Source organism: Artemia sp. Qi Xiang Cuo, chromosome 20 (genome assembly GCF_049724085.1).
Source record: "Artemia sp. Qi Xiang Cuo chromosome 20, ASM4972408v1, whole genome shotgun sequence".
In the NCBI taxonomy this organism is placed as follows: domain Eukaryota; kingdom Metazoa; phylum Arthropoda; class Branchiopoda; order Anostraca; family Artemiidae; genus Artemia; species Artemia sp. Qi Xiang Cuo.
Window position 1 is genome coordinate 21320500 of NC_142813.1, and position 72089 is coordinate 21392588.

General features: G+C 33.4%; 2 pseudogenes; both read left to right on the forward strand.

Moving 5' to 3' along the window:
* Positions 1–23503: 23503 nt before the first annotated feature.
* LOC148939997 (purine nucleoside phosphorylase pseudogene) lies at positions 23504–48953 on the forward strand (annotated as a pseudogene).
* A 4955-nt stretch (positions 48954–53908) lies between these two features.
* Positions 53909–54910, forward strand: LOC148939998 (purine nucleoside phosphorylase pseudogene; annotated as a pseudogene).
* The last annotated feature ends 17179 nt before the right edge of the window (positions 54911–72089 follow it).

Sequence of the window (72089 nt, forward strand, 5' to 3'; positions counted from 1 at the left end):
ATTTTAAGCAGATGAAAGATCTTGGTACTGACCAATTTCAAATCAAGAAACTAAAAGGTGAGAGCGAAGACTTATTTCAGGAAGAACTTGATCTAAAAGTGTTTCCAAATCTTTTCCCGAAAGACAAATATGGCTTGCGTGACAAGGCAAGACCATTTCGGATTAGGAATGCAGAATATTTTAAATCAAGGCTTCTTAGCAGACATACTAAGTTTCGTCTTGACAAACAGTTTCTTTTTCACAGCTTCCAATTGCAAGAATTCTCTTACATGTGTAATAGAGTCGGTTATATTTTGCGGACTGTTAAACCAAATCAAAATTCTAGTAAATTTATATAAAGGCTTCATTCCCGTGATGGAGAGATGGAAGCGACTTTGTTTTCTGTTCAATCAAAAATCAGAGGATCTCAGCAGTATTTTCAATCTCTTTCCTATAAAGTAAAGTCAATGATTGAGCAATTGGGTCCACCGACTTTGTTTCTGACAGTTTCATGTGCTGAGTGGTACTCTCCTGAATTTATTGACTGTCCATAAGAACTTACCTGGTGTAGCAAAAATGACCCCAGTAGAGTTGACGTGTCTAGATCCAGTTGCAGTTTCCATGCACTTTGACAAAAAATAGACACCTATATTTAATGAGCTAATTTGTTCAAAGACAAATCCTTTGTTTGGTAAAATTAAGGATCATTTCTGGCTTATCGAGTATCAGAAACGAGGTGCGCCTCATGTACATTGTGTATTGTGGATTGAAGATGCTCCTATTATTGGGAAATTAACAGCGTCTGAAGTGATTCAGTATTTATAATAAAGAACGAACTCTTGCCTATACTAATACATAAAGGATCGAAATAGCTCATTATAAATGGGAAGTATGTAAGTTTCATCGGAGCCGGGCTGCAGTGGTAGGTAGCAACCTATTAAGAGACGATCACGTCCAATGTTAAGAAATATAAAAACCCATAGTTCCTAAAAAAAGGAGTCAGATCAAAACAAAAAGTACACCATTAGAACCGCCTTGTCCAAAACCCCTGCATAAGAAATCCGGTTTGCAGCGGTAGCTAGCAATCCGGGTTGCAGCGGTAGCTAGCAACCTAGTAAGAGACGATCACGTCCAATGTTAAGAAATTTTTAAAACCCATAGTTCCTAACAGAGGAGTCAGATCAAAACAAAAAGTATACCATTAGAACCGCCTTGTCCGAAACCCCTTTATAATAAACTTTCTGTACCTTGGCTTGAACATCAAGGGAAATATATTGGCTTGAAAATCAAGAAAAGTGGCAGCTACTACAACATTCTGACTAAACGGGATATTTTTTTTTTCTTTTTTTCTTTTTTTATTTTCCACAGATAGCTTGGCACTGGAACATCGTAGAGGGTTGTTCAATAGCTCATTTTAAAGGAAATTAATTGGGTTAAAAATCTATAGTAATTAAAATAAATTATTTCTAAAAGAAAAAAAATTTTTCCACCAAAAACTGCATTTTTGATGTCTTTTCACACTGCAGTCTTTCAAACATAATCGTATACCAGCGGTAAGATTTGAACCCACGCCTCCAAAGAGACTGGTGGCTAACACCAGTGTCTTGGACCACTCGGCCAGGCTGCCTCTTATAATTTGGGTTGCAGCAGTAGCTAGCAACCTAGTAAGAGACGATCAGTCCCATGCTAAGAAATATAAAAACCCAAAACTCCTAAAAATAGAGTAAGATCAAAACAAAAGAATATCTATATTTTGTAGTCATTGTCAATGGTCAGCCTACTTACAATAAGAATGTTTGGATTGCACTAATAGATCTGAGAAAAGTCCTTGAAGCACTGTTGTGGTTAAGAGAGAACAACAGTCTCTATAAAACAATACATGCATACACCCTAGAAGATTTAAATAAAATACTTGAAGCACGTCTTGCTGAAAAAGCGGTTGGTGTTGATAATTTACCTGAAATACCGGAAGCTGCAATCCTTCAGAAACTGACAGAAAGCGCAAAATCTACATTGGTTGAACATTTTTCTGTCCAGCCTCTCAATTCAGCGGTTCCAAAAGACTTCATTGAAGATCCGGGTTGCAGCGGTAGCTAGCAACCTAGTAAGAGACGATCACGTCCAATGTTAAGAAATATAAAAACCCATAACTCCTAAAAAAAGAGTCAGATCAAAACAAAAAGTACACCATTAGAATCGCCTTGTCTGAAATTCCTATAAGGGAAACTTACCGTCCTTTGGCTTGAATAACAAAGAAAATATATTGGCTTGAAAATCAAGAAAATTGACTTTTACCACGTTATTCTCCACAAAGGGGATATTTATTTTTTTTTTCTTTTTTTCTTTCTTTTCCACAGATAGCTTGGCACTGGAACACCGTAGAGAGTTGTTCAATGGCTCATTTTAAAGCAAATTAATGGCGTTAAAAACTTTTTGTACTTAAAACAATGTATTTTTAAAATTGAATCAGTTTTTTACGAAAAATTACATATTTCATATTAAAGATTGATCAATGACGTCATAATCGTATACCAGTGGTAGGATTTGAACCCACACCTCTGAAGAGACTGGTGACTAACACCAGCGCCTTGGACCACTCGGCCAACAAAAATATCCCACAAACAGGATATTTTTTCTTTCTTCTTCTTCTTCTTCTTCTTTTCCACAGATAGCTTGGCACTGGGACATTGTAGAGAGTTGTTCAATGGCTCATTTTAAAGGAAATCTCTAGATCTAGTGCCATTTATACTTATTTTTTTTTAATTAATTATTTTTTACGGAAAACTTAATTTCTTATCCAGGTTGCAGCGGTAGCTAGCAACCTAGTAAGAGACGATCATGTCCAATGTTAAGAAATATAAAAAACCATAGTTTCTAACAAAGGAGTCAGATCAAAACAAAAAGTACACTATTAGAACCGCCTTGTCCGAAACCCCTGTATGGGAAACTTTCAGTCCCTTGGCTTGAACAACAAGGGAAATATATTGGATTGAAAATCAAGTAAAGTGGCAGCTACTACAATATTCTGCCTAAACGGAATATTTTTTTACATTAAAGACCGATATCTCGCCCATATTACCTGAGATATGGTGGTTCCAGGGGTAGCTGCAATTTTACAGTAAATTTATAATATAGAACGACCTCTTGCCTATATTAAACTTTATAGGCCACTTAACTGTAGTATAGGTTAGTAAAGTCCAGGTTGCAGCGGTAGCTAGCACCATCATCTGGGTTGCAGCGGTAGCTAGTATAATATAGAACGACCTCTTGCCTATATTAAACTTTAGAGGCCACTTAACTGTAGTATAGGTTAGTAAAATTTACATTAAAGAACGAACTTTAGTCCATAGTCTGGGTTGCAGCGGTAGCTAGCAACCTAGTAAGAGACGATCACGTCCAATGTTAAGAAATATAAAAACCCATAGTTCCTAAAAAAGGAGTCAGATCAAAACAAATAGTACACCATTAGAACCGCCTTGTCCGAAACCCCTTTATAGGAAACTTTCTGTCCCTTGGCTTGAACAGCAAGGGAAATATACTGGGTTGAAAATCAAGAAAATTGACTTTAACCACGTTATTCTCCCCAAACGGGATATTTTTTTCTTTTTTTCTTTGTATCCAGAGATAGCTTGGCTTTGGAACATCGTAGAGGGTTGTTCAATAGCTCATTTTAAAGGAAATTAATTGGGTTAAAAACCTTTTGTAACTAAAATAATTTACAGTAAAGAATGATCGCTCATGCATAGTAACTGATATATGGTGGTTCCAGGGGTAGTTACTTGCGGTTCGTCTCTTACTATTTCAAAGAAGAAAAAGCCGTAGGCTTTTTCCTGTTTGTAATGATATAGCATAAAACGAATTCCAAGTTGTAACTGACGTCATCCTGGTTGTTATAGTAATTACATTAAAAGACGATCACTGAAATAACAAACCATTCCATACATTGGACTTAGTTAGCTACTTGATTGTTTGAGTTTCGTCTCTTACTATTTTTACAATAAAGAACGACCTCTTACCTATACTAAATTTTATACGCAACTTAATTATAGTATAGGTTAGTAATTCAACAGATAGCATGGCACTGCAACATTGTAGAAAGTTGTTCAATGACTCATTTTAAAGGAAATTTATGGGGTTAATCTGGGTTACAGCGGTAGCTAGCAACCTAGTAAGAGACGATCACCTCCAATGTAAAGAAATATAAAACCCCTCAACTCCTAAAAAAAGAGTCAGATCAAAAATATACCATTAGAACCACCTTGTCCGAAAACCCTATTAAGGAAACTTACCGCCCTTTGGCTTGAATAATAAAGAAAATATATTGGCTTGAAAATCAAGAAAATTGACTTTTACCACGTTATTCTCCACAAACGGGATATTTTTTCTTTCCGCTTGATTTTTCTTCTCAGCTAGCTGGGCACTGGAAAATCATAGAGAGCTGTATAATAGCTCATTTTAAAGGAAATTGCAACATCTAGTCACTTTTGTAATTAAAAATAAAATACTTTTTAAAGTAGAATCAATTTTTGTCAAAAAAATTGCATTTTTGATGTATTTTCATGCTGCAGTCTTTTCAAAGATATTTCAATTTTGAAGGAATCAAACAGTTCATGGTAATGAACTCTATAGTAATAATAGCTTCTTGTCTCAATATTAACCGAAACTCCTGGAACCAAAATTTTCTTTTTTGGCTTAATCGCTAAAATTATTATGAAACTGCAAAAATATCTATGATGCCTAATCAGTAATAGTAATTTCTTAATTTAAACAACAAAAATACATGAAAATTTTATAATTAGTTTTACTTTTTGTCTCCTGGAAGAAAATTTTTTTTCATCTCAGTTTAAAGTTATTATTGTATCCTGGAACCAAACATTTTTTGGTTTGTAACCCTTAAAGTACGTATCTCCATATTATTGTATTATAATTGCAATTATTTTAGTTTTCAGTCCAGAGTCGCTAAACTTATTATGTAAACTTCAAAAATATTTATGGTGTCTAACCAATAATACTAATTTTGTAATTCAAACAAGATAAATACCAGAAAATTTAAAAATTAGTTTTTTTTTATGCTAGGTTTTAGATACTCGACACGGGGTATTGTGTACTTAATAATTTTAAACCTTGAAAAAATATGGTATCACGCGAGTGGAAAAAAAGAAAAAATAACCAAAAAAACTATCAAAGTAGAGCAATCCAAATTTCTACTAATAGAAAACTTTACTACACAAAAAATAAAGCTAACATCCTGAAATATAGGAAAAGTTTATTTAAAAGAGATAAAAATGCCACCGAACGCAATAAAGCTCGAGAAAGCGTAAGGATTGCTACTAAGATGTCCTGTGATCCAGAATTTAAGAAAATGAAATAAGACAGAGCAAAACAGAGGTATGTTACGGATCAGGGGTATCGAGAAGGGAAAATTGTGACAGCCAAACAAAAGAGCAAGGAGCGGTATGATAACGATATAGATTACCGAAACAAACATAAGAAAAAAGTTGCTACCAGAATAATGGGTAGATACTGGGGTGACAAAAGCTATAATGAAAAAATTAAATTCTCTGCAAGGTTGTACCGAAGAACGCATAAGGACAAAGGGAAAAATTACATTCAGAAATACAAGAAGATGGCAAAAATGCAGGTTGATCTTTGTAAATTGTTTACATTAAAAGACGATCACTGAAATAACAAACCATTCCATATATTGGACTTAGTTAAAAAGTGAACTCAAGTTTTCCGGGTTGCAGCGGTAGCTAGCAACCTAGTAAGAGACGATCACGTCCAATGTTAAGAAATATAAAAATCCCTAACTCCTGAGAAAAGAGTCAGATCAAAACAAAAATTAAACCATTACAACCACCTTGTCCAAAACCCCTATTAAGGAAACTTATCACTCTTTGGCTTGAATAACAAAGAAAATATATTGGCTTGAAAATCAAGAAAATTGACTTTAACCTAGTTATTCTCCACAAACGGGATATTTTTTTCTTTCCGCTTGATTTTCCTCCTCAACTAGCTGGGCACTGGAATACCATAGAGAGCTGTATAATAGCTCATTTTAAAGAAAATTGCAACATCTAGTCACTTTTGTAATTAAAAATAAAACACTTTTTAAAGTAGAATCAATTTTGTCAAAAAAATTGTATTTCTGATGTATTTTCATGCTGCAGTCTTTTCAAAGATATTTGAATTTTATAATAAAGATTGAACTCTTCCCTATACTAACTTGCATACGCAACTTCACTATAGTTAAGATTAGAGTATTTATATTTTTACATTAAAAGACGATCACTGAAATAACAAACCATTCCATACATTGGACTTAGTTAGCTACTTGATTGTTTGAGTTTCGTCTCTTACTATTTAAAAGAAGAAAAAGCCGTAGGCTTTTTCCTGTTTGTATTTATAGTTAAAAAAGAACTCAATTCCAAAGAAACTGAACACTGTGGTTCATTCATATTATCTTCATTATTTTAGGTATATACATACAGGATCGATGTCAGTCAAGAGGATCTAATGCAGTACTAAATAATAGAAGGTTTATTTAGACTTTAAATAGATAAATGTGTAAAAATTGCCTCTGGCAGGATTTGAACCTGCAGCCTTCGGAGTAGTAAGGCGGGCTATCCAATGCGCCAGGCAGGCTTTCAAGGACCCAATTTTTGAATTAACTATATTTTACTTAATTTTATGTTAAAGATTAATCAATGACGTCATAATCGTAGGTTGTAGCCAGGTCGTCTCTTACTATTCCAACTAAGAAAAAACCAAAGGTGTTTTCCTGTTTGTAATTTCAAAGTATCCAGGTTACAGCGCTAGCTAGTTATGAACAGTAGCCTATATCAGATATCAAACAGTTTGTGGTAACAAACTGTATAGTTAGAGCGACTCTTCTCAATAGTAACCGAAAATCTAAAAAACGGATTTTTAATTATCCGGGTTGCAGCAGTTTATAGTAAAGAACGACCTCTACCCCATTATAACTGAAAAAATCTATTCACAAGATATTTCCGGGTTGCAGCGGTAGCTAGTAACCTAGTAAGAGACGATCACGTCCAATGTTAAGATATATAAAAACCCATAACTCCTAAAAGAAGTCAGATCAAAACAAAAAGTACACCATTCGAACCACCATGCCTGAAACCCCTGTAGAGGAAACTTTCTGTCATTTGGCCTGATCCGGGTTGCAGCGGTAGCTAGCAACCTAGTAAGAGACGATCAAGTCCAATGTTAAGAAATATAAAAACCCCTAACTCCTAGAAAAATAGTCAGATCAAAACAAAAAGTACACCATTAGAACCGCCTTGTCCGAAACCCCTATAAAGGAAACTTGCCGCCCTTTGGCTTGAATAACAAAGAAAATATATTGGGTTGAAAATCAAGAAAATTGACTTTAACCACGTTATTCTCCACAGACGGGATATTTTTTTCTTTCTTTCTTCTCTTCCACAGATAGCTTGACACTGGAACATCGTAGAGTTGTTCAATGGCTCATTTTAAAGGAAATCTCTAGATCTAGCGCCTTTTGCACTTAATTTTTTTTAACTTATTTTTTTTTTACGAAAAACTTAATTTTTTAAATACATGATCAATGACGTCATAGTCGTTGGATGTAGTACATAAAGGCTCGATCATCGAATTTAAGCTGAAACTAAGTAAAGGACAATTATGCCTCCATATATTCACAGTGATGTATAAGATTTCCCATTGCATCTGTAAACTGTTCCACAGTTGCCGGTCCATACCTTGGAAGCTTTTCACTAAACATGCAACATTTCTTTTGGATATTACTATGAAGTTTTGCGAAAGCATCTCTAGCTGACTTTTCAACAAAATCTATTCTTTCAGAGATAATTTTAATCTTTTATTTTGAATATTTTTTGTAATCCCGGTAAAATTATAATAAAGAACGACTTTTTGCCTATACTAAATTTTATACGCCACTTAATTATAGTATAGGTTAGTAATTCCACATATAGCTTGGCACTGGAACATCATAGAGAGTTGTTTAATTGCTCATTTTAAAGAAAATTAATGGGGTTAAAAACTTTTTGTAATTTTATAATAAGGAACGAACTCTTGCCTACACTATCTTGTGTAGGCATCCGGGTTGCAGCGGTAGCTAGCAACCTAGTAAGAGACGATCGCGTCCAATGTTAAGAAATATAAAAACCCATAGTTCCTAACAGAGGAGTCAAACAAAAAGTACACCATTAGAATTATATAAAAGAGCGAACTACATCCCATAGTGTGTGATTATATGAAGTATCGGTATTGTTAATCCTAATCCGGGTTGCAGTGGTAGCTAGAAACCTAGTAAGAGACAATCACGTCCAGTGTTAAGAAATATAATAACCCATAACTCCTAAAAATACAATCAGATCAATCATAAACTACACCATTAGAACCGCCTTGTCCAAGACCCTTATATAGGAAACTTTCTGTCCCTTGACTTGAACAGCAAGTGAAATATATTGGCTTGAAAATCAAGAAAAGAGAAAGCTACTACAGCATTCTGCCTAAACGTCATCTCTTTTTTCTTTTCCACAGATAGCTTGGCACTGGAACATCGTTGAGAATTGCTCAATGGCTCATTTTAAAGGAAATTGCTAGATCTACTGCCATTTGTAATTTTAAAAAAAAACATTTTAAAAATAGAATCAATTTTTTACGAAAAACATAATTTTTCATACACAATAGTGATCAATGACGACATAATCGTAGGTTATAGTACATAAATGCTCAATCATCGGATAAAGCTGAAACCTTTTAAAGGACAATTATGCAGTGGTGCCATTGCATATTTTGGACTGAGTTAGCTGCCTGATAAACGGCATCTTTATTTGACGATATTTTGCATAAACGGCATCTTTTCCTTTTTTTCTTTTTTCTTTTCCACAGATAGCTTGGCACTGGAACATCGTAGAGAATTGCTCAATGGCTCATTTTAAAGTAAATTGCTAGATCTAGTGCCATTTGTAATTAAAAAAAAAACATTTTAAAAATAGAATCAATTTTTTACGAAAAACTTAATTTTTCATACACAATAGTGATCAATGAGACATAATCGTAGGTTATAGTACATAAATGCTCAATCATCGGATAAAGCTGAAACCTTTTAAAGGACAATTATGCAGTGGTGCCATTGCATATTTTGGACTGAGTTAGCTGCCTGATAAACGGCATCTTCATTTGACGATATTTTGCATAAACGGCATCTTTTCCTTTTTTTTCTTTTTTCTTTTCCACAGATAGCTTGGTACTGGAACATCGTAGAGAATTGCTCAATGGCTCATTTTAAAGGAAATTGCTAGATCTAGTGCTATTTGTAATTTAAAAAAAAACATTTTAAAAAATAGAATCTATTTTTTACGAAAAACTTCATTTTTCATACACAGTAGTGATCAATGACGACATAATCGTAGGTTATAGTACATAAATGCTCAATCATCGGATAAAGCTGAAACCTAGTAAAGGACAATTATGCAGTGGTACCATTGCATATATTGGACTGAGTTAGCTCCCTGATAAACGGCATCTTTATTTGACGATATTTTGCATAAACGGCATCTTTTCCTTTTTTTTCTTTTTTCTTTTCCACAGATAGCTTGGCACGGGAACATCGTAGAGAATTGCTCAATGACTCATTTTAAAGGAAATTGCTAGATCTATTGCCATTTGTAATTTAAAAAAAAACCTTTTAAAAATAGAATCAATTTTTTACGAAAAACTTCAAATTTCATACACAATAGTGATCAATGACGACATAATCGTAGGTTATAGTACATAAATGCTCAATCATCGGATAAAGCTGAAACCTAGTAAAGGACAATTATGCAGTGGTGCCATTGCATATATTGGACTGAGTTAGCTCCCTGATAAACGGCATCTTCATTTGACGATATTTTGCATAAACGGCATCTTTTCCTTTTTTTCTTTTTTCTTTTACACAGATAGCTTGGCACTGGAACATTGTAGAGAATTGCTCAATGGCTCATTTTAAAGGAAATTGCTAGATCTACTGCCATTTGTAATTTAAAAAAATAATATTTTAAAAATAGAATCAATTTTTTACGAAAAACTTCATTTTTCATACACAATAGTGATCAATGACGACATAATCGTAGGTTATAGTACATAAATGCTCAATCAACGGATAAAGCTGAAACCTTTTAAAGGAAAATTATGCAGTGGTGCCATTGCATATATTGGACTGAGTTAGCTGCCTGATAGACGGCATCTTCATTTGACGATATTTTGCATAAACGGCATCTTTTCCTTTTTTTTTCTTTTTATCTTTTCCACAGATAGCTTGGCACTGAAACATCTTAGAGAATTGCTCAATGGCTCATTTTAAAGTAAACTGCTAGATCTAGTGCCATTTGTAATTAAAAAAAACATTTTAAAAATAGAATCAATTTTTTACGAAAAACTTAATTTTTCATACACAATAGTGATCAATGACGACATAATCGTAGGTTATAGTACATAAATGCTCAATCATCGGATAAAGCTGAAACCTAGTAAAGGACAATTATGCAGTGGTGCCATTACATATATTGGACTGAGTTAGCTGCCTGATAGACGGCATCTTCATTTGACGATATTTTGCATAAACGGCATCTTTTCCTTTTTTTTTCTTTTTTCTTTTCCACAGATAGCTTGGCACTGGAGCATCGTAGAGAATTGCTCAATAGCTCATTTTAAAGGAAATTGCTAGATCTATTGCCATTTGTAATTAAAAAAAAACATTTTAAAAATAGAATCAATTTTTTACGAAAAACTTCATTTTTCATACACAATAGTGATCAATGACGACATAATCGTAGGTTATAGTACATAAATGCTCAATCATCGGATAAAGCTGAAACCTAGTAAAGGACAATTATGCAGTGGTGCCATTGCATATTTTGGACTGAGTTAGCCACCTGATAAACAGCATCTTCTTTTGACGATATTTTGCATAAACGGCATCTTTTCCTTTTTTTTCTTTTTCTTTTCCACAGATAGCTTGGCACTGGAACATTGTAGAGAATTGCTCAATGGCTCATTTTAAAGGAAATTGCTAGATCTAGTGAGTGCCATTTGTAATTAAAAAAAAACATTTAAAAAATAGAATCAATTTTTTACGAAAAACTTCATTTTTCATAAACAATAGTGATCAATGACGACATAATCGTAGGTTATAGTACATAAATGCTCAATCATCGGATAAATCTGAAACCTAGTAGAGGACAATTATGCAGTGGTGCCATTGCATATATTGGACTGAGTTAGCTGCCTGATAAACGGCATCTTCATTTGACGATATTTTGCATAAACGGCATCTTTTCCTTTTTTTTTTCTTTTTTCTTTTCCACAGATAGCTTGGCACTGGAACATCTTAGAGAATTGCTCAATGGCTCATTTTAAAGTAAACTGCTAAGTGCCATTTGTAATTAAAAAAAAACATTTTAAAAATAGAATCAATTTTTTACGAAAAACTTCATTTTTCATACACAATAGTGATGAATGACGACATAATCGTAGGTTGTAGTACATAAATGCTCAATCATCGGATAAAGCTGAAACCTAGTAAAGGACAATTATGAAGTGGTACCGTTGCATATATTGGACTGAGTTAGCTGCCTGATAAACGGCATCTTTATTTGACGACATTTTGCATAAACGGCATCTTTTCCTTTTTTTTCTTTTTTCTTTTCCACGGATATCTTTGCACTGGAACATAGTAGAGAATTACTCAATGACTCATTTTAAAGGAAATTGCTAGATCTAGTACCATTTGTAATTTTAAAAAAAAACATTTTAAAAATAGAATAAATTTTTTGCAAAAAACTTCCTTTTTTATACACAATAGTGATCAATGACGACATAATCGTAGGTTGTACATAAATTCTCAATCATCGGATAAAGCTGAAACCTTTTAAAGGACAATTATGCAGTGGTACCATTGCATATATTGGACTGAGTTAGCGCCCTGATAAACGGCATCTTCATTTGACGATATTTTGCATAAACGGCATCTTTTCCTTTTTTTTCTTTTTTCTTTTCCCCGGATAGCTTGGCACTGGAACATAGTAGAGAATTGCTCAATGGCTCATTTTAAAGGAAATTGCTAGATCTAGTGCCATTTGTAATTAAAAAAAAACATTTTAAAAATAGAATCAATTTTTTGTGAAAAACTTCATTTTTCATACACAATAGTGATCAATGACGACATAAGGGTAGGTTATAGTACATAAATGCTCAATCATCAGATAAAGCTGAAACCTAGTAAAGGACAATTATGCAGTGGTGCCATTGCATATTTTGGACTGAGTTAGCCGCCTGATAAACGGCATCTTCTTTTGACGATATTTTGCATAAACGGCATCTTTTCCTTTTTTTTCTTTTTTCTTTTCCACAGATAGCTTGGCACTGGAACATTTTAGAGAATTGCTCAATGGCTCATTTTAAAGGAAATTGCTAGATCTAGTGAGTGCCATTTGTAATTTAAAAAAAAAAATTTAAAAATAGAATCATTTTTGTACGAAAAACTTCATTTTTCATACACAATATTGATCAGTGACGTCATAATCGTAGGTTGTAGTACATAAAGGCTCGATCATCGGATAAAGCTGAAACCTAGTAAAGGAAAATTAAGCAGCGGTACCATTGCATATATTGGACTGAGTTAGCTGCCTGATAAACGCCATCTTTATTTGATGATTTTTTGCATAAACGGCATCTTTTCCTTTTTTTCTTTTTTCTTTTACACAGATAGCTTGGTACTGGAACATCGTAGAGAATTGCTCAATGGCTCATTTTAAAGAAATCGCTAGATCTACTGCCATTTGTAATTCAAAAAAATAACATTTTAAAAATAGAATCAATTTTTTACGAAAAACTTCATTTTTCATACACAATAGTGATCAATGACGACATAATCGTAGGTTATAGTACATAAATGCTCAATCATCGGATAAAGCTGAAACCTTTTAAAGGACAATTATGCAGTGGTGCCATTGCATATTTTGGACTGAGTTAGCTGCCTGATAAAAGGCATCTTCATTTGACGATATTTTGCATAAACGGCATCTTTTCTTTTTTTTCTTTTTTTTTCTTTTCCACAGATAGCTTGGCACTGGAACATCTTAGAGAATTGATCAATGGCTCATTTTAAAGTAAACTGCTAGATCTAGTGCCATTTGTAATTAAAAAAAACATTTTAAAAATAGAATCAACTTTTTACGAAAAACTTAATTTTTCATACACAATAGTGATCAATGACGACATAATCGTAGGTTATAGTACATAAATGCTCAATCATCGGATAAAGCTGAAACCTAGTACAGGACAATTATGCAGTGGTGCCATTACATATATTGTGGACTGAGTTAGCTGCCTGATAAACGGCATCTTCATTTGACGATATTTTGCATAAACGGCATCTTTTCTTTTTTTTTTCTTTTTTCTTTTCCACAGATAGCTTGGCACTGGAACCTCGTAGAGAATTGCTCAATGGCTCATTTTAAAGGAAATTGCTAGATCTAGTGCCATTTGTAATTAAAAAAAAAACATTTTAAAAATAGAATCAATTTTTTGCGAAAAACTTCCTTTTTCATACACAATAGTGATCAATGAAGACATAATCGTAGGTTGTACATAAATGCTCAATCATCGGATAAAGCTGAAACCTTTTAAAGGATAATTATGCAGTGATGCCATTGCATATTTTGGACTGAGTTAGCCGCCTGATAAACGGCATCTTCTTTTGACGATATTTTGCATAAACGGCATCTTTTCCTTTTTTTTCTTTTTTCTTTTCCACAGATAGCTTGGCACTGGAACATTGTAGAGAATTGCTCAATGGCTCATTTTAAAGGAAATTGCTAGATCTAGTGCCATTAGTAATTAAAAAAAACATTTTAAAAATAGAATCAATTTTTTACGAAAAACTTAATTTTTCATACACAATAGTGATCAATGACGACATAATCGTAGGTTATAGTACATAAATGCTCAATCATCGGATAAAGCTGAAACCTAGTAGAGGACAATTAGGCAGTGGTGCCATTATATATATTGGACTGAGTTAGCTGCCTGATAAACGGCATCTTCATTTGACGATATTTTGCATAAACGGCATCTTTTCTTTTTTTTTCTTTTTTCTTTTCCACAGATAGCTTGGCTCTGGAACAACGTAGAGAATTGCTCAATGACTGATTTTAAAGGAAATTGCTAGATCTAGTGCCATTTGTAATTAAAAAAAAAACATTTTAAAAATAGAATCAATTTTTTGCGAAAAACTTCCTTTTTCATACACAATAGTGATCAATGACGACATAATCGTAGGTTGTACATAAATGCTCAATCATCGGATAAAGCTGAAACCTTTTAAAGGACAATTATGCAGTGGTGCCATTGCATATATTGGACTGAGTTAGCTGCCTGATAAACGGCATCTTCATTTGACGATATTTTGCATAAACGGCATCTTTTCCTTTTTTTTTCTTTTTTCTTTTCCACGGATAGCTTGGCACTGGAACATCGTAGAGAATTGCTCAATGGCTCATTTTAAAGAAAATTGCTAGATCTAGTGCCATTTGTAATTAAAAAAAAACATTTTAAAAATAGAATCAATTTTTTGATACACAATATACACAATAGTGATCAATGACGACATAATCGTAGGTTATAGTACATAAATGCTCAATCATCGGATAAAGCTGAAACCTAGTAAAGGACAATTATGCAGTGGTGCCATTGCATATTTTGGACTGAGTTAGCCACCTGATAAACAGCATCTTCTTTTGACGATATTTTACATAAACGGCATCTTTTCCTTTTTTTTTCTTTTTTCTTTTCCACAGATAGCTTGGCACTGGAACATTTTAGAGAATTGCTCAATGGCTCATTTTAAAGGAAATTGCTAGATCTAGTGAGTGCCATTTGTAATTAAAAAAAACATTTAAAAAATAGAATCAATTTCTTACGAAAAACTTCATTTTTCATACACAATAGTGATCAATGACGACATAATCGTAGGTTATAGTACATAAATGCTCAATCATCGGATAAAGCTGAAACCTAGGTGAGGACAATTATGCAGTGGTGCCATTGCATATTTTGGACTGAGTTAGCTGCCTGATAAACGGCATTTTCATTTGACGATATTTAGCATAAACGGCATCTTTTCCTTTTTTTTTCTTTTTTCTTTTCCACAGATAGCTTGGCACTGGAACATCTTAGAGAATTGCTCAATGGCTCATTTTAAAGTAAACTGCTAGATCTAGTGCCATTTGTAATTAAAAAAAAACATTTTAAAAATAGAATCAATTTTTTACGAAAAACTTCATTTTTCATACACAATAGTGATCAATGACGACATAATCATAGGTTATAGTACATAAATGCTCAATCATCGGATAAAGCTGAAACCTAGTACAGGACAATTATGCAGTGGTGCCATTGCATATATTGGACTGAGTTAGCTGCCTGATAGACGGCATCTTCATTTGACGATATTTTGCATAAACGGCATCTTTTCCTTTTTTTCTTTTTTCTTTTCCACAGATAGCTTGGCACTGGAACATCGTAGAGAATTGCTCAATGGCTCATTTTAAAGGAAATTGCTAGATCTAGTGCCATTTGTAATTAAAAAAAAAACATTTTAAAAATAGAATAAATTTTTTGCGAAAAACTTCATTTTTCATACACAATAGTGATCAATGACGACATAATCGTAGGTTGTACATAAATGCTCAATCATCGGATAAAGTTGAAACCTTTTAAAGGACAATTATGCAGTGGTGCCATTGCAAATATTGGACTGAGTTAGCTGCCTGATAAACGGCATCTTCATTTGACGATATTTTGCATAAACGGCATCTTTTCCTTTTTTTCTTTTTTCTTTTCCACAGATAGCTTGGCACTGGAACATCGTAGAGAATTGCTCAATGGCTCATTTTAAAGGAAATTGCTAGATCTATTGCCATTTGTAATTTAAAAAAAACATTTTAAAAATAGAATCAATTTTTTATGAAAAACTTCATTTTTCATACACAATAGTGATCAATGACGACATAAGGGTAGGTTATAGTACATAAATGCTCAATCATCAGATAAAGCTGAAACCTAGTAAAGGACAATTATGCAGTGGTGCCATTGCATATTTTGGACTGAGTTAGCCGCCTGATAAACGGCATCTTCTTTTGACGATATTTTGCATAAACGGCATCTTTTCCTTTTTTCTCTTTTTTCTTTTCCGCAGATAGCTTGGCACTGGAACATTGTAGAGAATTGCTCAATGGCTCATTTTAAAGGAAATTGCTAGATCTAGTGAGTGCCATTTGTAATTTAAAAAAAAAAATTTAAAAATAGAATCAATTTTCTACGAAAAACTTAATTTTTCATACACAATAGTGATCAATGACGACATAATCGTAGGTTGTAGTACATAAATGCTCAATCATCGGATAAAGCTGAAACCTAGTAAAGGACAATTATGCAGTGGTGCCATTACATATATTGGACTGAGTTAGCTGCCTGATAAACGGCATCTTCATTTGACGATATTTTGCATAAACGGCATCTTTTCCTTTTTTTCTTTTTTCTTTTACACAGATAGCTTGGTACTGGAACATCGTAGAGAATTGCTCAATGGCTCATTTTAAAGAAATCGCTAGATCTACTGCCATTTGTAATTCAAAAAAATAACATTTTAAAAATAGAATCAATTTTTTACGAAAAACTTCATTTTTCATACACAATAGTGATCAATGACGACATAATCGTAGGTTATAGTACATAAATGCTCAATCATCGGATAAAGCTGAAACCTTTTAAAGGACAATTATGCAGTGGTGTCATTGCATATATTGGTCTGAGTTAGCTGCCTGATAAACGGCATCTTTATTTGACGATATTTTGCATAAACGGCATCTTTTCCTTTTTTTTCTTTTTTCTTTTCCACAGATAGCTTGGCACTGGAACATCTTAGAGAATTGCTCAATGGCTCATTTTAAAGTAAACTGCTAGATCTAGTGCCATTTGTAATTAAAAAAAACATTTTAAAAATAGAATCAACTTTTTACGAAAAACTTAATTTTTCATACACAATAGTGATCAATGACGACATAATCGTAGGTTATAGTACATAAATGCTCAATCATCGGATAAAGCTGAAACCTAGTACAGGACAATTATGCAGTGGTGCCATTACATATATTGTGGACTGAGTTAGCTGCCTGATAAACGGCATCTTCATTTGACGATATTTTGCATAAACGGCATGTTTTCTTTTTTTTTCTTTTTTCTTTTCCACAGATAGCTTGGCACTGGAACATCGTAGAGAATTGTTCAATGCCTGATTTTAAAGGAAATTGCTAGATCTAGTGCCATTTTTAATAAAAAAAATATTTTTAAAATAGAATCATTTTTGTACGAAAAACTTCATTTTTCATACACAATATTGATCAGTGACGTCATAATCGTAGGTTGTACATAAATGCTCAATCATCGGATAAAGCTGAAACCTTTTAAAGGACAATTATGCAGTGATGCCATTGCATATTTTGGACTGAGTTAGCCACCTGATAAACGGCACCTTCTTTTGACGATATTTTGCATAAACGGCATCTTTTCCTTTTTTTTCTTTTTTCTTTTCCACAGATAGCTTGGCACTGGAATATTGTAGAAAATTGCTCAATGGCTCATTTTAAAGGAAATTGCTAGATCTAGTGCCATTAGTAATTAAAAAAAACATTTTAAAAATAGAATCAATTTTTTACGAAAAACTTAATTTTTCATACACAATAGTGATCAATGACGACATAATCGTAGGTTATAGTACATAAATGCTCAATCATCGGATAAAGCTGAAACCTAGTAAAGGACAATTATGCAGTGGTGCCATTATATATATTGGACTGAGTTAGCTGCCTGATAAACGGCATCTTCATTTGACGATATTTTGCATAAACGGCATCTTTTCTTTTTTTTTCTTTTTTCTTTTCCACAGATAGCTTGGCTCTGGAACAACGTAGAGAATTATTCAATGCCTGATTTTAAAGGAAATTGCTAGATCTAGTGCCATTTGCAATTAAAAAAAAATATTTTTAAAATAGAATCATTTTTTTGCGAAAAACTTCATTTTTCATACACAATAGTGATCAATGACGACATAATCGTAGGTTATAGTACATAAATGCTCAATCATCGGATAAAGCTGAAACCTTTTAAAGGACAATTATGCAGTGGTGCCATTGCATATTTTGGACTGAGTTAGCTGCCTGATAAACGGCATCTTCATTTGACGATATTTTGCATAAACGGCATCTTTTCCTTTTTTTCTTTTTTCTTTTCCACAGATAGCTTGGCACTGGAACATCGTAGAGAATTGCTCAATGGCTCATTTTAAAGGAAATTGCTAGATCTAGTGCCATTTGTAATTAAAAAAAAACATTTTAAAAATAGAATCAATTTTTTACGAAAAACTTCATTTTTCATACACAATAGTGATCAATGACGACATAATCGTAGGTTATAGTACATAAATGCTCAATCATCGGATAAAGCTGAAACCTAGTAAAGGACAATTATGCAGTGGTGCCATTGCATATTTTGGACTGAGTTAGCCGCCTGATAAACGGCATCTTCTTTTGACGATATTTTACATAAACGGCATCTTTTCCTTTTTTTTTCTTTTTTCTTTTCCACAGATAGCTTGGCACGGGAACATTGTAGAGAATTGCTCAATGGCTCATTTTAAAGGAAATTGCTAGATCTAGTGAGTGCCATTTGTAATTAAAAAAAAACATTTAAAAAATAGAATCAATTTCTTACGAAAAACTTCATTTTTCATACACAATAGTGATCAATGACGACATAATCGTAGGTTATAGTACATAAATGCTCAATCATCGGATAAAGCTGAAACCTAGGTGAGGACAATTATGCAGTGGTGCCATTGCATATATTGGACTGAGTTAGCTGCCTGATAAACGGCATCTTCTTTTGACGATATTTTGCATAAACGGCATCTTTTCCTTTTTTTTCTTTTTTCTTTTCCACAGATAGCTTGGCACTGGAACATCTTAGAGAATTGCTCAATGGCTCATTTTAAAGTAAACTGCTAGATCTAGTGCCATTTGTAATTAAAAAAAAACATTTTAAAAATAGAATCAATTTCTTACGAAAAACTTAATTTTTCATACACAATAGTGATGAATGACGACATAATCGTAGGTTATAGTACATAAATGCTCAATCATCGGATAAAGCTGAAACCTAGTAAAGGACAATTATGCAGTGGTGCCATTACATATATTGGACTGAGTTAGCTGCCTGATAAACGATATTTTGCATAAACGGCATCTTTTCTTTTTTTTTCTTTTTTCTTTTCCACGGATAGCTTGGCACTGGAACATCGTAGAGAATTGCTCAATGGCTCATTTTAAAGGAAATTGCTAGATCTAGTGCCATTTGTAATTAAAAAAAAACATTTTAAAAATAGAATCAATTTTTTGCGAAAAACTTCATTTTTCATACACAATAGTGATCAATGACGACATAATCGTAGGTTGTACATAAATTCTCAATCATCGGATAAAGTTGAAACCTTTTAAAGGACAATTATGCAGTGGTGCCATTGCATATATTGGACTGAGTTAGCTGCCTGATAAACGGCATCTTCATTTGACGATATTTTGCATAAACGGCATCTTTTCCTTTTTTTTCTTTTTTCTTGTCCACAGATAGCTTGGCACGGGAACATCGTAGAGAATTGCTCAATGGCTCATTTTAAAGGAAATTGCTAGATCTATTGCCATTTGTAATTTTAAAAAAAAACATTTTAAAAATAGAATCAATTTTTTACGAAAAACTTCATTTTTCGTACACAATAGGGATCAATGACGACATAATCGTAGGTTATAGTACATAAATGCTCAATCATCAGATAAAGCTGAAACCTAGTAAAGGACAATTATGCAGTGGTGCCATTGCATATTTTGGACTGAGTTAGCCGCCTGATAAACGGCATCTTCTTTTGACGATATTTTGCATAAACGGCATCTTTTCCTTTTTTTTCTTTTTTCTTTTCCGCAGATAGCTTGGCACTGGAACATTGTAGAGAATTGCTCAATGGCTCATTTTAAAGGAAATTGCTAGATCTAGTGAGTGCCATTTGTAATTTAAAAAAAAAATTTAAAAATAGAATCAATTTCTTACGAAAAACTTCATTTTTCATACACAATAGTGATCAATGACGACATAATCGTAGGTTATAGTACATAAATGCTCAATCATCGGATAAAGCTGAAACCTAGTAAAAGACAATTATGCAGTGGTGCCATTGCATATATTGGACTGAGTTAGCTGCCTGATAAACGGCATCTTCATTTGACGATATTTTGCATAAACGGCATCTTTTCCTTTTTTTCTTTTTTCTTTTACACAGATAGCTTGGTACTGGAACATCGTAGAGAATTGCTCAATGGCTCATTTTAAAGGAAATTGCTAGATCTACTGCCATTTGTAATTTAAAAAAATAACATTTTAAAAATAGAATCAATTTTTTACGAAAAACTTCATTTTTCATACACAATAGCGATCAATGACGACATAATCGTAGGTTATAGTACATAAATGCTCAATCATCGGATAAAGCTGAAACCTTTTAAAGGACAATTATGCAGTGGTGCCATTGCATATTTTGGACTGAGTTAGCTCCCTGATAAACGGCATCTTCATTTGACGATATTTTGCATAAACGGCATCTTTTCCTTTTTTTTCTTTTTTCTTTTCCACAGATAGCTTGGCACTGGAACATCTTAGAGAATTGATCAATGGCTCATTTTAAAGTAAACTGCTAGATCTATTGCCATTTGTAATTAAAAAAAACATTTTAAAAATAGAATCAATTTTTTACGAAAAACTTCATTTTTCATACACAATAGTGATCAATGACGACATAATCGTAGGTTATAGTACATAAATGCTCAATCATCGGATAAAGCTGAAACCTAGTAGAGGACAATTATGCAGTGGTGCTATTACATATATTGGACTGAGTTAGCTGCCTGATAAACGGCATCTTCATTTGACGATATTTTGCATAAACGGCATCTTTTCTTTTTTTTTCTTTTTTCTTTTCCACGGATAGCTTGGCACTGGAACATCGTAGAGAATTGCTCAATGGCTCATTTTAAAGGAAATTGCTAGATCTAGTGCCATTTGTAATTAAAAAAAAAACATTTTAAAAATAGAATAAATTTTTTGCGAAAAACTTCATTTTTCATACACAATAGTGATCAATGACGACATAATCGTAGGTTGTACATAAATGCTCAATCATCGGATAAAGCTGAAACCTTTTAAAGGACAATTATGCAGTGGTGCCATTGCATATATTGGACTGAGTTAGCTCCCTGATAAACGCCATTTTTATTTGATGATTTTTTGCATAAACTGCATCTTTTCCTTTTTTTCTCTTTTTTTCTTTTCACAGATAGCTTGGCACTGGAACATCGTAGAGAATTGCTCAATGGCTCATTTCAAAGGAAATTGCTAGATCTATTGCTATCTGTAATTTAAAAAAAACATTTTAAAAATAGAATAAATTTTCTACGAAAAACTTCATTTGTCATACACAATAGTGATCAATGACGACATAAATCGTAGGTTATAGTACATAAATGCTCAATCATCGGATAAAGCTGAAACCTAGTAAAGGACAATTATGCAGTGGTGCCATTGCATATTTTGGACTGAGTTAGCCGCCTGATAAACGGCATCTTCTTTTGACGATATTTTGCATAAACGGCATCTTTTCCTTTTTTTTCTTTTTTCTTTTCCACAGATAGCTTGGCACTGGAATATTTTAGAGAATTGCTCAATGAATCATTTTAAAGGAAATTGCTAGATCTAGTGAGTGCCATTTGTAATTAAAAAAAAAAATTAAAAATAGAATCAATTTTCTACGAAAAACTTCATTTTTCATACACAATAGTGATCAATGACGATATAATAGTAGGTTGTAGTACATAAATGTTCGATCATCGGATAAAGCTGAATCCTATTAAATGACAATTATGCAGTGGTGCCATTGCATATACTGGACTGAGTTACCTGTCTGATAGACGGAATCTTTATTTGACGATATTTTGCATAAACGGCATCTTTTCCTTTTTTTCTTTTTTCTTTTACACAGATAGCTTGGCACTGGAACATTGTAGAGAGTCGATCAATGGCTCATTTTAAAGGAAATTGATGGGGTTAAAAACCTTTTGTAATTAAAAAATATTATTTTTATTTATATTAAAGAGCGAACTATACCCCATTGTATTTGAACTGCAAAGTACACCATTAGACGTAAGCTTCATTGGTATCACGGCTTTAGAGATTTTATTAACAGAAAAAAAAATAATAAAGTTGCTTTTTGAGCTTTGTGACTTGACCTTTTTAAAGATAGGACAAACTTTTTTTTATAATTGGGCAGTTTATTTAGTCGCTCTCATCATGATGATCCTCGTCACCATGATTTTCATCGTCATCCTCTTCTTCATTATTTTCGTCTTCATCCTCGTCACCTCCCCCACTATCATCACTATCTTCTTCCTCTGGAAAAATGGCTGGACAAAAAGAAATACAAAAAAAGGGAATTGTTGCAATTGCAATGATAATCGAGGAGAACCACTGGATCAAAATAGTCAAACTTTTTTTAGATTCCATAAACCGCTTCAAATTCTCATCGCAGCCAATTGTATAGGTTGTCATAGGATTTCCATTTTTGCTGCATTTAAATCTTTCTTCTTTCACTTCTTCTGTTTTTTCTTTCTCTTCAGGATTTTCCTTTTCAGGATTTTCCTCTTCAGGATCTTCCTCTTCATCAGAAAGAATTGGAGGAAGAATTCTCAGCTGCTGCTTATTCGGCTCGGTTGATCTGTTACAACTCATTGACTGTTCAGTGCTAGTTTGATTCAGCCATGCAGGGATAGTTTCATTTCGCATTTTGCAGCACGATTCTAACACCTCTGTTTTAGTAAAATTACTGTTCCAGTGTCTAAATGGGATATAATCAGAGATATCATCATTTTTTTTTACAAAGGACTGAATGCTGCAGCAGTAAAAACTCTTTTGAACTTCATCAATCCAGGCAGTTACATTAGGTGCCGAATTTCTTAATTCTGATTTCAAGATTTTTCGGTATTCGACATTATCTGGCGAAAGATACTGAACTGCAAAAACAAACAAAATCACAGAAGTTATGCAAAAAGACCCTGCATCCTTATATTTTTCCTTCGAGATCAAGATGGATGCGGTAATGGCTCCTATGGAGATAACTAACATTACTATCACAAAACTTTGGCAAAAGTGCCAATATAGATTAAATGAAGAAGCAAAATAAACCGATGGAATAATATAGTGCATAAAAATACTGACTATAAATAGTAGAAATGCGCCAGTAAATGTTGACAGTCTTTTACAATCCATTGAATATTTTCTCTTATTCTCAAACTTTAAGGTGTCACTTCCCTAAGCAATGGTCAATTTCAAACTAACTGGAAAGTGTGTTGATTTTTGTTTTCTTAGTAAATTGTATAGACGAAATACAAATGCAAAATTGACTGTAATTCTTGGTAAATACTTTTCGTACTTTTATTTTCCCAATATAATTCTACCATGCAGGTTTAAATTAGTTTGACATAAATATATTATATCCATCAAACCAATCTGAATGAACACTCGTATCATAGTGGAAGATTTTGTGGGGTTCTATAAAAATATAACAGTGTAATTTCCAACTCCAGCACTATTAACATACTGTATAATGCGATATTTTATAAAGTGATAATATGAAATGAGTTAAACAATAATGTTTCACGTGTGTAGGTTCATATATCCGATACTTAAAAGTAGTTGGTCTAAGGACTGGCTGCTCGAGCAAAACTTGAATCCCCTCAGTAATGCTAAAAGTTCCGACTAGGACGATAATATACTGGCCAAAGTCCACCGGTAAGATTAAATTCAGTGATGAAGATTTCCAAGAAATAATTTTTTGAAATACCTTCAGAAATTTTGATTATCAGTTACAACCTCAGTAAGTAAAACATTAGGGTTTGGTATGTAAAGTTTATTCTAACTCTTTCGTTTAAAGCTAATGACGCCATCAATGAGCTTTTTCTTCATGCAGCAAATAGTCTTTTGATAATTCTGTAAAATGCCTTCCATAGAGTTCTTTAAACCGCTTGAGACACAACTGCCAAACTACGTATACTAAAACTTGATTTAAGGATTTGAAACAAGGGCAAATCAAGGTCAAGGTTTTCCTATGGAGAAGGACTTTTTGGCATTCTTAAATTCGCTGTGCTAGGTTTAATTAAATACCGGATTTACCGGTATTCTTTTATCAAGGTTTCGGATGACTATTGAATATACTTTTGAAAGAATCAGCAGAGAAAGTTTTAGAGGTAACTTCCCCAGGAAGATCATTCCAGGTGGAAGTGTAGCGAAAGAAGGAAGCTGCTCTCTAAATACTCTGTTCTCAGCCAGCCAGCCATCAAGATAATTGGACCAAGCTGTGTGTGTGCTTAAATCTGTTTTTTAGGTTGGACGTTTTGGAGCACAATAGGAAAAAAGCTCTCGAAAAGAAGGCAAACTTGTTATATCAAAGAACGAACTATAGCCAATACTAATTAGAATATTTAAATAAGTAACTGTATACATGATACAAGATGGTACAACACACTCTTATCTTTAGACAGGTTAATATAAGAGGAATATCTTTTGAAAATTACAGTAAAGAACGAACTCTAGCCTATAATAAATGAAATATCCAATTCAAATGCGATTTTGGACAAAGATTAAATCACCATATGCATGATTATGTAACACACTTATCTTCTGACAACATATTATCATGTTATGGAGACTAATTGATATAATACCAGTGTAACACCATCTTGCATACAAAGATACAGTTTTTTGTCAAAGCAGGATTTGCTTTTTAACATTATAAAAAGCACATAGATATAGTTATCGTATATTTTACCGACGTATATTTTACGGTGTCTGATTTTTTGGGGTTTATCTTTTACTATTTCAACTAAGAAAAATCCGGGTTGCATCCGTAGCTTAGAATACGGGTTGCAGTTTTAGCTTGCAACCTAGTAAGAGACGGTCAAATCCAATACTAAGAAATACAATAGCCCATTTCTCCTAAAAACAGTGTCAGGTCAAAACTAGAAGTACACTATTAGAACCACCTTGTCCGAAAGTCCTATATAGAAAACACCTCCCGTGGCTTGAATAACAAGAAAAATCTTTTGACTTGAACGACAAGAAAATTTGCTTGTACAACGATATTCTGCATTGATGGCATCTTTTTCCCCCTGCAGCTAGCAGGGCACTGGAACATCATAGAAAGCTGTTTAATGGCTCATTTGAAAGGAAATTAGATAAAAAGAACCTTGTAGTTCTTTATAATTGGGGACTCTGTAAAAATCAATGGATAGAGATAGAATTTATTAAAGAAAAAACCACGACACATTTTAACTATTGCATAAAGGATCAATATAGTTTCTTCTAAATTACAAGTAAAAAAAGACGTTTGTAACATTTTGATGACTTTGATTAACTAAGCACAGGATCAGAATTGCAGAACATTCAGTCACTTTCACAGTCATTAAGACTGTCTTCAACAGGATTTGCTTGCAAATCTAGCTTCTTTCCTTCAGTATTAGATTCTGATTAAGGTGATCGTACCGGTTTCAAAGCCCCGCCCGTGTCCCAAACGAAAGTCTTGGATGCGGTCCTGAGGATTATATATCAATTGCTACCTCCACCCTCTCATCATCTCTTCCTTAGAGCTAATTCTGTAATTGTCTGAAGATTCTTTCAAAACAACTACTGAAACAAAAGAGCCGTTAAACTAGAATAAGAATTTCTTTTAGACACTGTAGTCAGTAACAACTCATTCGGTAGCGATTGGTTGAAAAGCAGGCTTAATCTTAGTAAAGGGCACTGGAACTTTCGATTTCCAATTGAACAAGCCTCCTCCAAAGCATATTCGACCACTACTTCCCCGCGAAGTACTTCTGAGAAAAAGTAAACGAACAAAGATTAAAACATTTAACTCTAATGGGTTTTTACTATAGGTAATTTAATACGATTGTCCCTTACTTAAACAGGAGAGTAGAACTTTCAATTTCGCTTCTAATGAAAATCTGGAATTATCTAAGAGGAAAATAGGAGGAGATTTTCCGCGGGGCAGTGGGGAATATTCCGTGGGAGGGGAGTATTTTCAGGGGTTTTAACTCTGGTTTCTTGAAGAAAATGCGGCATGAATGCAAGATTTCTCTAAGATTTTATATCTAAAATAAAAATGAGGATATTGATTCTACTTTGGCCCTCCATATTATTGAAAATCCAGATCAAGTAGTTTTTTTTTATGAGGCAACTTTAATATTTGAATTATGGCTTCCCGCATTCTTTTAGGAAGGCATTTGAAATAAAAAAAAATCCTTAAATAGAGACCTTGCTTTAAATCAGATACTGGAGACATTCATATAAACCCAATTTACTATAACTTAAAATTAAAGGATTCAAAACACATTTTCTTCAGTTTAACCTTAAATTAAGATAACCTGACCAAACTTTTAATGAAAGTTAAGTCAGTAGACATACTAAGTCACTAGGCAGAGACTTCTTCCCTAATCTAATAGCTGAATAGTCTTTCACTTATTCTGTTTTGGTTTTTTGTTTTCTTTTATTCAGTCTTTCTTCTGCTCAGTTAGAGCTAATTTAAAACGTTAGTTTTCCTCTTTTGTTTTTGAACACTGAAGACTGGGTGAAAGTCCCAGACAAAATATCTGCCTCTATCATTTTTGCTTCTTTTTTGTCCGCTGGCTGACATTTTCCTCGGCGATTTAATATTTTTTTTTTCTTGTCTGTCATATGTCAATCCTGCTCCTAGCTCTTTCTATCTTTAACAATTCACAGAACTAATGAAATTTTATTTCAGCTAATATTTCACCATTTAAAAATTATAATTACCTGTACTATAATGCACTTAATTGTTCTGATAATAAGAGACACAAGTCAGACAGACGGCCTTTTAAACCAGGGAACAGAGCAATACACAAAAACAAATTATATACAATCCTTTTTCTGCCAGCCTCTTCGAGCTTTTGTGCTCTGAAAATTGCAAGGAGTTCTAAAATTTGTCAGTAAAATATGAAAGATATCGGTAAAATACCGGTAAAAAACTTAGAGTCGGTAAAATACCGATTTTACGGGGGACTGTAAAATTGCGATAAAATATCCAATTTTACCAGTTACAACACTACTTACGCAATTAGCATTCAGAAAGTCAGGTTCGGAAAATAGAAAGAGACCTTTGTTAGACAAAATAATGTTCATTATAGAAAAATATTTAAATGGGTAGCCGCCTCCAATTTGTCGAATCTTTCGATCAAACAGATGGTCATCAAAGATCTAGCCAGCTCCAGCTATTGAACAGGTTTTAGCTCATGTCTCCATACTATATTGAGGTAGAGGGCTTTCCTAGGAATAACTTCCCTACGCGACAAAATGTTTTTAAAGACGTTAAGATCTGAGATAATGAGATGTTTTACATCAGAAGTAAAAATTTGGATTTTATGATCACCCTGGCAGGGCTGCTGCAATTTTTTTCCACAAAAATAGTCATATTTTTCTCGTTTTAAGCCACTCTACTGCAAACAGACCTAAAATCTGGGTTTTTGGTCAAGAATGGTGTGCGAATTCATTTTCTATCTTCTTTTTGTCCCATTAATTAGGCCTACTAAGATTGATGATCTTTTTCTTTCTTTCTTTCTTTTTTTCTTTCTTTCTTTTCCTTACTTCTGATTGATGTTGTTCTATCTATGGTTTTCGAGTTTGCCTATTTTTATGCTACCTAACTTTTTGTTTTATTATAATTCTCTAGATAAGAAATAGGACCTTGATTATAATGAAGTTAGGCTCCTTTTTTTCTAGTCTGCTTCTCCAGTTCCCAGTCTTCTGCTTCTCCTTTTGCTTTTAAAGCTTGTTTTGTTTTTGATAGCTGCATAAATTTTGGCTATTCGGATTTTTTTTTTCCTGCTATTCTTGGCAGTCTGCACGAAATGCAACTGTCGAGCTAATCTCTGTTTGTTGTGCAGAAGTAAATCTAATGCTGAGCTTGCTTTCTACAAAATTTGTGATAAAAACCCTCAGTTGTGCTTATGGATGGTATCGCTTATACGACATTCTGAAGATGCATAACATGAAGAATATGCTGAAATAAGGTTGAGCTCAACCTGGCCGCGAAATGAAATACCCAGTGGCTCACGGATAGTGCAAGCCAGTTAAATAAGATTATCTCTAACGCCAGCGCTAGACTTATTGCAGATATTTTATGGTCTATTATGAACGCTAGCTCAGATATGTCAGTACTGTCTTGCAAGGAGATTAATGGGCTATTTTGATCAAAGATCGCGTTGTATGACAGGTTGAAAAACTTCAGTCGTAGCAGAACCAAAATTAGCTATATGCTTACAGTAGCACTGTATCCCCACTTTCGTAAATGTTTAGTGGAACATATTGGTAAATTATTCCACCAAACCTATGGGAATTGGTCATGTGGCATTTGGAAACCTTCTTCGTTTGACATGCCACAGCTGAGGAAATGATTGAGAGATTAGAGATTGCTATATCTAACGCTTCTCTTAAATTGGGAAGGTTTCTGATTCAGGGAAGTGATGTTTCAACGTGAATAAAAGAGTAGCTTCGTTCCTAAACAAAAATATGCGAGAGGAGAGAAAATCTGGCCTCTTAGATATTGACACTTGCAATATAAATATAATCCAGTCTGGCCTCCATAATCCATAAAGTCTGGCCTCTTAGATATTGACACTTGCAATATAAATATAATCCACAAAGCCTTTCTTAAGGGGCTAGTAGTTCAGAGCCCGATTTTTGCTGACTTCGTGATCCGCCTCTATTGCTTTTTTCAGTGGATAGCCGTCTAAAGTAGAGGGCTAATCTCACCAACCCTATTGTTCATTATTGCTCTAGATTCTTTGGTAGTACGACAATGTGACTCATCTATCCCTCCCCCATACAGGGCAATGTTATGCAGTTATTAGCTATCTATGTCTACAACAGTTAGCAGAAACTTTTGACGCAGACGAAGTCCCCACTTTTTTGTTGCTTATTTTTGAACAGCGACGTGTACAGCGGGATACCAGTGCAACCGGATTTGTCGAGAAGCTATATTATCTAAAAAGGGTCTTTCAAATTCACCATGCTCTCAAATAAGGATTTAGGGGGAGTTCATGGATCTTCTACATAAAAAGGAACTTCAGCGAAAAAACGCAACCTTAGGAACTATTAGGGACTAATTCTGAGCCCTGTATTTACTTGTATGATATTTCCTTTAAAATGTACAGTGCTATGAGCCCATTCGGCCTGTCATCTTAAAATTCGAAATCTAACAAGTTACAAGCATTTTCTGAATGGATTAAAGATTATGTTATGTAATTCATTTCCACATTCATGCTGAATTTTAAATTCTAAAAAAAAAATATTGTTCTGAATGGTTAATTTAAAACCTATGAGAAGCCTCTTATGGAGCAAACATTATATTAAATTTATATATATTTTTTCTTTGATTTTGTAGCCTAAAATTGTAAATTGTATAAATTGTAAAAATTAGACATAAAGGAAAATTTTCACAACCTGAAAAGCACATATAAAAAACGGGAAAAAATATTCTAAAATTACAAAAATAAAAATTGGAACTATGTTCTGTTGAAGCGCTCATAAAAAAAATGTATTTATGTATAGACTGCGATCAAGTATGAACGCAGGTTAAGGGCTTTTGGGCCAAACGAACCTTTTGGACCAAGCGATTTCTTTTCATGGCCTTTGGAAAAATCTTTAGTATGATATCAAAAACTATGTTTCGTTTACGAGGAGAATACTTCGTTTATTATCTGTTTAACCACGAAGCCTTTTTAGTGTTTTCTATTTACTCTCTTTTATTTCAGTTTCGTGTAACAAAGATTAAGTCCTTTTCAAGCATGGTCTGTCAAGTGGCACAACTATCTGTGAAAAATATGCAATCTGGTACATAAAGAACTATATGGCATCTTCACTTCACTCTATGGACTGAAGGGGGACTACCAACTAGTCCGGAATCTCTAATTGGTATTGACTTTAATTTATAAGTTAGTTCTGAAAAACTGTTCCAGCGTTTAACCGCCTGAAACCTCTTTCAATCTGCAATGCAATTCTCAATCTCTTTCCTCAATCTTCTGTTGAATTTAATTAAAGAAAAAAAAACAGATTTAAGAAAAGTAATTTGACCCCTCAAACCCCTCAATCTTTGTTATCCCTTTGCTACTGTGGAGAGCGAAGACTTGCTGGGAGCTGCAAGTTAAATATAAACACTTAGATAGCATATTATCAATGTAACATATACTATTTGTAATGTTTGTTTTTGGACTATTAAAATTTTGGAGAGCATTGTACTGATTCAAAATTCGATTGCATAGCTGCACATATATGGTTCGTATGGTTTGCACAGCTGCACATAGTATGGTAGTATGGTTTCATTGTACGCAGGTAGTGTTCATTTGCCTCGCTTAGTGCTGAAAGTAAGGAATAACATTAAGACTTAAAACAATCAAAAATTATTCCATATATCGAGGAGGCTTCCCGTTCCTCAACCTTCGCTCTTTAAACTAAAGTCTGTCCCTAAAGTTCTTTAAATAAAATTCTTATTCAAATCCAACGACTAGTTGGTTCAGGCAGTCTTTCTTAAAGAATTATGGAAAAGGTCAAACTTAAGCATTAAGAGCGAGGGTTGAGGAAGGGACTGTCCCTTTATATACAGGTAAAAATGTTTATATATATATACGTATATATATATATATATATATATATATATATATATATATATATATACACACACACACACATATATATATATATATATATATATATATATATATATATATATATATATATATATATATATATATATATATATATATATATATATATATATATATATATATATATATATATATATATATATATATATATATATATATATATATATATATATATATATATATATATATATATATATATATATATATATATATATATATATATATATATATATATATATATATATATATATATATATATATATATATATATATATATATATATATATATATATATATATATATATATATATATATATATATATATATATATATATATATATATATATATATATATATATATATATATATATATATATATATATATATATATATATATATATATATATATATATATATATATATATATATATATATATATATATATATATATATATATATATATATATATATATATATATATATATATATATATATATATATATATATATATATATATATATATATATATATATATATATATATATATATATATATATATATATATATATATATATATATATATATATATATATATATATATATATATATATATATATATATATATATATATATATATAAATCGGATATTTTGAGGGGTCAAATTACTTTTTGTTGACTTTTTATCTTTTATTTATTTGCACAGGTTTATTGTTTACCTCTTTCAGAGTATTCTCGGTTGATTAAGTATATGGAACAACGTCTAGCTCGTTTCGACCTTATTAATAGTTTGTTTTTTTTAAGGTCATATGGCACCTTAAAAATAATCTTACGAGCTTCACAAATATAAATGTTTTTACTTTTACAACTTTAATAAATCAAATAATATAAACATTTTGATTACTAAATATCAGTATATGTATATTAAACTGACAATGCACATTCATTTGTTTTTTTTTTCAGTAAAGTGCAAATTTTTTTCTGGCCTTGGGAAGGCATAGGGGTTTTGCACCCTATTTGTGTTAATTTCTGCTCGTTTTGAGTTCGACTCGGTTAATTATTATAATTTCTGTTCGTTTTGGGTTTCATTTATTTATCGATGCTGATTTGTGGTAGTTAGTAGTATGCTTCGTCTGGATTTGCTTACACATATAGGAATCTCCATGTTATTTGCTTACACATATAGGAAAAACATTTCCAGAGCATGTACTTATGGATTCTGGGCCTTTACGGTCCTTCCTATGCTATTTGGGGCCTTTACGTTCCTTCCTATGTCATTTGGGGCCTTCCTATTCTATTTTCAAAGAGAGTGAGTATAATGTTTTGAATAATAGGAGTGTGAATGATTCCAAGCTTTACCTTTCCGATGTGGTCTGTATAATACACAAGTGATGTTTGATAAGTATTGTCAATTTAAAATAGGATCTAACGTTCCCTTCGTTCCCCCATTTCTGAGAGCAGGGAGGGGAGGGGTCAATTTTGGAGGGAAAACCAAAAATACTCAGAATCGAAAATAAACGGGATCTGCCTCAAGGGGAAGGCTCAAAGACCCTTCGTTCCTCCATTTCTGAGGGGCAGGAGTGGTGAGGGGTCAATTTTGGATGGAATACCAAAAACACTCAGACTCGAAAATAACTGAGATCTGCCTCACGGGGAAGGCTCAGAGGTTCTTCGTGTCCCCATTGCTGAGGGCAAGGGAGGGGGGAGGTCAATTTTGGAGGGAAAACCAAAAATACTCAGAATCGAAAATAAACGAGATCTGCATCAAGGGGAAGGCTCAGAGGCCCTTCGTTCCCACATTTCTGAGGGTAGGGGACGGGGAGGGGGAGTCAATTTCAGAGGGAAAACCAAAAATACTCAGAATCAAAAATAAACGGGATCTGTCTCACGGGCAAGGCTCAGAGGTCCTTCGTTCCTCCATTTCTGAGGGGCAGGAGAGGGAGGGGGTCAATTTTGGAGGGAAAACCAAAAATACTCAGAATCGAAAATAAACGGGAATCTGCCTCAAGGGGAAGGCTCAGAGGCCCTTCGTTCCCCCATTGCCGTGGGCAGGGGAGGGGGGGGGTTAATTTTGGAGGGAAAACGAAAAATACTCAGAATCGAAAATAAACGGGCTCTACCTCAAGGGGAAGGCCTGGGCTGATGTTTGCAAGTCGAAGAATTTGTCTTTGTTGGTTTGAATGTCTAAAGTGCCTGTCTTTTTCTGACCTAGGTTTCTTAGGTTTTCGCGTGTGTTTGACTCCTGGGATTTATTATTTGAGAAGTTAACTTTAGTATTTTGTGGTTTTACGTGCCTGAAATCATGAATTAGAATATTTAATTAGCTGTTTAGGGATTTCAGACCTAGGTTTTTTAGATTTTCGTGGATGTTTGACTCCTGGGGTTTATTATTTGAGAAGTTAACTTTTGTATTTTGTGGTTTTACCTGCCTGAAATCATGAATTAGAATAGTTAATTACCTGTTTAGGGTTTTCAGACCTAGGTTTTTTAGATTTTTGTTGGTGTTTGTTTCCTGGAGTTTATTATCTGAGAAGTTAACTTTAGTATTTCATGGTTTGACGTGCCTAAAATCATGAATTAGAATAGTTAATTAGCTGTTTGGGTTTTCAGACCTAGTTTTTTAGATTTTCGTGGGTGTTAGGTTCCTGGGGTTTATTATTTGAGAAGTTAACTTTAGTGAATCGTGATTTGACGTGCCTCAAATCATGAATTAGAATAGTTAATTAGCTGTTTGGGTTTTCAGACAGAGTTTTTTAGATTTTCATGGGTGTTAGGTTCCTGGGATTTATTATTTGAGAAGTTAACTTTAGTATTTCAGGGTTTGACTTGCATGAAATCATGAATTAGAATATTTAATTGGCTGTTTGGGGATTTTCAGACCTAGGTTTTTTAGTTTTTCATGGGACCTAGTTTTTTAGATTCTTGTGGGTGTTAGGTTCCTGGGATTTATTATTTGAGAAGTTAACTTTAGTATTTCATGGCTTGACTTGCCTGAAATCATGAATTATAATATTTAATTGGCTGTTTGGGGATTTTCTGACCTAGTTTTTTTAGGTTTTCGTGTGTGTTTGACTCCTGGGGTTTATTATTTGAGAAGTTAACGTTAGTATTTTGTGGTTTTACGTGCCTGAAATCATGAATTAGAATAGTTAATTAGCTGTTTGGTTTTTCAGACCTAGTTTTTTTAGATTTTCGTGGGCGTTAGGTTCCTGGGATTTATTATTTGAGAAGTTAACTTTAGTATTTCGTATTTGACGAGCCTGAAATCATGCAATAGAATATTTAATTGTCTGTTTGGGGATTTTCAGACCCAGGTTTTTTAGGTTTTCGTGTGTGTTTGACTCCTGGGGTTTATTTTTTGAGAAGTTAACTTTAGTATTTTGTGGTTTTATGTGCCTGAAATCATGAATTAGAATATTTAATTAGCTGTTTAGGGTTTTCTGACCTAGGTTTTTTAGGTTTTCGTGGATGTTTGACTCCTGGGGTTTATTATTTGAGAAGTTAAATTTAGTATTTTATGGTTTGACGAGCCTGAAATAATGAATTAGAATAGTACATTACCTGTTTAGGGTTTTCAGACCTAGGTTTTTTAGATTTTCGTTGATGTTTGTTTCCTGGAGTTTATTATTTGAGAAGTTAACTTTAGTATTTCATGTTTTGACGTGCCTGAAATCATGAATTAGAATAGTTAATAAGCTGTTTGGGGTTTCAGACCTAGTTTTTTAGATTTTCGTGGGTGTTAGGTTCCTGGGGTTTATTATTTGAGAAGTTAACTTTAGTATTTCGTGATTTGACGAGCCTGAAATCATGAATTAGAATAGTTAATTAGCTGTTTGGGTTTCCAGACCTAGGTTTTTTAAGTTTTCGTGGGTGTTTGTTTCCTGGATTTTATTATTTGAGAAGTTAACTATAGTATTTTGTGATTTTACGTGCCTGAAATCATGAATTAGAATAGTTAATTAGCTGTTTGGGTTTTCAGACCTAGTTTTTTAGATTTTCGTGGGTGTTAGGTTCCTGGGATTTATTATTTGAGAAGTTAACTTTAGTATTTCATGATTTGACTTGCCTGAAATCATGTATTAGAATATTTAATTGACTGTTTGGGGATTTTCAGACCTAGGGTTCTTAGGTTTTCTTGGGTGTTTTTTCCCTGGAGTTTATTATTTGAGAAGTTAAGTTTAGTATTTTGTGGCTTTACGTGCCTGAAATCATGAATTAGAATAGTTAATTAGCTGTTTGGGTTTTCAGACCTAGTTTTTTAGATCCGGGTTGCAGCGGTAGCTAGCAACCTAGTAAGAGACGATCACGTCCAATGTTAAGAAATATAAAAACCCATAGTTCCTAAAAAAGGAGTCAGATCAAATTCAAAAGTACACCATTGGAACCGCCTTGTCCGAAACCCCTGTATAGTAAACTTTCTGTCCCTTAGCTTGAACAGCAAGGGAAATATATTGGCTTGAAAATCAAGAAAAGTGGCAGCTACTACAACATTCTGCCTAAACGGGGTATTTTTTTCTTTTTTTTTCTTTTGTATCCAGAGATAGCTTGGCACTAGAACATCGTAGAGGGTTGTTCAATAGCTCATTTTAAAGGAAATTAATTGGGTTAAAAACCTTTTATAACTAAAATAAATTATTTCTAAAAGAGAATAAATTTTTCCACCAAAAACTGCATTTTTGATGTCTTTTCACACTGCAGTCTTTCAAACATAATCGTATACCAGCGGTAAGATTTGAACCCACGCCTCCGAAGAGACTGGTGGCTAACACCAGTGCCTTAGATCACTCGGCCAGGCTGCTTCTCATAATTTGGGTTGCAGCGGTAGCTAGCAACCTAGCAAGAGACGATCAGTCCAATGCTAAGAAATATAAAAACCCAAAACTCCTAAAAATACAGTCAGATCAAAACAAAGGTGCATCATTAGAATTACCTTGTCTGAAACCCTACTATATAAATTACAGCTATGACGTGAATAGAAAAACACGTTATAATAAAGAACGAATATTTTACCGATTATCTACTAATAACCATATATGACGTAATAAGTGACATGACGTAATATCTAAAACCTATTGTGTACTAATAACCATAAATGACTTAATGAGCGACGTGACGTAAAAATTAATTTTTATTTTATTTTCGTTTTAAGTTCAGAAGTTATAAACTACAAAAATATTTATGGTGTCTGAACTTATAATAAAGAACGAACATTTTACCGATTATCTACTAATAACCATATATGACGTAATAAGTGAAATGACGTAATATCTAAAACCTATTGTGTACTAATAACCATATATGAAATAATTACCGACGTGACGTAAAAATTTAAATATTTTATTTTATTTTATTTCCGTTTTTAGTTCAGAATCGCTAAAGTTATAAACTGCAAAAATATTTATGGTGTCTGAACAATAGTTTTAATCTTTTAATTTAGACTAGAACAATACCTGAAAATTTTAAATTTAGTTTAATTTTTTGTTAGGTTCTTGATACTTGATACGTGACATAAACATTCAACTAATGGTTACATAATGGTTTCAATCAAGCAAGCTATACGCAAGTTGAAAAAACAGTACTACACAAACAATTTCCGGGTTGCAGCGGTAGCTAGCAACCTAGTAAGAGACGATCACGTCCAATGTTAAGAAATATAAAAACCCATAGTTCCTAATCCGGGTTGCAGCGGTAGCTAGCAACCTAGTAAGAGACGATCACCTCAAATGTTAAGAAATATAAAACCCCCCAACTCCTAAAAAAAGAGTCAGATCAAAACAAAAAGTACACCATTAGAACCACCTTGTCCAAAACCCCTATAAAGGAAACTTACCGCCCTTTGGCTTGAATAACAAAGAAAATATATTGTCTTGAAAATCAAGAAAATTGACTTTAACCACGTTATTCTCCACAAACGGGATATTTTTTTCTTTCCGCTTGATCTTTCTCCTCAGCTAGCTGGGCACTGGAAAATCATAGAGAGCTGTATAATAGCTCATTTTAAATGAAATTGCTACATCCAGGGCCTTTTGTAATTAAAAATAAAATACTTTTTAAAGTAGAATCAATTTTATCAAAAAAATTACATTTTTGATGTATTTTCATACTGCAGTCTTTTCAAAGATATTTGAATTTTGAAGCAATCAATCAATTCATGGTAATGAACTCTATAGTAATAATAGATACTTGTCTCAATAGTAACCGAAACTCCTGGAACCAAAATTTTCTTTTTTGGCTTAATCGCTAAAATTATTACGTAAACTGCAAAAATATTTATGATACCTAATCAGTAATAGTAATTTTTTAATTTAAACAACAAAAATACATGAAAATTCTAAAATTAGTTTTGCTTTTTGTCTCCTTTTGTTTTTGTCAACTTTTTGTTTTGCTTTGAGATGAAATTTTTTTTCATCTCAGTTCAAAGTTATTATTGTATCCCGGAACCAAACTTTTTTTGGTTTGTAAAACGTAAAGTATGTATCTCCATATTATTGTCTTATAATTCCAATTATTTTAGTTTTCAGTTCAGAATCACTAAACTTATTATGTAAACTGCAAAAATATTTATGGTTACAGTAAAGAACGATCTCTCTCCCATACTAACTGATATATGGTGGTTCCAGGTTACAGTAAAGATCCGGGTTGCAGCGGTAGCTAGCAACCTAGTAAGAGACAATTACGTCCAATGTTAAGAAATATAAGAACCTATAGCTCCTAAAAAAGGAGTCAGATCAAAACAAAAAGTAAACCATTAGAACCGCCTTATCCTAAACCCCTGTATAGTAAACTTCCTGTCCCTTGGCTCGAACAGCAAGGGAAATATATTGGCTTGAAAATCAAGAAAAGTGGCAGCTACTACAACATTCTGCCTAAATGGGATATATTTTTTTTTCTTTTTTCTTTCTTTTCCAGAGATAGCTTGGCACTGGAACATCGTAGAGAGTTGTTCAATAGCTCATTTTAAAGGAAATTAATTGGGTTACAAATCTATGGTAACTAAAATAAATTTTTTCTAAAACAGAACAATTTTTTCCACCAAAAGTTGCATTTTTGATGTCTTTTCACACTGCAGTCTTTCAAACATAATCGTATACCAGCGGTAAGATTTGAACCCACGCCTCCGAAGAGACTGGTGGCTAACACCAGTGCCTTGGACCACTCGGCCAGGCTGCCTCTCATAAATAGATATGAAAATTTAGGTTGCAGCAGTAGCTAGTAACCTAGTAAGAGACGATCATTCCAATGCTAAGAATATAAAAACCCAAAACTCCTAAAAATAGAGTCAGATCAAAACAAAAGTACATCATTAGAACTAACTTGTCTAAAATCCTACTAGATAAATAATGAATGTCATCATAGTTTTATATTAGAGCTATGACGTGAATAGAAAAACACGAAATTATATTGTTGTTTCTGAAGACATCATGAAATAATACTATTGCGCCATGACGTCATGAAATAAAATCATTACGCCGTGACGTTATAATTACTATATAAGAAATGTCAAAACTGTAAATTGTCTCATTCATGAATACATAATGGTTAGATCAAAGCAAGCTACACGCAAGTTAAAAAAACAGTACTACAAAAAAAAACAGAGATAGTATCTTGAAAAGAAAAAAGCAAAGGTATTCAACCAACCAGGCGTATCGAGAAGTAATAATTAAGAGAGCAAAACAAAACAGCAAGATGTGTTATCACAATGATGAAGATTATAGACATGTGAAAATTGAGACCGCCAAACAAAAGATCAAGGAGCGTTATCACAATGATGAAGATTACCGAATCAAATATAAGAAAAAAGAAAAGCAAAGGTATTCAACCGACCAGGTGTATCGAGAAGTAAAAATTGAGACAGCCAAACAAATTTACATTAAAAGACGATCACTGAAATAACAAACCATTCCATACATTGGACTTAGCTAGCTACTTGATTGTTTGAGTTTCGTCTCTTACTATTTAAAAGAAGAAAAAGCCGTAGGCTTTTTCCTGTTTTTATTTACAGTTAAAAAACGAACTCACGCCCAAAGAAACTGAACCCTGTGGTTCATTCATATTATCTCCATTATTTTAGCTAGTCCGGGTTGCAGCGGTAGCTAGCAACCTAGTAAGAGACGATCACGTCCAATGTTAAGAAATTACAATAAAGAACGACCTCTTGCCTATACTCAATTTTATAAGCCACTTAATTATAGTATAGGTGAGTAATTACACAGATAGCTTGGCACTGGAACATCGTAGCGAGTTGTTCAATGGCTCATTTTAAAGGAAATTAAGGGGTTAAAAACCTTTTGTAATTAAAACAAATTATTTTTAAAACAGAATCAGTTTTTTTTACATAAAGTATCGATATATCCGGGTTGCAGCGGTAGCTAGCAACCTAGTAAGAGACGATCACGTCCAATGTTAAGAAATATAAAAACCCATAGTTCCTAAATCCGGGTTGCAGCGGTAGCTAGCAACCTAGTAAGAGACGATCATTTACAGTATAGAACGATCTCTCATCCATACTAACTGATATATGGTGGATCCAGGTGTAGTTACTTGAGGTTCGTCTCTTACTATTTCAAAGAAGAAAAAGCCGTAAGCTTTTTCCTGTTTGTAATGATATAGCATAAAATTAGATACTGGACCGATATAGTTCTTCATAATTACATAAGGGATCGATACTGTAAATGAAAATTTTACAATTTTCGTTGGTATCGCGGTTTTATTGATAGCTGAATTACAAACTAAAGGAAATTGATCCCGGATAGCCTTGAACTACGAGCCTTTCGGTTAACGTTACATCAAAAGACGATCATTATTATAACAAACGATTGTATACATTAAACTTTGTTAGCTACTTGATTGTTTGATGTTTGTCTTTTACTATTTCAAAGGAAAAACAGCCCTAGGTTTTTTCCTGTTTTTAATCAGGTTTATTTTGTCCAGGTTGCAGCGGTAGCAAGCAACCTAGTTAGAGACGATCACGTCCAATGTTAAGAAATAAAAAAACCCATAGCTCCTAAAAAAGCAGTCAGATCAAAACGAAAAGTACACAATTAGAACCGCCTTGTCCGAAACCCCTGTATAGAAAACTTTCTGTCATTTGGCTGGAACAGCAAGGGAAATATATTGGCTGGAAAATCAAGAAAATTGACTTTAACCACGTTATTCTCCACAAACGGATTTTTGTTTTTGTTTTTGTTTCCAGAGATAGCTTTGCACTGGAACATCGTAGAGAGTTGTTCAATAGCTCATTTTAAAGGAAATCTCTAGATCTAGCGCCTTTTGCACTTAATTTTTTTTAATTAATTATTTTTTACGAAAAACTTAATTTCTTATAAACAATATTGATCAATGACGTCATAGTCTCTGGATGTAGTTAGTATCCGGGTTGCAGCGGTAGCTAGCAACCTAGTAAGAGACGATCACGTCCAATGTTAAGAAATATAAAAACCCATAGTTCCTAAAAAAGGAGTCAGATCAAAACAATTAGTACACCATTAGAACCGCCTTGTCCGAAACCCCTGTATAGGAAACTTTCTGTCCCTTGGCTTGAAGAGTAAGTGAAATATATTGTCTTGAAAATCAAGAAAAGTGGCAGCGACTACAACATTCTGCCTAAACGGGATATTTTTTCTTTTTTTTTCTTTTTTTCTTTGTTTCCAGAGATAGCTTGGCACTGGAACATCGTAGAGAGTTGTTCAATAGCTCATTTTAAAGGAAATTAATTGGGTTAAAAATCTATTGTAACTAAAATAAATTATTTCTAAGAGAGAATACATTTTTCCACCAAAAACTGCATTTTTGATGTCTTTTCACACTGCAGTATTTCAAACATAATCGTATACCAGCGGTAAGATTTGAACCCACGCCTCCGAAGAGACTGGTGGCTAACACCAGTGTCTTGGACCACTCGGCCAGGCTGCCTCTCATAAATAATATATATTACATTAAAGGGTGAATATAGCCCATAGTAACTGGAGTCCAGGTTGCGGCAGTAGCTTGCAACCTATCGGAGTTGTGGTGGTATCTAGCAACCTAGTAAGAGATGATCACGCCCCATAGTAAAAATGAAATAGTCAAACATTTCTTCGTAAAGAACTGTTGTAGTAGAAGCGAATCATCTCAAGAGTAACCGTAATTCTGAAAAACAGAATTTTAATATCAATAGATACGTCAAAAGAATCAGATAAATATTTAAGTTTCATCAAGTTTAGTCGTACGCATCAAAAGTTTTACAGTAAAGAATAATCTCTCGCCAATAGTAACTTATATATGGTGGTTCCAGGGGTAGCTGCAGGCTCTCCAGATTGCAGCAGTATCCGGGTTGCAGCGGTAGCTAGCAACCTAGTAAGAGACGATCACGTCCAATGTTAAGAAATATAAAAACCCCTAACTCCTAGAAAAATAGTCAGATCAAAACAAAAAGTACACCATTAGAACCACCTTGTCCGAAACCCCTATAAAGGAAACTTACCACCCTTTGGCTTGAATGAAAAAGAAAATATATTGGCTTGAAAATCAAGAAAATTGACTTTAACCACGTTATTCTGCACAAACGGGATATTTTTTTCTTTCTTTTGTTTCCAGAGATAGCTTGGCACTGGAACATCGTAGAGAGTTGTTCAATGGCTCATTTTAAAGGAAATCTCTAGATCTAGCGCCTTTTGCACTTAATTTTTTTTATTAATTATTTTTCACGAAAAACTTAATTTTGTATATACAATATTGATCAATGACGTCATAGTCGTTGGATGTAGTACATAAAGGCTCGATCATCGAATTTAAGCTGAAACTAAGTAAAGGACAATTATGCCTCCATATATTCACAGTGATGTATAAGATTTCCCATTACATCTGTAAACTGTTCTGCAGTTGCCGGTCCATACCTTGGAAGCTTTTCACTAAACATGCAACATTTCTTTTGGATATTACTATGAAGTTTTGTGAAAGCATCTCTAGCTGACTTTTCAACAAAATCTATTCTTTCAGAGATAATTTTAATCTTTAATTTTGAATATTTTTCATAATCCCGGTAAAACATTCGTAAAATTTTTCTCAGTTTACAAAGATCAGCCTGTGCGTTCTTTGCAGCTTGTGTAAACTGCAAAAATATCCATGGTATCCGAGCAATAGTTTGAATATTTCAATACAAGCTGGAAAAATACCTTAAAATGTTAAAATTAGGTTTATTTTTGGTTAGGTTCTAACTACCCAATGTGGGATTGACTATGTATTTTCAGACCAAAAAATTACATTTTTTATATATTTTATTTTTCAGTTTAGAATCGTTAAAGTTATTATGTAAACTGAAAAAATATTTATGATATCTGAGCAATAATTTTAATATTTTCATTCAAACTAACAAAATACCTGAAAATTTAAAAATTAGTTTTATTTTTTTTTAGGTTATGGATACCTGATACGAGTTATAAGAAGTGTTAATTAGATGAAAATATTATTTCTTGTTTTGTAATAAGATGCCTTCTAAGTGAGTTATTATACGTAATTTAAAAAAACAGTACTATACAAAAAACAGAGACAACATCTTAGAAAGAAAAAAGCAAAGGTATTCAACTGACAAGGCGTATCGAGAAGTAATAATTGAGAGAGCAAAACAAAACAGCAAGATGTGTTATCACAATGATGAAGATTATAGACATGCGAAAATTGATACAGCCAAACAAAAGAGTAAGAAACGGTATGATAATGATGAAGATTACCGAAACAAACATAAGAAAAAAATTGCTACCAGAATAATGGGTAGATACTGGGGTGACAAAAGCTATAATGAAAAAATTAAATTCTCTGCGAGGTTGTACCGAAGATCGCATAAGGACAAAGGGAAAAATTACATTCAGAAATACAAGAGGATGGCAAAAATGCAGGCTGATCTTTGTAAATTGAGAAACATTTTAAGCATGTTTTATCGGGACAACGAAAAGTATTCAAAATTACAGATTAAAATTCTCTTTGAAAGAGCTGATGCTGTTGAAAAGTTGGCTAGAAATTCTTTGGCAAAGCTTCATAGTAATATCCAAAAGAAATGTTGTCAGTTTAACGAAAAGCTTCCAAGGTATGGATTGGCAACTGCGGAACAGTTAATATATGCAATGAAAAATGTTCGACAACACAGTGAATATACGGAGGCGTACTTCTTAGAAAATTCGTATATTAATTTTGGAAGGAGTAATTGCAGTTTATGCAGCAGCAATAAAAATATATATACAAGCATACCTCTCAACAGCGACGGAAAAGCAATGTTTTTCAATTATGGCGAAAACGAGCCTGTTAGGGTTATTAGTAAATGTGTTTGTAAGACTAATGATTTAGAACAAATTCCTGGAACACCGACTCAAGAAAAAAGCATTTCTAACTGTGTTTTAAACAGTTCGTTTAGTTCTACTGAATATTTGGCAAAAAATTCTCTGTGTAGTAGAACAAACTGTCCTGAAAAGTACGAGACAATTATTGAAAAATGCTCTAAAACTAGATCTGACAAGGAAATTATGATGGCTGAAGTCACCTATAACAATCTGAGTAAACATTCAAAACCAAAAATTGGGCAGCAGGTTACTTGGCAATGTCACCCTGATATCTGCAAGGTCTATCCGACGGATATTGAATTATGTCAAATTCTTTTTGATATCCTTGAAAATAATATAGCATTAAAATTTTCAACTGACAAATTGGTTAATTTCTACCTTGGCGGCTTAGATTATTGTGAAATCAATTACAGGGACGCAAGAAAGCATGGGCATTCGTTATACTGTAGCCCAAATGAGGGATGTCAGAGCTATTTGCGTTCTCTAAGGGCACTAGCTCCACATTTTCCTGTCTTGAACTGTTTCATTAATAGCGTATATAAGGCAGTATCAAAATGTAAGATTATACAACATATTAATCTACTAAAAGTCGAGGGCTCGTACAAGGAACCAAGTCATTACATAGAAGAAGTGTCAAGTAGACTCTGTCGTAATAATAGTCAAGACTTCATTTACGGTGATAGCAATATTAGAGTTTCTGTGGATGAAAATACAATAATAAAATTATTTGGTGAGAGCCTTGATAAGGTAGCTAACACAAGGGATGTATACCCCACAATGCATTGTGACAGTTGTGAGCAGATAAAGACAAAATACCAATTGAAGAGTCTAAGATCCCTATCAAATAAGAAAGGTTTTGATGTAATGATGGCCACGATTTTAGAACACCTACAACAGGACATACCCAAAGATGACAGAGAACAACTAATTCAATGTACAGGTTTGAAAGAGGATGTCATAGATTCATTCTTTGTCTGTGATTACTGTGCTGGGAAAATGTTGAAAAGTCAGGAGAATGTCCGATCAGTATTAAATAACCTTCATATAGACTGTACACCGGAATGTATAAAGTGTTTAAATAATTTTGAAATGGCAATGATTCGATTTGTAATGCCTTGTCTTACGACCGTCAGATTAGGGCAAGTAACTGCATTGAAGAGACCTAGAATATAATAAAGATTGAACACTTCCCTATACTAACTTGCATAGGCAACTTCACTATAGTGAAGTTTACAGTATTTATATTATACATCATTATAAATTATAAAAGGTTCGAATGTTCGAAGATTATAGAGTTAAAAATTTTCCCACACCGGGAATCGAACCCGGTCCTCCTAATTGAAAGTTAACTATCCTAGCCACTAGACCAAATGGGACCATAAAGAAGTATGATTTAAGAACCATATGCATATTATTATTTCACCATACCAATTATAATAAGGCCAAAACAAAATCAAAAATGCAATTTTTTGCACCAATCCCTGACACAGAGTGCTACAAACATCTATTTTTTTTCTTTTTTTCTTCTTTTCCAGAGATAGCTTGGCACTGGAACATCGTAGAGAGTTGTTCAATGACTCATTTTAACGGAAATTAATTGGGATAAAAATCTAGAGTTCCTAAAATAAATTATTTCTAAAAGAGAATAAATTTTTCCACCAATCCGGGTTGCAGCGGTAGCTAGCAACCTAGTAAGAGACGATCACGTCCAATGTTAAGAAATATAAAAACCCATAGTTCTTAAAAAAGGAGTCAGATCAAAACAAAAAGTACACCATTAGAACCGCCTTGTCCGAAACCCCTGCATAGTAAAATTTCTGTCCCTTGGCTTGAACAGCAAGGGAATATTATATAATAAAGAACGACCTCTTGCCTATACTAAATTTTATACGCCACTAAATTATAGTATAGGTTAGTAATTCTACAGATAGCTTGGCACTGGTACATCATAGAGAAATGTTTAATGGCTCTTTTTAAAGTTATGTAAAGGACCGATATAGTTTATCATAAATATTATTTGTCAGTTATTACAATAAAATAAGATCATTGGAATAACAAACCATTGGAAACATTGGACTTAGTTAGCTACTTGATTGTTGGATGTTCGTCTCTTACTATTTCATCCGGTACAATAAGGAACGAATTGTAACCCATAGTAACTTAAGTATTAAATCAAACGGTTCGTGGTCATAATAAAGAGCTGTGTAATGGCTCATTTTAAAGAAAACTGCTGCATAAAGAAACCTTTTGTGATTAACAAAATTAATTATTATCCGGGTTGCAGCGGTAGCTAGCAACCTAGTAAGAGACGATCACGTCCAATGTTAAGAAATATAAAAACCCATAGTTCCTAAAAAAGGAGTCAGATCAATTTCAAAAGTACACCATTAGAACCGCCTTGTCCGAAACCCCTGTATAGTAAACTTTCTGTCCCTTGGCTTGAACAGCAAGGAAAATATATTGGCTTGAAAATCAAGAAATGTGGCAGCTACTACAACATTCTGCCTAAACGGGATATTTTTTTTTCTTTTTTTTCTTTTTTTCTTTTTTTCTTTTGTATCCAGAGATAGCTTGGCACTGGAACATCGTAAAGAGTTGTTCACTGGTCATTTTAAATTTTATACATTAAAGGACGAACTATAGCCCATAGTAACTGGTATCCAGGTTGCAGTGGTAGCGAGCAACCTAGTATCCGGGTTGCAGCGGTAGCTAGCAATCCGGGTTGCAGCGGTAGCTAGCAACCTAGTAAGAGACGATCACGTCCAATGTTAAGAAATATAAAAACCCTTAGTTCCTAAAAAAGGAGTCAGATCAAATTCAAAAGTACACCATTAGAACCGCCTTGTCCGAAACCCCTGTATAGTAAACTTTCTGTCCCTTGGCTTGAACAGCAAGGAAAATATATTGGCTTGAAAATCAAGAAAAGTGGCAGATACTACAACATTCTGCCTAAACGGGATATTTTTTTTCCTTTTTTTCTTTTGTATCCAGAGATAGCTTGGCACTGGAACATCGTAGAGAGTTGTTCAATGGCTCATTTTAAAGGAAATTACATTAAAGAACCATCTGTAGTCCATAGTAACCAAAGTGTTATAAGGAATCATTATATGTATGATGATGCAAAACATATTTATTTTTAAATAATTCAATCCGGGTTTCAGCGGTAGCTAGCAACCTAGTAAGAGACGATAATGTCTCATAATAAAACTGAAATGGTCCATTAGAATTTGATTCTTATGCCGATTTTGAATATGTATGTTTCAGCAAGTTTAGTTATACCCATCAAAAGTTACGAGCCTGAGAATATTTGCCAATATTTTCAAAAAAGGGAAAAACACCCCTAAAATCATAAAATCTTAATGAAAATCACACCCTTTTATTCAGCGTATTAGAGAACTTTACTGAAGAGGTTTCAAGCTCTTATCTGCAAAAACGTTTAATTTTGTATTTTTTGTCAGAAAAAAGATCACAGATGCGTGTTTATTTGCCTTTTCTTTATTTTTACAATAAAAGACGATCATTGGAATAACAAACCATTACATGCCTTGAACATAGTCAGCTACTTAATTGTTTGAGGTTTGTCTCTTACTATTTCAAAGAAGAAAAAGCCGTTGGCTTTATCCTGTTTGTAATCATATATCAAACAGCTCGTGTTATCTAACTGTATAGTAAGAGCGACTCTTCTCAATTGTAGCCGAAACTCTAAAAAACGGAATTTTAATATCAATACATACATCAAAAGAATTGGATTTTTATACTGATTTTAAATATGTTACATTAAGGAATAAAATGTAGCCCATAGTAACTGAAGTAATAAAAGGATTTTTTATATAGATGATTATTTTAATTATACTTCTTAAGTAATCATTAGTAAAATTTTCCCATACCGGGAATCGAACTCGGGCCAACTGGGCGAGAGCCAGCTATCATAATCACTAAATCATTTAGGATATATTAAGATATTTGATTAATGACGTTTATATTAAATTACTTTGTTCTGTTGAGATCATAATATATTTATAGCTATTTTTCCGAACACCTCCTTATATTATGATGTTTCAAGTAGTAAGAACCTATCAAAAATACTAATTAATTTTTAAATTTTCAGGCATTTTTCTAGTTCTCATTAAAGAATAAAAATTATTGCTCAGACACCATAAATATTTTTGCATTTTACATAATAACTTTAGCGATCCATGAAACAAAATTTTATAATGTAGAATGAACTTTTGCCTATACTAACTTATATACGCAACTTGATCCAGGATGCAGCGGTAGCTTGCAACCTAGTAACAGAAGATTACATCCAATCCCAAAAAATACATTTCTTTAAGGATACAACACTGTACAACACTGTAATAGCAAATGGTATTAACATCACCTTAAATACAAAGATCAAAATAGTGTTATTAACTTTATCAAAAGTATATAGATATAGTTATATTATATATATTAGGTTCTTTAATTTTAACAAAAAACTGATTGCTGAATTGAAACTAGATTAATTCCTGAAAATTTCAAATAGAATAATTTAATTTTATTGATGACTAAAGTTATTATGTAAACTGCAAAAATATTGTTGGTGAATGAGCAATAATTCTAATTTTTTAATAAAAACTAGAAAAATATCAGAAAATTTTAAAATTAGTTTTTATTTTTGATAGGTTTTCGATACTTGATGCGTGGTTTCAATATAAAGCAATAGTATTGTTATTTGAAACAATGACTAAATATTCAGACATTGCAAATGAGATTCTTATGAGCCTCTCTTCTCAGCTGAAAAACTTGATAACCAATAGTTGGAATCATCTACGTCAAACTCCTGGTTGTTGAAGAATCACCTCTTAATTATGATGAGATTAAAGCTATTGCTGATTTTTTATTATCTAAAACAAAGTACAGGTGCCAGATAGGAATTATTTGCGGCTCTGGGTTAAGTGAACTTGGAAACTTATTAGAAAATAGAATCACCATTCATTACGAAAATATACCCCATTTCCCTGTTTCAACCGTTGTTGGGCATAAGGGCCAAATGGTAATAGGGCTGCTTAAAAATGTCCCAGTTGTGTGTATGCAAGGTAGATTTCATCCGTATGAAGGATACCCGACTTGGAAGTGTGCTTTACCGGTTCGAGTCTTGCACGTAATGGGAGTTAAGAGTTTGATCATTAGCAATGCTGCTGGTGGTTTAATGTCCAATCACAAAATTGGCGACATAATGATAATAAAAGACCATGTAAGCATTCCAGGGTTAGCTGGAAGATCTCCATTGGTTGGCCCAAATGATAACAAATTTGGCACTCGATTCCCCTCAATGCAAGGTGCGTACAATAAAAAATATCGTGAATATGCACTAAAAATTGGTAGTGAAATTGGCTTGAAAGAAAATATTCACGAAGGTGTTTATTGCATGAATGGTGGTCCAGCATATGAGACACCGTCTGAATGCCAAATGCTACTAAATACATCAAATATTAATGCTGTAGGAATGTCCACTGTACCAGAAGTTGTTGTAGCTCGCCACTGTGGCATGTTTGTTTTTGCATTCAGCCTTATTTCAAATAAATGTGTGATGGACACTGATTCTGAAAATTCACCTAATCATTCAGAAGTTATCGCAGCTTGTGAAAGTAGGAAGTCTGACTTGAAGGTTTTCGTGGAGAGAATGGTACTTAAAATAAATGACAACTTGCAATCACTGCCGTCAGAAAATGACAAAGTTTAATGGTAATCATGCAAAGGAGTTTATGTTTTGAGGATATCGAGGACTTATGCTCATTAGAGTCCTGAACAAGTCCAACAAAGATTCGAAAAGAATTTAGTAAGTTCCCTTGCTTGTTTTCTATGTTCTATATATCTATCAAACAGTTTTTGATAACGAACTGTTTAGTAAGAGTGAATCGTCTCAATTTATCCGGGTTGCAGCGGTAGCTAGCAATCCGGGTTGCAGTGGTAGCTAGCAACCTAGTAAGAGACGATCACGTCCAATGTTAAGAAATGTAAAAACCCATAGTTCCTAAAAAAGGAGTCAGATCAAATTCAAAAGTACACCATTGGAACTGCCTTGTCCGAAACCCCTTGAAAGGAAACTTACCCTCCTCCTTTGGCTTGAACAGCAAGGAAAATATATTGGCTTGAAAATCAAGAAAAGTGGCAGCTACTGCAACATTCTGCCTAAACGGGATATTAGTAACTTAAGTATTAAATCAAAAGGTTCGTGGTCATAATAAAGAGCTGTGTAATGGCTCATCTTAAAGAAAACTGCTGCATAAAGAAACCTTTTGTGATTAACAAAATTAATTATTATCCGGGTTGCAGCGGTAGCTAGCAACCTAGTAAGAGACGATCACGTCCAATGTTAAGAAATATAAAAACCCATAGTTCCTAAAAAAGGAGTCAGATCAATTTCAAAAGTACACCATTAGAACCGCCTTGTCCGAAACCCCTGTATAGTAAACTTTCTGTCCCTTGGCTTGAACAGCAAGGAAAATATATTGGCTTGAAAATCAAGAAATGTGGCAGCTACTACAACATTCTGCCTAAACGGGATATTTTTTTTTCTTTTTTTCTTTTTTTCTTTTGTATCCAGAGATAGCTTGGCACTGGAACATCGTAGAGAGTTGTTCAATGGGTCATTTTAAATTTACATTAAAGGACGAACTTTAGCTCATAGTAACTGGTATCCAGGTTGCAGTGGTAGCGAGCAACCTAGTATCCGGGTTGCAGTGGTAGCTAGCAATCCGGGTTGCAGCGGTAGCTAGCAACCTAGTAAGAGACGATCACGTCCAATGTTAAGAAATATAAAAACCCATAGTTCCTAAAAGAGGAGTCAGATCAAATTCAAAAGTACACCATTAGAACCGCCTTGTCCGAAACCCCTGAATAGTAAACTTTCTGTCCCTTGGTTTGAACAACAAGGGAAATATATTGGCTTGAAAATCAAGAAAAGTGGCAGCTACTACAACATTCTGCCTAAACAGGATATTTTTTTTTCCTTTTTTCTTTTTTCTTTTGTATCCAGAGATAGCTTGGCACTGGAACATCGTAGAGAGTTGTTCAATGGCTCATTTTAAAGGAAATACGGGTTGCAGCGGTAGCTAGCAACCTAGTAAGAGACGATCACGTCCAATGTTAAGAAATATAAAAACACATAGTCCCTAACAAAGGAGTCAGATCAAAACAAAAAGTACACCACTAGAACCGCCTTGTCCGAAACCCCTGTATAGGAAACTTTCTGTACCTTGGCTTGAACAGCAAGGGAAATATATTGGCTTGAAAATCAAGAAAATTGACTTTAACCACGTTATTCTCACCAAACGGGATATTTTTTTCTTTTTTTCTTTTTTTCTTTTCCACAGATAGTTTGGCACTGGAACATCGTAGAGGGTTGTTCAATAGCTCATTCTAAAGGAAATTAATTGGGTTAAAAATCTATAGTAACTAAAATAAGTTATTTCTAAAAGAGAATAAATTTTTCCACCAAAAACTCTATTTTTGATGTCTTTTCACACTGCAGTCTTTCAAACATAATCGTATACCAGCGGTAAGATTTGAACTCACGCCTCCGAAGAGACTGGTGGCTTACACCAGTGCCTTGGACCACTCGGCCAGGCTGCCTCTCATAAATAAATATATATATGTGAATTTGGGTTGCAGCAGTAGCTAGCAACCTAGTAAGAGACGATCAGTCCAATGCTAAGAAATATAACCAAACTCCTAAAAATAGAGTAAGATCAAAACAAAAGTACATCATTAGAACTACCTTGTCTGAAACCCTACTAGATAAATAATGAATGTCGTCATAGTTTTATATTAGAGCTATGAAGTGAACAGAAAAACACGAAATTATATTGTTGTTTCTGATGACGTCATGAAATAATACCATTGCGCCATGATGTCAATAAAATCATTACGCCGTGACGTCATAATTACTACTTAAGAACGACAAAGATGTAAATTCTCTCAGTCTTGATTAGAATAATGGTTAGATCGAAGCAAGCTATACGCAATTTGAAAAAACAGTACTACACAAACAACAGAGATAGTATCTTGAAAAGAGAAAAGCATTACAGTAAAGAACGATCTCTCGCCAATACTAACTGATATACGGTGGCTCCAGGGGTAGCTACATCCGGGTCTCAGCGGTAGCTAGCAACATAGAAAGAGTTACAGCAAAGAACGATCTCTCGCCAATAGTAACTGATATACGGTGGCTCCAGGGGTAGCTACAAGTACATAATGAGAGTAAGGAATTAAATTTCTTTGGAGTACCGAAAAAATTCAACTCTTATGATGGTGGATATGCGAGAGTGAGATATCGTAGCGACGATTGCAATCACAGAGAATGCCAACATAAAAATAATAGTCGATGAAGAGGGATATCTTCTTCCTAGTGGTTGTGGTAACACGTTACCCAGTGTAAACTCTATCACCAACTATCGGGTATTAGCATCCGACGAAAGGTATAAAGAAGAAAGGCGTTCTCTTTGAATAATATCATAAACCATATCCTGTCTACGTGCCAGAACTGTTACCTGTGTAAAAATAATGTGGTAATGGACTGTGTGACTATTACCAAATTCACAAGAAATCAATACAATGATTTATTACAATAAAGAACGACCTCTTGCCTATACTAATCCGGGTTGCAGCGGTAGCTAGCAACCTAGTAAGAGACGATCACGTCCAAGGTTAAGAAATATAAAAACCCATAGTTCCTAACAAAAGAGTCAGATCAAAACAAAAAGTACACCATTAGAACCGCCTTGTCCGAAACCCGTGTATAGTAAACTTTCTGTCCCTTGGCTTGACCAGCAAGGGAAATATATTGGCTTGAAAATCAAGAAAAGTGGCAGCTACTACAACATTCTGCCTAAACGGGATATTTTTTTCTTTGTATCCAGAGATAGCTTGGCACTGAAACATCGTAGATAGTTGTTCAATGGGTCATTTTAAAGGAAATTAATTGGGTTAAAAATCTATAGTAACTAAAATAAATTATTTCTAGGAGATTACATTAAAGAACCATCTGTAGTCCATAGTAACCAAAGTGTTATAAGGAATCATTATATGTATGATGATGCAAAACATATTTATTTTTAAATAATTCAATCCGGGTTTCAGCAGTAGCTAGCAACCTAGTAAGAGACGATAACGTCTCATAATAAAACTAAAATGGTCCATTAGAATTTGATTCTTTTGCCGATTTTGAATATGTATGTTTCAGCAAGTTTAGTTATACCCATCAAAAGTTACGAGCCTGAGAATATTTGCCAATATTTTCGAAAAAAGGGAAAAATACCCCTAAAATCATAGAATCTTAATGAAAATCACACCATTTTATTCAGCGTATTAGAGAAATTTACTGAAGAGGTTTCAAGCTCTTACAAAAACGTTTAATTTTGTATTTTTTGTCAGAAGAAAGATCACAGATGCGTGTTTATCTGCCTTTTTTATTTTTACAATAAAAGACGATCATTGGAATAACAAACCATTACATGCCTTGAACATAGTCAGCTACTTAATTGTTTGAGGTTCGTCTCTTACTATTTCAAAGAAGAAAAAGCCGTTGGCTTTATCCTGTTTGTAATCATATATCAAACAGCTCGTGTTATCGAACTGTATAGTAAGAGCAACTCATCTCAATTGTAGCCGAAACTCTAAAAAACGGAATTTTAATATCAATAGATACATCAAAAGAATTGGATTTTTATACTGATTTTAAATATGTTACATTAAGGAATAAAATGTAGCCCATAGTAACTGAAGTAATAAAAGGAATTATTATATAGATGATTATTTTAATTATACTTCTTAAGTAATCATTATTAAAATTTTCCCATACCGGGAATCGAACTCGGGCCAACTGGGCGAGAGCCAGCTATCATAATCACTAGATCATTTAGGATATATTAAGATATTTGATTAATGACGTTTATATTAAATTACTTTATTCTGTTGAGACCATAATATATTTATAGCTATTTTTCCGAACACCTCCTTATATTATGATGTTTCGAGTAGTAAGAACCTATCAAAAATACTAATTAATTTTAAAATTTTCAGGCATTTTTCTAGTTTTCATTAAAGAATAAAAATTATTGCTCAGACACCATAAATATTTTTGCATTTTACATAATAACTTTAGCGATCCATGAAACAAAATTTTATAATGTAGAATGAACTTTTGCCTATACTAACTTATATACGCAACTTGTTCCGGGATGCAGCGGTAGCTTGCAACCTAGTAACAGAAGATTACATCCAATCCCAAAAAATACATTTCTTTAAGGATACAACACTGTACAACACTGTAATAGCAAATGGTATTAACATCACCTTAAATACAAAGATCAAAATAGTGTTATTAACTTTATCAAAAGTATATAGATATAGTTATATTATATATATTAGGTTCTTTAATTTTAACAAAAAAACTGATTGCTGATTTGAAACTAGATTAATTCCTGAAAATTTCAAATAGAATAATTTAATTTTATTGATGACTAAAGTTATTATGTAAACTGCAAAAATATTTTTGGTGAATGAGCTATAATTCTAATTTTTTAATAAAAACTAGAAAAATATCAGAAAATTTTAAAATTATTTTTTATTTTTGATAGGTTTTCGATACTTGATGCGTGGTTTCAATATAAAGCAATAGTATTGTTATTTGAAACAATGACTAAATATTCAGACATTGCAAATGAGATTCTTATGAGCCTCTCTTCTCAGCTGAAAAACTTGATAACCAATAGTTGGAATCATCTACGTCAAACTCCTGTTGTTGAAGAATCACCTCTTAATTATGATGAGATTAAAGCTATTGCTGATTTTTTATTATCTAAAACAAAGTACAGGTGCCAGATAGGAATTATTTGCGGATCTGGGTTAAGTGAACTTGGAAACTTATTAGAAAATAGAATCACCATTCATTACGAAAATATACCCCATTTCCCTGTTTCAACCGTTGTTGGGCATAAGGGCCAAATGGTAATAGGGCTGCTTAAAAATGTCCCAGTTGTGTGTATGCAAGGTAGATTTCATCCGTATGAAGGATACCCGACTTGGAAGTGTGCTTTACCGGTTCGAGTCTTGCACGTAATGGGAGTTAAGAGTTTGATCATTAGCAATGCTGCTGGTGGTTTAATGTCCAATCACAAAATTGGCGACATAATGATAATAAAAGACCATGTAAGCATTCCGGGGTTAGCTGGAAGATCTCCATTGGTTGGCCCAAATGATAACAAATTTTGCACTCGATTCCCCTCAATGCAAGGTGCGTACAATAAAAAATATCGTGAATATGCACTAAAAATTGGTAGCGAAATTGGCTTGAAAGAAAATATTCACGAAGGTGTTTATTGCATGAATGGTGGTCCAGCATATGAGACACCGTCTGAATGCCAAATGCTACTAAATACATCAAATATTAATGCTGTAGGAATGTCCACTGTACCAGAAGTTGTTGTAGCTCTCCACTGTGGCATGTTTGTTTTTGCATTCAGCCTTATTTCAAATAAATGTGTGATGGACACTGATTCTGAAAATTCACCTAATCATTCAGAAGTTATCGCAGCTTGTGAAAGTAGGAAGCCTGACTTGAAGGTTTTCGTGGAGAGAATGGTACTTCAAATAAATGACGACTTGCAATCACTGCCGTCAGAAAATGACAAAGTTTAATGGTAATCATGCAAAGGAGTTTATGTTTTGAGGATATCGAGGACTTATGCTCATTAGAGTCCTGAACAAGTCCAACAAAGATTCGAAAATAATTTAGTAAGTTCCCTTGCTTGTTTTCTATGTTCTATATATCTATCAAACAGTTCTTGGTAATGAACTGTTTAGTAAGAGTGAATCGTCTCAATTTATCCGGGTTGCAGCGGTAGCTAGCAATCCGGGTTGCAGTGGTAGCTAGCAACCTAGTAAGAGACGATCACGTCCAATGTTAAGAAATGTAAAAACCCATAGTTCCTAAAAAAGGAATCAGATCAAATTCAAAAGTACACCATTAGAACCGCCTTGTCCGAAACCCCTTGAAAGGAAACTTACCCTCCTCCTTTGGCTTGAACAGCAAGGGAAATATATTGGCTTGAAAATCAAGAAAAGTGGCAGCTACTACAACATTCTGCCTAAACGGGATATTTTTTTTCTTTTTTCTTCTTTTCTTCTTTTCCAGAGATAGCTTGGCACTGGAACATCGTAGAGTTGTTCAATAGCTCATTTTAAAGGAAATTAATTGGGTTAAAAATCTATAGTAACTAAAATAAATTATTTCTAAAACAGGATAAATTTTTCAACCAAAAACTGCATTTTTGATGTCTTTTCACACTGCTTTATACTAAAGAACGACCTCTTGCCAATACTAAATTTTATAGGCACTTAACTATAGTATTGGCTAGTAAAGTAATATCTGGGTTTTATATTAAAGAACGAATTGTTGCCTATAGTATTTGATAAATTTACTAGATTTATATTAAAATCCGGGTTGCAGCGGTAGCTAGCAACCTAGTCAGAGACGATCACGTCCAATGTTAAGATAATAAAGAACCATGTTAAGATAATAAGATAATTTATAATAAAGAACCACCTCTTACCTATACTAAATTTTATGCGTCACTTAATTATAGTTAAGGTTTTCCGGGTTGTTACAATAAATCCGGGTTGCAGCGGTAGCTAGCAACCTAGTAAGAGACGATCACCTCCAATGTTAAGAAATATAAAACCCCGCAACTCCTAAAAAAAGAGTCAGTTCAAAACAAAAAGTACACCATTATAACCGCCTTGTCCGAAACCTCTATAAAGGAAACTTACCGCCCTTTGGCTTGAATAACAAAGAAAATATATTGGCTTGAAAATCAAGAAAATTGACTTTTACCACGTTATTCTCCACAAACGGGATATTTTTTTCTTTCTGCTTGATTTTCCTCCTCAGCTAGCTGGGCACTGGAAAATCATAGAGAGCTGTATAATAGCTCATTTTAAAGGAAATTGTAACATCTAGTGCCTTTTGTAATTAAAAATAAAATACTTTTTAAAGTAGAATCAATTTTGTCAAAAAAACTACATTTTTGATGTATTTTCATACTGCAGTCTTTTCAAAGATATTTGAATTTTGAAGCAATCAAACATTTCATGGTACTGAACTCTATAGTAATAATAGATTCTTGTCTCAATAGTAACCGAAACTCCTGGAACCAAAATTTTCTTTTTTGGCTTAATCACTAAAATTATTATGTAAACTGCAAAAATATCCGGGTTGCAGCGGTAGCTAGCAACCTAGTAAGAGACGATCACGTCCAATGTTAAGAAATATAAAAACCCATAGCTCCTAAAGCAGGAGTCAGATCAAAACAAAAAGTACACCATTAGAACCGCCTTGTCCGAAACCCCTGTATAGGAAACTTTCTGTCCCTTGGCTTGAACAGCAAGGGAAATATATTGGCTTGAAAATCGAGAAAATTGACTTTAACCACGTTATTCTCCCCAAACGAGATATTTTTTCTTTTTTTTTCTTTTTTGTATCCAGAGATAGCTTGGCACTGGAACATCGTAGAGGGTTGTTCAATAGCTCATTTTAAAGGAAATTAATTGGGTTAAAAATCTATAGTAACTAAAATAAATTTTTTTCTAAAAGAGAATAAATTTTCCAATAAAAACTGTATTTTTAATGCAGTGACGTCATAATTACTATATAAGAAACGTCAAAACTGTAAATGGTCTCATTCATGAATACATAATGGTTAGATCAAAGCAAGCTACACACAAGTTAAAAAATCAGTACTAAAAATCAAGAAAAGTGGCAGCTACTACAACATTCTGCCTAAACGGGGTATTTTTTCTCTTTTCTTTGTTTCCAGTACTAAACGGATTTTTCCACCAAAAACTGCATTTTGATGTCTTTTCACACTGCAGTCTTTCAAACATAATCGTATACCAGCGGTAAGAATTGAACCCACGCCTCTGAAGAACTGGTGGCTAACACCAGTGCCTTGGACCACTCAGCCAGGCTGCCTCTCATAAATAAATATATATGGAATTTGGGTTGCAGCAGTAGCTAGCAACCTAGTAATAGACGATCAGTCCAATGCTAAGAAATATAAAAACCCAAAACTCCTAAAAATAGAGTCAGATCAAAACAAAAGTACATCATTAGAAATACCTTGTCTGAAACCCTACTAGATAAATAATGAACGTCATCATAGTTTTATATTAGAGCTATGACGTGAATAGTGGCAGCTGCTTGACAACATTCTAGCCTAAAGCGGACAGCTTCCTCTTCATTCTGCCGTAAACGGGATACGTTCTCTTCTCTCTACAGTAAGTAACTGATCGCTCACCAATGGTGGCTGATACAGGAACGAGGGGTATCTGCAAGCTGTCCAGATTGCAGCGGGATCCGGGTTGCAGCGGCTGCTGTAGCCTGGAGTATCTTTGCTTAAACAACAAAGAAAACATGTCGGCTTGTTATTAAACAAAAAACCTAATTTACATTAAAAGACGATCACTGAAATAACAAACCATTCCATACATTGGACTTAGTTAGCTACTTGATTGTCTGAGTTTTGTCTCTTACTATTTAAAAGAAGAAAAAGCCGTAGGCTTTTTCCTTTTTATATTTATAGTTAAAAAACGAACTCAAGTCCAAAGAAACTGAACCCTGTGGTTCATTCATCCGGGTTGCAGCGGTAGCTACCAACCTAGTAAGAGACGATCACGTCCAATGTTAAGAAATATAAAAACCCATAGTTCTTAAAAAAAGAGTCAGATCAAAACAAAAAGTACACCATTAGAACCGCCTTGTCCGAAACTCCTGCATAGTAAAATTTCTGTCCCTTGGCTTGAACAGCAAGGGAAATATATTGGCTTGAAAATCAAGAAAAGTGGCAGCTACTACAACATTCTGCCTAAACGGGATATTTTTTTCTTTTTTTTCTTTTTTTGTATTACATTAAAGAACGATCTTTAGTCCATAGTAACTGAAGTGTTGTAAGGAACCATTACATAGATGATGCTTACAGTAATCAAAGGTTACTGTTTACAATGTGTTGAAAAGAAATTAAAAGACTATCAATGGAATATCAAACCATTGTGTACATTAGAACTAGTTAGACACTTGATTGTTTGAGGTTCGTCTCTTACTATTTGAAAGAAGAAAAAGCCATAGGCTTTTTCCTGTTTGTAACCAGGTTATTATTAATGGTTAATGGTTGAGTTTACGCTTAATAACTCATTTTAAAGTTATAATAAAGAATTTATAATAAAGAACGACCTCTTGTCTATACTAAATTTTATACGCCACTTAAATATAGTATAGGTTAGTAATTCCACAGATAGCTTGGCACTGGAACATTGTAGAGAGTTGTTTAATGGCTCATTTTAAAGTAAATTAATGGGGATAAAAATTATAATAGAGAACGACCTCTTGCCTATACTAAATTTTATACGCCACTTAATTATAGTATAGGTTTGTAATTCCACAGATAGCTTGGCACTGGAACATCGTAGAGAGTTGTTCAATGGTTACATTAAAGGACGGTCATTGGAATAACATACCACTGCATACATTGAACTTAGTTAGCTACTTGATTGCTTGAGTTTCTGTTTGTAATGATATAGCATAAAACGAAACTCAAGTTGTAACTGACGTCATCCTGGTTGTTATAGTATCCGGGTTGCAGCGGTAGCTAGCAACCTAGTAAGAGACGATCACGTCCAATGTTAAGAAATATAAAAAACCATAACCCCTAAAAAAAAATTCAGATCAAAACAAAATTATATTAGTATTATTCTCCATGACCAAACTGCCTTTTCTATGACGAAATCAATAAGAATTCCAAATTGGGATATGTCCTTTTATTAGACAGTGAAACGAAAATATAAAACAAAGACTTTAAATATTTCGATGAAACAGTCGGTCATCATCGTCAGTAGAGTTACTCATAGAATAACTCTACTGATGATGATGATAGACTGTGTCATCGAAATATTTAGAGTCTTTGTTTTATATTTTAGTTTCACTGTCTAATAAAAGGACCTATCCCTATTTGGAATTCTTATTGATTTCGTCAAATTATATTAGAGTAAGGACCGAAGTCTATCTCATAGTAACTGATACAACAGGGAATATAATAAAGAACGAATATAAAGTTATTATAATCACATTGATTAGGTTACTGTTTACAACTTGTTGAAAATTTACATTAAAGAAGGATCTTCAGTCCATAGTAACTGAAGTATTATAAGGAACCATTATATAGATGCTGCTTACAGTAATCAAAGGTTACTGTTTACAATGTGTTGAAAAGATATTAAAATACTGTCATTGGAATATTAAACCATTTTATACATTGGAATTAGTTAGCCACTTGATTGTTTGACGTTCGTCTCTTACTATTTGAAAGAAGAAATAGCCGTAGGCTTTTTCCTGTTTGTAACCATGTTATTATTAATGGTTAATGGTTCAGTTTATGTTTAATAGCTCATTTTAAAGCAAATTGCTACATCTAGTGTATTGTGTAATTAATTAGGTAAAGGACGAAAGGAAATAAAAATATTAAAAGACAAAAGTATAAAGGAAATATCTTCTGCATAATCACAGAAGATTCCAGAAAAAAACCTATTTTTATATTAAAGGACAATCATTAGAAGATTATTTTTAGGAGTTAGGGGTTATCCGGGTTGCAGCGGTAGCTAGCAACCCAGTAAGAGACGATCACCTCCAATGTTAAGAAATATAAAACCCCCCAACTCCTAAAAAAAGTCAGATCAAAACAAAAAGTACACCATTAGAACCGCTTTGTCCGAATCCTCTATAAAGGAAACTTACCGCCCTTTGGCTTGAATAACAAAGAAAATATATTGGCCTTGAAAATCAAGAAAATTGACTTTTACCACGTTATTCTCCCCAAACGGGATATTTTTTTCTTTCTTTCTTTTCCACGGATAGCTTGGCACTAGAACATCGTAGAGAGTTGTTCAATGGCTCATTTTAAAGGAAATCTCTAGATCTAGCGCTATTTGTACTTAATTTTTTTTTTAATTAATTTTTTTACGAAAAACTAAATTTTTTATATACAATATTAAACAATGACGTCATAGTCTTTGGATGTAGTTAGTACATAAAGTCTGGATCATCGAATTAAAGCTGAAACTAAGTAAAGAACAATTATGCCTCCATATATTCACAGTGATCTATAAAATTTCCCATTACATCTATAAACTGTTCCACAGTTGCCGGTTCATACCTTGGAAGATTTTCACTAAACATGCAACATTTCTTTTGGATATTAATATGAAGTTTTGCGAAAGCATCTCTAGCTGACTTTTCAACAAAATCCATTCTTTCAGAGATAATTTTAATCTTTAATTTTGAATATTTTTCGTAATCCCGGTAAAAAATTCGTAAAATTTTTCTAAATTTACTAAGATCAGCCAGCATTGTTGCCATGTTTTTGGACTTCTGAATATAATTTTTAATTTTGCCCTTATGCGTTCTTTGCAGCTTGTGTAAACTGCAAAATATCCATGGTATCCGAGCAATAGTTTGAATATTTCAATTCAAGCTAGAAAAATACCTGAAAATGTTAAAATTAGTTTTATCCGGGTTGCAGCGGTAGCTAGCAACCTAGTAAGAGACGATCACCTACAAAGTCAAGAAATATAAAACCCCCCAACTCCTAAAAAAATAGTCAGATCAAAACAAAAAGTACACCATTAGAACCACCTTGTCCGAATCCTCTATAAAGGAAACTTATCGCCCTTTGGCTTGAATAACAAAGAAAATATATTGGCTTGAAAATCAAGAAAATTGACTTTTACCACGTTATTCTCCACAAACGGGATATTTTTTCTTTCCGCTTTTTTTTCTGCTCAGCTAGCTGGGCACTGGAAAATCATAGAGAGCTGTATAATAGCTCATTTTAAAGGAAATTGCAACATCTAGTCACTTTTGTATTTAAAAATAAAATACTTTTTAAAGTAGAATCAATTTTGTCAAAAAAATTGCATTTTTGATGTATTTTCATACTGCAGTCTTTTCAAAGATATTTGAATTTTGAAGCAATAAAACAGTCCATGTAATGAACTCTATAGTAATAATAGCTACTTGTCTCAATAGTAACCGAAACTCCTGGAACCAAAATTTTCTTTTTTGGCTTAATCGCTAAAATTATTATGTAAACTGCAAAAATATTTATGATGCCTAATCAGTAATAGTAATTTTTTAATTTAAACAACAAAAATACATGAAAATTCTAAAATTAGTTTTGCTTTTTGTCTCCTGGAAGAAATTTTTTTTTCATCTCAGTTCAAATTTATTATTGTATCCTGGAACCAAGCTTTTTTTGGTTTGTAACCCGTAAAGTACATATCTCCATATTATTGTCTCATAATTGCAATTATTTTAGTTTTCAGTCCAGAATCACTAAACTTATTATGTAAACTGCAAAAATATTTATGGTGTCTAACCAATAATACTAATTTTGTAATTCAAACAAGATAAATACCTGAAAATTTTAAAATTAGTTTTGTTTTATGCTAGGTTTTAGATACTCGACACGGGATTTTGTGTGCTTAATAATTTTAAACCTTGAAAAAATATTGTCTCACTCGAGTGGAAAAAAAGAAAGAATAACCAAAAACAATATCAAAATAGAACAATCCAAATTTCTACTTATAGAAAACTTTACTACACAAAAAATAAAGCTAACATCCTGAAATATCAGAAAAGTTTATTTAAAAGAGATAAAAATGCCACCAAACGCAATAAAGCTCGAGCACGCGTAAGGATTGCTACTAAGATGTCTTGTGATCCAGGATTTAAGAAAATGAAATATGACAGAGCAAAACAGAGGTATCTTACGGATCAGGGGTATCGAGAAGGGAAAATTGAGACAGCGAAACAAAAGAGTAAGGAAAGGTATGATAACGATATAGATTACCGAAACAAACATAAGAAAAAAGTTGCTACCAGAATAATGGGTAGATACTGGGGTGACAAAAGCTATAATGAAAAAATTAAATTCTCTGCGAGGTTGTACCGAAGAACGCATAAGGACAAAGGGAAAAATTACATTCACAAATACAAGAAGATGGCAAAAATGCAGGCTGATCTTTGTAAATTGAGAAACATTTTACGCATGTTTTATCGGGATCACGAAAAGTATTCGAAATTACAGATTAAAATTCTCTTTGAAAGAGCGGATGCTGTTGAAAAGTCGGCTAGAAATGCTTTGGAAAGCTTCATAGCAATATCCAAATGAAATGTTGTCAGTTTAACGAAAAGCTTCCAAGGTATGGATTGGCAACTGCGGAACAGTTTATAGATGCAATGGAAAATGTTCGACAACACAGTGAATATACGGAGGCGTACTTCTTAGAAAATTCGTATATTAATTTTGGAAGGAGCAATTGCAGTTTATGTAGCAGCAATAAAAATATATATACAAGCATACCTATCAACAGCGAAGAAAAGGCAATGTTTTTCAATTATGGCGAAAACGAGCCTGTTAGGGTTATTAGTAAATGTGTTTGTAAGACTAATGATTCAGAACAAATTCCTGGAACACCGACTCAAGAAAAAAGCATTTCTAACTGTGTTTTAAACAGTTCGTTTAGTTCTACTGAATATTTGGCAAAAAATTCTCTGTGTAGTAGAACAAACTGCCCTGAAAAGTACGAGACAACTATTGAAAAATGCTCTAAGACTAGATCTGACAAGGAAATTATGATGGCTGAAGTCACCTATAACAATCTGAGTAAACATTCAAAACCAAAAATTGGGCAGCAGGTTACTTGGGAATGTCACCCTGATATCTGCAAGCTCTATCCGACGGATATTGAATTATGTCAAATTCTTTTTGATATCCTTGAAAACAATATAGCATTAAAATTTTCAACTGACAAAGTGGTTAATTTCTACCTTGGCGGCTTGGATTATTGTGAAATCAATTACAGGGACACAAGAAAGCATGGGCATTCGTTATACTGTAGCCCAAATGAGGGATGTCAGAGCTATTTGCGTTCTCTAAGGGCACTAGCTCCACATTTTCCTGTCTTGAACTGTTTCATTAATAGCGTATATAAGGCAGTATCAAAATGTAATTACAGTAAAGAACGAACTTCAGCCCATAGTATTATTATAATAAAGAACGACCACTTGCCTCTACTAAATTTTAAAGGCCACTTAACTATAGTGTAGGCTAGTACAGTTATATTTAAGGCCAATATATTAAAATTTTCCATTAAATACGACCATTGGAATAAAAACCCATTACATACATTTGATTTAGTTAGCTATTTGATTGCTTAAGGCTAGACTCTTACTATTTCAAAGAAGAAAAAGCCGTAGGCTTTTCCTGTTTGTAATCAATTAGAAAAATTTATAATAAAGAACAGACTCTAGCCAATAGTAACTTAAATATTTTATATAAAGATGTTTAGTAAAGAATGGGCTCAATTCCAAAGGAACTGAACCCTGTGGTTCATTCATATAATCTCCACTATTTTAGCTAGGGGGTAACTAAACAAGTTTCTTTTCAAATTTCAAATTTAAAAGATATTGCTTTAAATTCAATAATTTAAAAGTTCTCCCCAACGGGGAATCGAACCCCGTTCTCCCATCTAACAAGTGTGTATGCTTACACTGTACCATCAGAGACTTGTAAAATACAAGTTACATGTAAAACATGATAATAAATTCGTTAATCCGAGTTGCAGCGGTAGCTAGCAACCTAGTAAGAGACGATCACCTCCAATGTTAAGAAATATAAAACCCCCCAACTCCTAAGAAAAGAGTCAGATCAAAACAAAAAGTACACCATTAGAACCGCCTTGTCCGAATCCTTATAAAGGAAACTCACCGCCCTTTGGCTTGAATAACAAAGAAAATATATTGGCTTGAATATCAAGAAAATAGACTTTTACCACGTTATTCTCCACAAACGGGATATTTTTTTCTTTCCGCTTTTTTTTTCTGCTCAGCTAGCTGGGCACTGGAAAAACATAGAGAGTTGTATAATAGCTCATTTTAAAGGCAATTGCAACATCTTGTCACTTTTGTAATTAAAAATAAAATACTTTTTAAAGTAGAAACAATTTTGTCAAAAAAATTGCATTTTTGATGTATTTTCATACTGAAGTCTTTTCAAAGATATTTGAATTTTGAAGCAATAAAACAGTTCATGGTAATGAACTCTATAGTAATAATAGCTATTTGTCTCAATAGTAACCGAAACTCCTGGAACCAAAATTTTCTTTTTTGGCTTAATCGCTAAAATTATTATGTAAACTGCAAAAATATTTATGATGCCTAATCAGTAATAGTAATTTTTTAATTTAAACAACAAAAATACATGAAAATTCTAAAATTAGTTTTGCTTTTTGTCTCCTGGAAGAAAATTTTTCCGGGTTGCAGCGGTAGCTAGCAACCTAGTAAGAGACGATCACCTCCAATGTCAAGAAATATAAAACCCCCCAACTCCTAAAAACAGAGTCAGATCAAAACAAAAAGTACACCATTAGAACCGCCTTGTCCGAATCCTCTATAAAGGAAACTTACCGCCCTTTGGCTTGAATAACAAAGAAAATATATTGGCTTGAAAATCAAGAAAATTGACTTTTACCACGTTATTCTCCACAAACGGGATATTTTTTTCTTTCCGCTTTTTTTTTCTGCTCAGCTAGCTGGGCACTGGAAAATCATAGAGAGCTGTATAATAGCTCATTTTAAAGGAAATTGCAACATCTAGTCACTTTTGTATTTAAAAATAAAATACTTTTTACAATAAAGAACGACACCTTGCCCATGTTAACTAAAACATAAATAGGGATTATGTAATTTCCAATAGTATCATGGCTGTAGAGATGGCTGAAACCTAGTTACAATAAAAAACGATCATTGGAATAACAAAAATTGCATACCTTTGGAATTAGCTAGCTACTTGATTATTTGAGACTCGTCTCTTACTATTTAAAGGAAGAAAAAGCCGTAGGCTTTTTCTTGTGTGTAATCATTTTATTATCATAGGCAGCGCGCTAGCACTGCCTGAGTAAAAAACGATGTGGGCACAATGTGTTTTTTTTTCGGGTTGCAGCGATAGCTAGCAACCTAGTAAGAGACGATCACGTCCAATGTTAAGAAATATAAAAACCCATAGTTCCCAACAAAGGAGTTAGATCAAAACAAAAAGTACACCATTAGAACCGCCTTGTCCGAAACCCCTGTATAGGAAACTTTCTGTCCCTTGGCGTGAACAGCAAGGGAAATATATTGGCTTGAACATCAAGAAAATTGACTTTAACCACGTTATTCTTCCCAAACGGGATATTTTTTTCTCTTTTCTTTTTTTTCTTTTCCACAGATAGCTTGGCGCTGGAACATAGTAGAGGGTTGTTCAATGGCTCATTTTAAAGGAAATTAATTGGGTTAAAAATCTATAGTAACTAAAATAAATTATTTCTAAAAGAGAATAAATTTTTCCACCAAAAATTATAATAAGGAACGACATCTTGCCTATGCTAAATTTTATACGCCACTTAATTATAGTATAGGTTAGTAATTCAACAGATAGCATGGCACTGGAACATCGTAGAGAGTTGTTCAATGGCTCATTTTAAAGGAAATTTATGAGGTTAAAAACCTTTTGTAATTAAAACAAATTACTTTTATTACATTAAGAAATTTTATTATGTTCCTTAAGAAATCATCATAAGTAAAAATTTCCCATACGGAAATTGAACTCAAGCCTACTGGGTGAGAGCTATTCCAACCTTTAGACCATATAGGATATATTAAAATATCAGATTAATGAAGTTTATGTTAAAGAACAAATTATAAACCTAGTTAGCTGCCTGCTTATTTGAGGATCGTCTCTTACTATTCCAAAGAAGAAAAAGCCGTAGGCTTTCTCCTGTTTGTAATTTATCCGGGTTGCAGCGGTAGCTAGCATATGAATTATGGCTCACCTCAGAATCCGGGTTGCAGCGGTAGCTAGCAACCTAGTAAGAGACGATCACGTCCAATGTTAAGAAATATAAAAACCCCTAACTCCTGTGAAAAGAGTCAGATCAAAACAAAAATTATACCATTAAAACCACCTTGTCCAAAACCCCTATTAAGGAAACTTATCACTCTTTGGCTTGAATAACAAAGAAAATATATTGGCTTGAAAATCAAGAAAATTGACTTTAACCACGTTATTCTCCTCAAACGGGATATTTTTTTCTTTCCGCTTGATTTTCCTCCTCAACTAGCTGGGCACTGGAAAATCATAGAGAGCTGTATAATAGCTCATTTTAAAGGAAATTGCAACATCTAGTCACTTTTGTAATTAAAAATAAAATACTTTTTAAAGTAGAATCAATTTTGTCAAAAATTACAATAAAGGACGAACTCTAATTACATTTTGTAAGCATGAAAAATAAAATATAATAATATAAAATATTACTAAAAACCATACATGACATAATGAGCGACGTGACGTAAAAATTAAAAAAATCAATTTTTATTTTATTTTCGTTTTCAGTTCAGAATCGCTAAAGTTATAAACTGCAAAAATATTTATGCTATCTGAGCAAAAGTTTTAATATTTTAATTTAGACTAGAAAAATACCTAAAATTTAAAATTAGTTTAAGTTTTTGTTACTTTTTTGTAAATTGTTTTGGTACTTGATACGTGACTTAAACAATCAACTAATGATTAAATAATGGTTAAATCAAAGCAAGCTAAAAAAAACACTACTACACAAAAAACAGAGATAGCATCGTGAAAAGGGAAAAGCAAAGGTATTCAACCGACCAGGCGTATCGAGAAGTAAAAATTGAGAGAGCCAAAAAAAATTACTTAAAGGACCGATATAGTTCATCATAAATGGTATTTGTCAATTAGCTTTTTTTATATAATTATCCATTATTATGTAAAATGTAGTAAATTTCGAGGGGTTTTAACAAAATATTTATTTGTTAAATGAAACTGGAATAATTCCTGATAATTTTAAATATATAATAAAGAACGACCTCTTGCCTATACTAAATTTTATAGGCCACTTAACTATAGTATAGGCTAGTACAGTTATATTTAATTACATTATCCGGGTTGCAGCGGTAGCTAGCAACCTAGTAAGAGACGATCACGTCCAATGTTAAGAAATATAAAAACCCCTAACTCCTAAAAAAGAGTCAGGTAAAAACAAAAAGTACACCATTAGAACCGCCTTGTCTGAAACCCCTGTATAGTTAACTTTCTGTCCCTTGGCTTGAACAGCAAGGGAAATATATTGGCTTGAAAATCAAGAAAAGTGGCAGCTACTACAACATTCTGCCTAAACGGGATATTTTTTTTTCTTTTTTCTTTCTTATCCACAGATTGCTTTGCACTGGAACATCGTAGAGAGTTGTTAAATAGCTCATTTTAAAGGAAATTAATTGGGTTAAAAATCTTTAGTAACTAAAATAAATTATTTCTAAAAGAGAATAAATTTTTCCACCAAAAACTACATTTTTGATGTCTTTTCATGCTGCAGTCTTTTCAAAGATATTTGATTTTTGTACATAAATCATAATCGTATACCACCGGTAAGATTTGAACCCACGCCTCCGAAGAGACTGGTGTTCCTAAACATAGAGTCATATCAAAACAAAAGTACATCATTAGTTATAATAAAGATCGAACTCTTCCCTATACTAACTTGCATACGCAACTTCACAATAGTTAAGATTACAGTATTTATATTTTTCCGGGTTGCAGCGGTAGTTTATATTAAAGAACGACATTATATGCATGATGACATAACACAAATCCTCCGGGTTGCAGCAGTAACTTTCCGGGTTGCAGCGGTAGCTAGTAACCTAGTAAGAGACGATCATGTCCAATGTTAAGAAATATAAAAACCCCTAACTCCTGAGAAAAGAGTCAGATCAAAACAAAAAGTACACCATTAGAACCACCTTGTCCAAAAACCCTATGTAAGAAAACTTATCACTCTTTGGCTTGAATATCAAAGAAAATATTTTGGCTTGAAAATCAAGAAAATTGACTTTAACCACGTTATTCTCCACAAACGGGATATTTTTTTCTTTCCGCTTGATTTTCCTCCACAACTAGCTGGGCACTGGAAAATCATAGAGAGCTTAATTTTACATGAAAGAACGAACCTTAGCCCATAGTAGAAGAAATAAGAATATCTAGGCTGCAGCGGTCGCTAGCAAAATATTACATAATCCGGGTTTAAGTGGTAGCTAGCAACCTAGTAAGAAACGCCAAATTAAAAGATGATCATTAGAAGAACAAACAATTGCTTATATTGGACTTAGTTAGCTGCCTGATTCTTTGAGTTTCGTCTCTTACTATTCCAAAGAAGAAAAAGCCGTAGGCTTTTTCCTGTTTGTAATAATACATTAAAAGATAACCATATGTGACGTAATAAGTGAATGCAATATTTATAAACGTTCATCTTTCGACAAGTATTGCATTAAACAACGAGCTATAACCTACAGTAATTATAGTAGATACAGTAAGGACCGAAGTCTATCTCATAGTAACTAATGCAACGGGAAAAAGAAAAGTTTAGTAAAGAACGACCCTCTGCTTTGAATATATCCGGGTTGCAGCGGTATCTAGCAACCTAGTAAGAGACGATCACCTCCAATGTTAAGAAATATAAAACCCCCCAACTCCTAAAAAAAGAGTCAGATCAAAACAAAAAGTACACCATTAGAACCGCCTTGTCCGAATCCTCTATAAAGGAAACTTACCGCCCTTTGGCTTCAATAACAAAGAAAATATATTGGCTTGAAAATCAAGAAAATAGACTTTTACCACGTTATTCTCCACAAACGGGATATTTTTTTCTTTCCGCTTTTTTTCCTGCTCAGCTAGCTGGGCACTGGAAAATCATAGAGAGTTGTATAATAGCTCATTTTAAAGGCAATTGCAACTTCTAGTCACTTTTGTAAATAAAAATAAAATACTTTTTAAAGTAGAATCAGTTTTGTCAAAAAAATTGCATTTTTGATGTATTTTCATACTGCAGTCTTTTCAAAGATATTTGAATTTTGAAGTTACACTAAAGAACGATCTCTCTCCCATAGTAACTGATTTGTTACATTAAAAGACGATCATTGGAATAAAAAGTTACTGCATGCATTGGACTTAGTTAGCTACTTGATCGTTTGAGGTTCGTCTCTTACTATTTCAAAGAAGAAAAAGCCGTAGGCTTTTTCCTGTTTGTAATATTTTCCTGTTTGTTATCAGGGTTACAGCGGTATCCGAGTTGCAACGGTAGCTAGCAACCTAGTAAGAGCCTAGTAAGGGATATTTTTTTTTCTTTTTTCTTTTGTTTCCAGAGATAGCTTGGCACTGGAACATCGTAGAGAGTTTTTCAAGGGCTCATTTTAAAGGACATTAATTGAGTTACAAATCTATAGTAACTAAAATAAATTATTTCTAAAAGAGAATAAATTTTTCCACCAAAAACTGCATTTTTGATGTCTTTTCACACTGCAGTCTTTCAAACATTATTTATAATAAAGAACAACCTTTTGCCTATACTAAATTTTATACGCCACTTAATTATAGTATAGGTTAGTAATCCCACAGATAGCTTGGCACTGGAACATCGTAGAAAGTTGTTCAATGGCTCATTTTAATTATATTAACGAACAAATTTTTGCCTAAATCCGGGTTGCAGCGGTAGCTAGCAACCTAGTAAGATACGATCACGTCCAATGTTAAGAAATATAAAAACCCATAGCTCCTAACAGAGGAGTCAGATCAAAACAAAAAGTACACCATTAGAACCGCCTTGTCTGAAACCCCTGTATAGGAAACTTTCTGTCCCTTGGCTTGAACAGCAAGGGAAATATATTGGCTTGAAAATCAAGAAAAGTGTTAGCTACTACAACATTCTGCCTAAACGGGATATTTTTTTCTTTTTTTTTCTTTTTTCTTTTGTATCCAGAGATAGCTTGGCACTGGAACATCGTAGAGAGTTGTTCAATGGCTGATTTTAAAGAAAATTAATAGGGTTAAAAGTCTATAGTAACTAAAATAAATTATTTCTAAAAGAGAATAAATTTTTCCACCAAAAACTGCATTTTTGATGTCTTTTCACGCTGCAGTCTTTCAAACATAATCCTATACCAGAGGTAAGATTTGAACCCACGCCTTCGATGAGACTGGTGGCTAACACCAGTGCCTTAGACCACTCGGCCAGGCTGCCTCTCATAATTTGGGTTGCAGCAGTAGCTAGCAACCTAGCAAGAGACAATCAGTCCAATGCTAAGAAATATAAAAACCCAAAACTCCTAAAAATACAGTCAGATCAAAACAAAAGTACATCATTAGAACTACCTTGTCTGAAACCCTACTAGATAAATTAGAGCTATGACGTGAATAGAAATACACGAAATTATATTGTTGTTTCTGAAGACGTCATGAAATAATAACATTGCACCATGACGTCATGAAATAAAATCATTACGCCGTGACGTCATAATTACTATATAAGAAGCACCAGAACTGTAAATGTTCTCATTCATAATTTGATAATGGTTAGATCAAAGCAAGGTATACGCAAGTTAAAAAAACAGTACTACACAAACAACAGAGATAGTATCTTGAAAAGAAAAAAGCAAAGGTATTCAACCAACCAGGCGTATCGAGAAGTAATAATTGAGAGAGCAAAACAAAACAGCAAGATGTGTTATCATCCGGGTTGCAGCGGTAGCTAGCAACCTAGTAAGAGACGATCACGTCCAATGTTAAGAAATATAAAAACCCATAGTTCCTAACAGAGGAGTCAGATCAAAACAAAAAGTACACCATTAGAACCGCCTTGTCCAAAAACCCTGTATAGAAAACTTTCTGTCCCTTGGCTTGAACAGCAAGGGAAATATATTGGCTTGAAAATCAAGAAAAGTGGCAGCTACTACAACATTCTGCCTAAACGGGATATTTTTTTCTTTTTTTTCTTTTTTCTTTTGTATCCAGAGATAGCTTGGCACTGGAACATCGTAGAGAGTTGTTCAATGGCTCATTTTAAAGGAAATTAATTGGGTTAAAAATCTATAGTAACAAAAATAAATTATTTCTAAAAGAGAATAAATTTTTTCACCAAAAACTGCATTTTTGATGTCTTTTCACACTGCAGTCTTTCAAACATAATTAACAATAAAGAACGACCTCTTGCCTATACTAAATTTTATACGCCATACAGGTTGCAGTGGTTGCCAGCAACGTAGTAATTACAGTATAGAACGACATGACCATGCTAACTGAAATAATCTATTTTATAACTCCTAAGAAAAGGGTCAGATCAAAACAAGAAGTACACCATTAGAAACGCCTTATTCGAGACCCCTGTATAGGAAAATTTTTGTCCCTTGGCTTGAACAGCAAGGGAAATATATTGGCTTGAATCCGGATTGCAGCGGTAGCTAGCAACCTAGTAAGAGAAGATCATGCCCCATAGAAAAAACTAAAGTATGAGTCAAAATCAAATATCAAATTTGTTTAACCCGATAAAATGGCGTAATGAGTCACTTTAAGCGAAATCCGGGTTGCAGCAGTAGCTAGCAACCTAGTAAGAGACGATCACGTCCAATGTTAAGAAATAAAAAAACCCATAGCTCCTAAAAAAGGAGTCAGATCAAAACAAAAAGTACACCATTAGAACCGTCTTTTACATTTAAAGATGATCATTGGAATAACAAACAATTGCATACATTGGAATTAGTTAGCTAATAGATTGTTTGAGGATCGTCTCTTACTATATCAAAGTTACAGTAAAGAACGATCTCTCTCCCATACTAACTGATACATGGTGGTTCCAGGTGTAGTCCGGGTTGCAGCGGTAGCTAGCA